Consider the following 64,417-nt stretch of genomic DNA (forward strand, 5'->3'; position numbering starts at 1 on the left):
TTATATTTTACTAATTATTATATTTTTCAAAAGTACTCTTCCTTTTATTGAATAAAATGATAATATATTGAATTTAATGATAAATCATGATTGGATAATAATATCTTCATCAAATAGAATGACGATTGGCTCCAGTTACAGTGCTCGGTAACCATCATCACAAAGAACGTTACATTCAAACATCTGACTGAATGGAACGGGAAAAACCCGTTGCAAACGCATGCGCGATACGGTGCTGTCTGAGACAGAGAGTGGTTTGTATTTCTCATGGTGTTTATAGGTTATTTCTAGAGGCAAAAACGGTATCGATTTAGAGGTTAAGTTCAATTTATAAATTTACAATATTACATTATTATTGCAAGTAAATTTCATTTACTGCAGATTCACTTTAGAAAAGTAAATAGCAATTTCCCAAGTAGAAAAGTGTTAAGCCTATCTATGTTAAAAGCTGAAATGGTACAATTTTGTATCACTAAAATACTAGGTAGGCTATTACAAATTTTTGTTATACCGTAAAATAAATAAATAAATGAATAAGCATTATAAATAAATGAAAAGTTGCATTAGATAATAAAATTTATTATATAATTATTTTCCACAATAATTATTTTTCATCTGTCCATTAAAAATACTTTGTTGGAAAACACATAGCCTACCTACTTGAAAGAATACTCTTTAGCTACTCTTTTAGTTTTTCATGTCATTTTCTACTTACTTTCTCATTCAATTATTATAATTTAACAATTCAAGTTGTCCTATCAAAGTACTATACTACATCATAAATAGACATAAACTATGTACCTATAATTGTTAATTATTGGGCAAACATGAGATTCTACAATAATATTTAGACAATTTGGAACTAAATTAGGAAGTTGAAAAAGTTTTGGGCAATAGCCTGTTTTTTCTTTCCCGATCATTGTATTATTTAAGCTAATCTAATAAATAAATAATATCTAACGTTTGTTTCATGTAGGATATTGATTAAATCCAAATCTCAAAATCCATAGAAGTTGGCTACAATTTGCTAGCAATCATTAAATCGCTTTATTAAAGACCTACTATCCACGAATGCAACATATTATTAAGACTTCCTTCAATTAAGATTTCGGTTGTTTAATAATAATAATATCGTGTGACCTGGCTGGCTCAGTTCTGGTGTCAGAGTTTTCAGGTCGCAACAGATCAATTTTAGGGCCTCTGTTTAATGAACAGATGGCCTTTTACCAAAGAACATGAATATTTTTTTAAAAAGAATCAAAGCATGTAACTTTAATGCGTAGACATCTTAAGCAACATTCTTTAGTAACTAGCAAAAAAATGAGTAATGAAATATCACATAATATTTCTTATTTATATAAGAACTAACTTATACATTTCTATTACAACTGAAGTGAAATGTAGAAATTTTGTTTGATCATAATTTGGCCAAGGATATTACTACTACACGGAAATAGTTCGTGGTAATATAAGGTAATAGCCTGCTTTTATTATTGATTTCAAATTTTATCAACTTCTTAACATCTATATATGTATAGAAACGAAAAGGCAATGATTCATTCACTCATTCAACATCAGCAGAACTAAATATCTACTAGACCAAATACTTTCAAATTTGGCATGCATGTTCATTTGGCCTTCTAAAGGCGCACTAAGAACGGGGTTTTTCCAAAGATACGCCCAAAATCTGTGTATTCTCAGCTTTTTCAATAATAAGCTTTTCTCAGCTCATAATAAATACAGTGTGTTATTACTTAATGTCAGTAAGATAAAATTGAGAAGAACAATCTGTTGAATTACATGTTTCAGAATATTGAAGTGCACAGAAAAGACAAAGAGGTTGTGTATGGCCAGAGCGACGATGGGACTGGAGAAGGGGACTCCCATTCACCCAAAACACAACAGTCCCTTCCACAACCATCAACCAAACGCCAGCAAAGCTGGAAAACTGGTTATGATGGCGAAGTTGAAGGAGCGGGCGCAAGAAGAGGCAAACTTGTCACTTGCCAATATATTGAATGAAGAAGCAGTGAGGTGAGCTCATAGTTGAAATAATGGTTCATCACTTTTTCAAGAAAAAATGCACAAAGCTCAATTTATGGGCAATATCTGGCTGTTCAACTCACTGATAAAACATTGCTGAAAAAGAAATTCTATGTTATTGTACCGTAATGTTTCTAAACGATTCTAATGGTAGAATCTCTTCATAGCATCCTTGCCTGCATATGTGTTCGGAGAATGTATTGAAAGTTGAATATAAGGCAAGGTTAATTTCCATTAGAGTTAGATATTTGCAATGAATTTTCAATTTGTAGAATATAGTGATGGTATGGAATCGAAATGTTTTGGTAGACTGCAGAATAGTTTTTATTTTATTTTTATAATCAAGTTTATCATAATTAACTGTCTCCATATTGGTGTATATATATATTTGGTTCAATTGAGATCCGAATTCAAATTTTCAGAGACCCGGAAACCATGCACAGCTTATCAGCAGTGGACGCCAGAAGGGCGATGAAGAGGGCGAGAGGAACAGCCGAGCCGGCCATTCCCCGCACCCTGGAGGAGTTGAGGGAAGAACTTAGCCAAGTGGGTCGTGAGGGTTTACGACTCACGACTGGAAACACAGAGTTTTTCCTCAACGAGCCTATAAGGGGTGCGGACGGGGAGACGTTGGCCGAGGGCTTCGTCAGCCACAGAATACTACAACATTTAAGGAGGCATCCAGCGGAGGCGTCTCACATTCTTATGGACGCTACGTTCAAGACTGTCCCCAGGCGACCACAGGGGGTGCAACAATTTTTCTAGACATTCTTCTAGTGTAAGCAAACGATACTAGTACAATTAATAATATAATAAGTTACTTATCTGAAGTACGGTAATTATTGTAAAAAACACATATCACAATTCGTCTGTTGGCGAGAAATGAATAAGCCCGGCTTTATACAGATTGCATTTCAAGAAGTAAAAAGTCCAATCAAGTGTTTAATTTTTTGATAATAGTCAGTGAAAATCCGAAAGTATTCCACCTTTGAGTACCACTTTTTAATAACTATTATTCAAAAAACTAGACTATAGTGTCGTCGAAAATAATTTAAAAAATAATTATCAACTAATAGTTTGTGATGGAAAGTAAAATGAGCATGTACTCGGATTATTAGAAATAGCGAAGAGTTGTTACATTCTGATCCTATGTCATTTTTAATGTTAGCCTATGTACACTTTTAAAAACGCACGTTATATTCAACTCTTTTCAGGCAATTTGGAGGCACGCTGTAGCCGAGGGCCTGACCAACGTTATTCACAACAATTTTGATGCGAAAAGATTTGTGGAAATACTTATGGCGCTCCCGCACCTTCCGCCCCATCAAGGACCTCCTCATGATGACCGGGTCCCCCCATATGGCATAGTTGATGGCTTGAATGCCATAAACAATTATGTTGATGAGGGACTCCTCGACCATCGGTTGACGAGAGTCATTGCATATGTCAGGAGGTACGTATACAGAGTGTTACAGGCCGCCATTTTGTTTTATGAATTTGAAAAATTATATTAATTTTAAAGCTTTGTCTAGTTATAAATTATTGCGCCAGTTTCAATTTCGTAAGTTCAACTATTATTTAGAAGCAAAATAAGTGAAAAAAGTAAAATGGCCGCTGAGTGAGTAACTGAAGACTTGAGGACAATTTAAATATGATATTTATATATGTTTCTCGCCCAGGAACAATGTCCTAGAGTATTGGTAGGGAGTTCGTAAACACTATGTACCGGTATATAACATTCCATTCTATTTTTCTCTATGAATCTTGTGATGTTACAAATTCTCTCTATATAAAATCGAATCCAGAAACTTATTCTTATTCAGAAACAGTGAACCCATTCATAATATCTTTCAAGATATTGCTGAAAGGAACCGATAGCTTTTCTTTAGGTGATGGGTGAAAACTATCAAACCTTTTGGAGAAAATTGGTACTGTAGCACGGCAATCTATAAAAAAATGTTTTTAAAACATAATTAAAACAAGTTAAATATTCTCTTTTATGAAACATTCAAATCTAAATAATGTAAGTCCTAAAGTATGTTTTAGTTTCTGTTTTATTAGGCGTTGCTGCAGGCTATTGTCTATTCGAATGAGGTAGTGAGTTATCAAACATGACCAGAGCCTCGAGTCGTTGTTCGTTTTGTTCGAAAATTACGTTCTATTGCTTTGATCAATCAACTTGAAATTTTCAAAAGATATTCTTCGAGAAGAACACGACGATCTGAATTAAGATCGAGTTCGTTGGCTAAGGAATTGACTTATTCCTTTGACCTTTCTGAGAATGTAACAGGATAACATTGAAAGTGCATAAGAAAAGGGATTGTTGGACAGTATCATTACAAAATGACAAATGAGCTGGATTCTTAATTTAATTATATGATGCATGCAATAATCAATATATAATACAATAAATGCAACTGAACTACTTTTCTTGACTTTTCACTGCATTCAATAACACAGCTGACAATACTGGAAACTAATAATTTAAAATAACAGATCACAAGTTTCTCTGTAATTTTATTCTTGGAGGTGGAAATAATTTCTTTTATTGATTTATTCAGGTATTGGGTGGGGGTGATTGGCGTGGAGAGCCTCTCCACCTTGCAGGCACCTCGGAGGACTAATAATCACCTCGAGAGCTTCCACGCTAGGATGTTGGCTGCATTCGGCGTCAACCTGGATGTGTGCAGTTTTATACTTAAGTAGCTGCAATGATACATTAAAATTGCATTATAAGATAGGTATTTTACTTCCAACATATTAAGCCTACTGGCTGTCATGATATGAAATTAACTCTACCACACATAATGAATGAGTAAAATTAAAAATTGTTGAACTTTATTCATATGTCACGCTACCTTCCTATTCAGAATACATTCTACGGAGGTTAATTTTTCACATTCCTATTGGCCATTGATGAATATCCGAAATATTTTAGAAGTTACTTACACTCTTACTCTTAAACACAGTTGCTGAAATGGTTGTGACATTTGTCATACCATTGGATTAGCCTACCAAGAAGTCTTCTCCATAAAATATGCCACCAGATTAGTTTAAGTGGGCTAAGATGTTGTTTTGGAGCTCAAGTTATTATATAAATGATTATTTATTGATTTTGTCATTCATACAACAAGCACATTATCAAAATGATAGGGAGAGGAAAAAATAAAGTAACCTTGTGCTATTCCTCTCCCAAATGCAGATAGCACATACTGTAGTCCGAAATAGGTTAGGTCTTGTAGTTCTTCAATTCACAAAATTTCCAGTCCTCAAGTATTTTCACAAAGGAGATTTTCAAATTTAGATGCTTCAAAACTGAACATAGAAGATATATTTCACATTATTATAACTAGAATAGGAAATATTTACATATTAAAAATATAAATTTGAAGAGTTACCGAAAAACAAACGGTTCTTGTTTTTTTTTCAGGAAAATTGAGAGAAGTTGAGAGATCATCATTTGATGATATACAACGTATAGACAGAGACGAACCGCAACGAGTGCGTAGGGCTCGAAGTGACGACAACAACGCCAACTCTGATGCAATCAGGATGGCGCTGCGGCGATTAACGCGCCAGGAAATTACACTAATAAATTTCCTGACGACGGTGAGCCATTGTGCTGACAACCTGATAGAACGGGGATTTGTCCAACAGCACAATGGCCTCCAGGAAGCGGTCGTCGTTGACGAGGAAATAATTGAGTGGATGTTGCCAGTGGCAGGAGAGGAGGTGGTGGTGGCAGCAGAAAATGTAAGGCCACCTGCCCGACGCCGCCGAAGAAGACACCAGGGAGTCCTGCAGCGTCCAATCGAAGCCCAGCAGCAGCCACATGCAGCCCCACGGTTGAGCAATTGCGTGATTTGTTTGAACAATGAATGTACGCACATTGCTCTTCCGTGTGGGCACATTTGCATGTGCGAGGAATGTGCCGAGCAAAATCTATTGCACATGAACGGGCAGCCCCGTTGCCCACTATGCAACATACATTGTACACACTATCAGAGGGTGTACTTAAATTTTTAGTAAGCAGCAATAAGCAGGTAGACTCAACTCACACTTTCACCTGACGCGAGTCAGGTCGAGAAGAGTCTCGACTCTAGTCGAGAGCATGTGTTTCCAAATGGTGACACTCAGACCAGTCGATTCTAGTCTCCGCGATTGTCACCATTTGAAAACAAAACGAGTCTCTTCTCGGCCTGAATCGCGTAAGTGTGAGTTGAGCCTAGTCATCAAGGAAAAATAATTATTGTAATGTAAAGTATATAATACAGGCTGTGCGAAAAGTCCGAGAACGGCTTAATATCTCATACACAAAAAATGTGATTTGACGGTGGGTGTGATTGGTTCCTGTACTCTTTCTTCCCTTTCTGCTTTGAATATTATTGATTAATAATGTGAATATCTTTGAAACGGTTTGAGATGTCGATATGCGGTTTTCGCAATTTGTTTACTCTTGTTAAGGTTAACCTGTAGATAGATAGATTGGCCTAGATAAATGCCGTTTATTCACACTTAGATCGATAGATGAATATTTTATTGTTCAGTTCAAGCATACAATACAAATTAAATACAATAAATAGAAGTTCCATCCAAATAATTCAAAAGTAACCCAATAAAAAGTTCTTAGGCATGGCCTAAGAGTTGATAGTTATTATCAAGGTGAAAACATCTTAATCTCATTGTAGGCACTTGTCGAACAGATTAAAAATAATGATCACAAATTCCATTCCCGAGAAAAAGTTTAGTAAGGAACACTAAGTAAGTATAGTAGAAAGGAACACTAAAATACTTTCAACTAGAATAGTCATTTCACTAGAATAGTGCCAAAAATTGAATGTCCATAACAATTGTTATTTCTTGTTTGGTATTACAGAAATATATATTCATGTAATTGGATGGATATTGTATTGCAAATCTTATCTACTTTTATATTTAGCCCATTAACAAATATCAAGTTCAGTGTCACAGTATTGATACTATATCATTGATGGTCATATTATTTCAACCAAATTTCCATTCTCTGTTTATCAATCATTTTTGACATAATTTTACCAATAATTTATTCAGAAAATCAGGTTATTCATTGTGCATGAATTTATTCTGATATTACAGAGAGCTTCAGTATCTAGTTACTGTATAGCATTATAGAAAACGAATAATAAACATATGGGCTGAATAAACAGTAATTGACTGAGAAGTGAAAGCTTTGTTTAAAGTGGAGCCTTTAGCATTTGTCTGACTGTCTTTGCAATAATTATGCCTAAACAAAGGCCAAGCTAAAGAAGTATAATTCAAATGTATTAACATTATAGCTCGGCCAAGCCTTGTTTGATTATAATGAATTATTCATTTTAATGAATTATTCATTTTAATGAATTATTCATTTTAATGATTATTCATTTTAATGAATTATTCATTTTAATGAATTATTCATTTTAATGAATTATTCATTTTAATGAATTATTCATTTTAATGAATTATTCATTTTAATGAATTATTCATTTTAATGAATTATTCATTTTAATGAATTTTGTATAGCCTCTCATTTTTTATTAATAGGGGAGCTGATTCACTCATTTATTTTGTAAAACCTTTTTTTAGTAAAGCTTTTAAACCAAATTTGACAACTTCTGATGTGAGTGACATCTTCAATGAATCAATTCATAGTAGCCAAATAATTTTCATTGTGAATCTGCAATAATTATTGTGGTGTCTTTTTATTTCATATCACAATGTTTTAAATGTAAGCTTATACTGTACCATGCAGAATCGAAACATGTTCAATTATTTTGAAGTAAGGTAAGTCAAGATATCAGTACAAACTACATCTATGTTCCTGATTGAATAACACATATATGCTCAGTTGCAAAGATGTATGTTGAATTTCAAACATGATATGGAGTGGCTAGTCGATTGGACTAGATGCTTGCTTTATGATTCAGAGGCCCGGGTTTAAATCCATTGAGGACATAAACACGGGTTTGTAATCCCATCGACAAAACAAAATCTTCTATAGCCTATGGGTGATTTACTCCAGTCCAGTGTCAGCCAGTGCATGTTTTGAACATTATAATTTAGTTCAATATAGAAAGAATAAGAAAAATGTAGAGAGACAAAGCTGGTAAGAATGTTATAGCACGCTAGTATCAATCTTCAAAACGTCACGGATCTAGTGTATATGCTATATTAAGGAGCTATAAAGACTGGGTACACGCAGTCGCCATTTTGAGTCATAGCATAGCATTCGTTTCAACTGCTTGTATTGCTTTGTCAGTAAAGGGTACTATAATCCTATTTTATAAATACTTAGTTACTTTTTTTCACTAAAATGAGTCAAACCGTTTTCAAATTAGTTTACAACGAAGCTGCAAATTATACTATAGTGAATATTACCATAGTAATATTGAAGATTTACTCAAAGATAATTATATTTTTTTCAAACTTTAGGTTTCAATTTAGGAGAAGTGAGTGAGATAGATGTAGTTAACGCTTTCACCTTTCAAATATTTGAAGAATGATAGAAGTAGTGGTTCAGATGGTACACCCATTATTTCATCAAAGAATTGAAGAAATAACTAATTTTACCATTGTTGTAAATATTTCATTTGTCAATTAGAAGCAATGAATTTCCTCTCATCTGGAAAGAAGCTAAAATCACTCCTATTTATAAATCATGCAAAGAAAATGAGATAGTAATTCTAGATCTGTAGCTATTAGTGGAGCTAAAGTCATCAGTTTCAAACAACATTCAGTTCCAAGATTATTGGTTTTTTGAAAAGGTTCTTGAAAGTGTTTGAGCAATTAAAGTCTTGTACATAACAGTACAATACTCAGTTACTAATACAGTAACAATCTACTCATTAATGTAGAGTTGCCCAAAAGCTGGATTGCCTCAACATTTTGGTGGTCATTTAGAGCCTCTTCATAGGTCCTTGCTGTTTTTACAATTATCTCCTTGACTGTCTCCACCTGAAGGTCTCTATGAAGGTCGGCGTTCCTGATGAAATATGGAGCATTGACAGCATTTCGAAGAAACTTGTTTTGGAATCGTTGGATGATGCCAATATTGCTCTCTGCTGTACAGCCCCACAGTTGTGCACCATACAACCAGACAGGCCTTAGAATTTGTCTGTATTGTAGGTTGATAAGCTTGAATTCCTTCCTATCAGCCAATACATTCTATGATACTGTACTTGTAGTTGAGCTCATCCAACTTTTTCGTAACATGGTTTCTCCACCGAAGCTTGGCATCCAGAGTAATGGCACATATTTTGCCTCGTTTGCATATGGTATCACGTGGTTGTTGATTCTGACTGGTATGCAATCATGCGGTCTGTTTGTGAGCATTATTATATTGATTTGTTTTTCATGAGTCAAAGACACTGGGTACGGTACTGTCCAGGTACTTTCACAAAAATGTATTACTCACTACGTTGAAAGCTTTTTCTATTTTACTAATTGATCATCTCAAAACAATATTACATGGATAATTGACAATATTGTAATGTGAACTTACAAACTGTAGGCTACCATATCTATTATAGGGTACCTAATATAGGTAAGTGTTGAAGCTGAGCAGTAGCTTGGTTTACAATATTATCACTACCTACCTAGTTTATAGGCTTACTTACAAATTCTCCTTGATATCATGAACTCTCTATAATGAATATTAATATTGTCTTAAAAAAATACCAATCCTAGTGGCTTAGAAGACTCACTATTACAATACACTAGTAACGGCGAGTCTTCTAAGCTTGTGCAAGCTACAGTAGTATAGCCTAGGCCTATATCTTTTTCTCATCCAAAATCGGACTGATATGAATAATTTACTGGCCTACTCTGGTATTGATAATTTTTACATCTAATAATAATCCATGCAGTAGTGAGTAGACTATTAATTATGATTGATAGAAACTTTTTTCTGAAGACTGCACCTTTTCAAAACTAATAATGTTGAGGCACAGAGTTGAAGGACTGTAGCTGGACTAGTTTTGTACGGTACCAGGTTTTGTTTAATTTTATACAAATCATTTCATTTTGTTCTGAACAATACGTTCATTTTTTGAATTTATCCTTGTTAGAAAAATATTCTCATAAATTTTATAAGCCACTTCAGTCCTTCAGTGATGTTAATATAAATTCTGTCCAAAACCATACAACATAGCGTACGGATGTAATTTGAATTTGGCTCCTTCTTCTGTGACTCAAAATGGCGACTGCGCGTACCTGGTATTTATAGTTCCCTAATTTATAGTTCCCTAGCATTGTTATTAGCTTGGTTGTGACGTCAAGATGGGTGGATTTGGCAGTAGATGTTGGCTTCAGAGGCAAGACCTCTCAGCTTGTCTATTCTATAACTGGTCTATGGTTCCACCGATCAAATAATAAATTAATCACAAAATTTCATTCAGGAAGAATAAAAAATTGACTCTGACTTACGATTGAGTATCTGACATTTCATCATTTCTATATTATTTTTTTTATTTTTCAGCATTTTTTATTTGCTTTTTGTTTACTCTGTAGAAGGCATTTCTCCAATGATCATCCAGACATCCACCATTTTTCTGTTCCTACTGGTTTATGATGTTCAGGAAACAAGGATCAAGGATGCAAATACGAATTTTGTGAATAAAACAGTGTTTAATACACAATTTCCAAGTTAAAGACCATTTTAGGATTGAAATAGTCTTAAGTTCTTAATTATTTTGAAATCAATTACTCTGTGGTTTTGCGAAGTATTCAACATAAAGTGCTTGATATGAAGTGATATGTTTGGGAAAAGATGGCGATCAAAATAAAAGTGAGTATCGTAGCCTATTTTTATCTTTCTATCAATATTATTATCTATCACAAAATTTATCATTTTATTAATTGTATACTATAGATAGTGGATAACCAACTTTCCTGATTATTTTAGATAAGGATTGCATATTGTTATGCGTTAATCTGTGCATAGTTATCCTACTTATTTCAATTAGTCAATTTGTTGCTATAATTCAATGCTGCACATTAATAATTTCAAATTCTTACCTAAGTAGTCAATATTTTTGACCAGATTAAAATGTTATATAGTTCTATGGTATTTTTATAAATAAACCCGATTGTTGTTATACCATCAAACTTGACTAAACCAGCTTTCCATGAGCTCATTTAGCCTATTGAATAATTTCTATTTTGGTATTCCAGTTCGGATAGTAACAAATATTTAGGACAAAGAAGTGCCAGTGGATATAAGTTAAGATTGCTTATTACATTTTTTAAGTTGATATTAGGCTATAGTGTGGATTTTTAATGTTGAGACGGGCTTGCTCCACTAACTCAACTTCTGTCGTTAATTTAGCAAATTTTTTAAATATGGATAACATGAAAACTAATTCATGAAATTCTCAAATTGTATTGAATTTATTTGGCTGCACTTTAGTAGACCTATGGGCCGCGGAATCTAGCATTGAGACATACATAGATCGATAGAGGAGATCAAGAAGAGATCAACCATGTATAAAATTGTTGTCGATTTCCAAGGATTAGCTAAAAAAACATGGCGGAAAGTTCAAAATGTTCATATAAATTTTTTTTTATAGCCTAATTTTTTTGACTACAATATGTTTTAACCCTCCTAGTACCACGTTGGGTCGTATCCGACCCCAGGCGCCATTGCTTATCGGTTTGTGGGCATGTTGGAGGGGGAAATGTCACCCCCTTCCATGTAACCTTTCCTTCAGTATTTCTCCAGGCACAGACCAGAGCTTAGGTTCGTGATAAGTAAACTTTTTTTATTATCGCCAATTTAAATGTTAGGTGTCAAGTACGGGGTCGCTTCCGACCCCACATGGCCTTTCTTGTTCAACTTATTTCGATGCTTATTGTTTGAATTACACTATTCAATTTGCGTTCTCGTTAAGTGGAATAGTTATTACACACTTTCAGCTTGTATATACTTGATCGTGGGTAATGATAGAAATGAAATTTCAACTTACACATAGAAATGAAATCTGTATAGATGTATAGAAACACCTTATGAAGTTCCCAGAGAGAATATAACTAGTTTATAAATTATAATGGATTGTTTCTTTCCTATCTAGGCATGTCTTCACGTATTTCTATGCCTTTTTTATGCAGATTAGTTTTTAATTTGTAAATACCAGCAAGCTTGTTCGTGGTTTAACCACACTCTGATGTAGATTTAGAACCACTGGAAAGCTGGAATTTTGTACTCATATTATAAAAAGTTCTTAATCATTCAAGTGTTTTTTTCCCTTTTAAATATATGAATGTTCAAATAAATAATATTTTCATTCGAATTCAAATGAAATTTTGTGAGGGAAAAATCATAATTGGGGACTGGGTCGGAAACGACCCCACCTGGTCTTCTATGTCTCATGCAACCACGTGGTACTAGGAGGGTTAAACTAGTGCAATCTTATGTAAAATTAGACGAGGAATTCAATGAAACTAATTTCAGGTTCCGTTCGTAACTTCAGCAGTTTTTGAGATATTGCAAAAATGTGAGAAAAAGTGCAAGTTTTTGGTTTAAAAGAGGTGAACCTGTTTTCATGTTGATTGATAGGTATTTTAAACTATTGGATTTAGTAGAATGATAAATTCTAAAGAAAAAATGTCCAGTCACTTGATAGCCTAAACTCAAAATAGTTTGAGATATTTGGGCAAATAAAATTATTGCAACTCCATTTTTTGCTACCTAGGGAGAACTTAGGTTAGAAAAAGCTTAGATTGAGGAAAGCTTAGGTTGGGAGGAGCTTTGATCAGAAAAATATTAGGTTAGGGGAAGATTAGTTTAGAAAAAGCTTAGATAGGGAAAGCTTAGGTTAGGACAAGCTAGGGTCAGGAAAAGCTTAGGTTAGGGAAATCTTAGTTTAGGAAAAGCTTATAAACCTATTAAGAAAAAAGCTTAGGTTGGGATAATCTTAGATTAGGAAAAGCTCAGGTTGGGAAAAGCTTAGGTCAGGGAAAGCTCGGGTTAGGAAAACTTGCATTAGAAAGAGATCAACTTAGGAAAAGCTTAGGTTAGGAAGAAGCTTAGGTTGAGAAAAGCTTGGATTAGGAAAAAGCTAAGGTTAGGAAAAGCATAGGTTAGGAAAAAGCTAAGGTTGGGAAAAGCTTAGGTTAGGGGAAGCTGGGTCTGTGGAAATCTTGGGTTAGGAAAAGTTTGGATTAGAAAAAGCTCAAGTTAGGAGAAGCTTAGGTTAGGGGAAGCTGGGTCTAAGAAAAGCTTAGGTTGGGCAAAGCTTGGGTTAGGAAAAAGTTGAGGTTGGGAAAATCTTTGGTTAGGAGAAGCTTGGGATAGGTAGAGCTTAGATTGGGGGAAGCTGGGTTTGGGAAAAGCTTAGGTTGAGGAAAGCTTGGGTTAGGAAAAGCTTAGATTAGAAAAAGTTTAGGTTAGGAAAAGCTTAGGTTAGAGGAGGCTGGGTCTGGGATAAACTAAGGTTAGGAAAAGCTAAGGTTAGGATAAGCTTAGGTTAGAGAAAAGCTTAGTTTAGGAAAAACTTAGCTTAGGGGAAGCTACGTTTGAGAAAAAGCTTAGGTTAGGGGTAGCTTAGGTCAGGAAAAGCTTAGATTAGGAAAAATCTAAGGTTAGGAAAAAAGCTAAGATTGGGAAAAGCTTAGGTTAGAAAAAACTTGGGTTAGGGGAAGCTTAGGTTAGGAAAAGCTTAGGTTAAAGGAGGCTGGGTGGGATAAACGTAGGTTAGGAAAAGTTTAGCTTGGAAAAAGCTTAAGTTAGGTAAATCTTAGGGTAGGTAAAGCTTAGATTAGGGAAAGCTTAGGTTAGGAAAAACTAGGTTTGGGAAAAGCTTAGGTCAGTAAAAGCTTGATTTGATTCAATTATTTTTACAATCTTTTAAAGCTTCTGAATTGCATTGGAAGCTGAATAAAATGTGATCCTCAATATCGGTCTGCACTATGCCTATGCAAACATATTGAACTCTTCTAAAGCTAAAATACTACATTTTCTTGTATTTTTTCCAAATATCTTAATAATCTATAGAATTTTCTAACCTCAAATCTATTTTAATGAATTCCCTGCAAAAATCCCAATGAGATTTAGCCAATTTAGTAGTCACTAAAAGTAGTAAAAAAATTGCATGGTTGCCTGTAAAGTTGGTATACGGGCGAAAGTTTTACGTGACAACGACTTTGAGTGGTAAAATAATTTTAATGTGAATATTCATTCCTATAGTAGGAAGAAGGATGAAATAATAGTAACAATTTAAAACATTTATTTATACAAAAAATTATATTTAAAACATTAATTTATACAAAGAATCTCGCACTGAATTTCATATTAACAAAATTTTATTTTTACCTTCACACATCCTCAACGAAATCACTCTGTCTCTCTCGCTCTTAGGCGGGCTAACTGTGCTCGATTCAATTTTTTACATAGCAAGTCGCGCTCATTTTTTCAAGTTAAACAAATTATTATTGGCTGAGAAACGATTTATACTACTTTTGTGATTGAAAACTACCACAACATTGTGATTACTACAACATAACCTATTCACTTATACCTATTATACTTACACTTATACACCTATTCACTTATACTAATTCACATAACCTATTCACTAAGTAGTGGCGCAGTCGCAGGAGATTGCTCCGTTTCACTCTCTCTCCAGGTGAATGCCTTGCTGCTGCGTGCGTTGCTCGCCACTGCTCCTATTCGTGCTCTTTCCAGACGACCGTGAACCGAAACGAACGCTCTCACTCGCTCTCATTGTGAGCGCATAACGTGGGAACGTAACGCAGTTTCTTGAAGTGTCACCCGGCAAACCAATTTATAAGACGTTTTCACGTCAAAAATTAAATATGAGAATTGAAGAGTATTGAGTGTGCAATTTTTTTATTTTCCCAAATAACTCAAACAATTTTGAGTTTAGGCTATCAAGTGACTGGACATTTTTCCTTCTAAAATTTATCATTCTACTAGATCCAATAGTTTAAAATACCTATTAATCTTCATGAAAACAAGTTAACCTCTTTTAAAGCAAAAAAATTGCACTTTTCTGCATATGTTTTGCAATATCTCAAAAAGTACTGAAGTTACGAACCTGAAATTAGTTTTATTGGATTCCTCGTCAAATTTTACATAAGATTGCACTAGTTTAAAACATATATTAGCCATAAAAAAAAAATATTAAAAATAAAAAATTCATATAAAAATATTGAACTTTCTGCCATGTTTTTTCAGCTAATCCTTGGAAATCGACAACAATGTTTTACATGGTTGATCTCGTCTTGATCTCCTCTATCGATCTATGTAGGTTTCAATGCTAGATTCCGCGGCCCATATACTAAAGTGCCCCCATTCATTTCACGGTACAATGACCTAACTCAAGTGCCGTTTTATGGCCACCCCATCTACCGTCAAATAGGCCTATAAAGTTAGCTTACCTACATTTACCGTTTCATCACTATTGTAATTTCATCAATTAATTTACATTCATTAATCTACATTTATCTCCTTATCAGTCCATATCTATCAATTCGATAATCTTAGTCTAAATTGATATTAACCAGTTTTTGTGTGATTTAACTACTATGGTACCATAGGTTTATAACAACTAAATTTTCAATTAAGCCTGTATTACAGTTATTAATAATTGTGTGATTCAAATAGCTTTACACGATTTCTAGCTCAGATAATTAGGTACCCATTTTAATAATAGCCTAATTCAAGTTAATACTAGAAACGGCCAAGTTATTAAGCTTGAAAGTTGAAGAAACTGCTAAAACTAAACAGTTGATATAAAATTTAATGTAAGCTAATACATAACAATATGATTTATTTTAATGCATTTATCGCGTTATGTATCAAACCCAATCAGGTTGAACCGTATTGTTCTAATTGGTCTTCGATCAGCATCGCTAGCCTAGTCGGGAAAATTCACTCAACTTACTTTATGAATTGAGTTCTTCCTCAATAAGTTGCAGGGAAAAAATATTATATATATATATATATATATATATATATATATATATATATATATATATATATATATATATTTATTTATTTATGAATCAAATTTTGTTACGAGTCTAGAAATTCTCAGTTCAAACACTATTTTACCATTTAGGCCTACCACTCGATCTGTTTCTTCTATTATTTTGTTGCAAGTAGAATTTTTCATAATACACTTTTTCCACTTATAATTCATTGAACACATAAAACGCACCCTCAATATTGCATTGAATTGTTGTCAAATTCCATTGAATGCACATTCAATCACATCGAGCCTAACTAAAAATGATTGAACATTTCCCATTTTAGCAAGAGCCGATTCCGTTGGACGAAGACGAGGAGGATGAAGAGGCTTTGAGGTTGGCAGTGCTGCAGTCTCTGAAGGCAAAGCAAGCGTCGAAGCCAGCTGCCCCGGCTCTCCCCCCTCAGGCTGCCCCCCCTCACCCAGCATGCAGGCCTCCCTCTCTGCGGGGGCATCCTCCGCCCTACAGGTCTGCGCCCCCCTACAGGCCGTTCAGGGGACGAGGCCCTTTTCCACCCTTTGCGGCACTCGGATCCCGGGTAGGTAGCATTCTTATTCATCATTTTTCTCTCATTTCAATTACTTTATGGTTGTGTTGGCCATAAAATATTCTCTATTTCCATCAAATTGTGATTATACCCATTTTATTCATTTAATTATTATTATTATTTTTACCATCAATAAAGTAAAGAATTTAAATTAACATGTAGCCTAAGGGATAGGGAATACATGTTTGACACATTTTCACTTCTGAACTACAGAACTGATTAAGTTGAAATTTTGCATAAAGGTTATGAATTTTCCTAGAATTATTTTAGGCATAATTCGATTTCTATTAATAAATTACAATCCAATTATTAAAATGTACGGTAGTTATTCAATTTGTGATTCAAAGTTCACCTAACAATAAAAGTCAATCAAATAATCTGTTCACCGACTGGATCTTTTGGTCTTGGGGTAGCGAGTGGGAATTGAGAATAAATATTGTGAGTTTGAAAGTCCAACCTCAATCATTTCAATTTGTTTAGGCTTTTGAACTTTCTGAAGGTTATCTAGGCCTACGTGATTTTCACTCTAATTTATAACATGAATAATTACTCTGTTTTTTGATCAATTTTTCTATTGTTGTCAAGTAGGATGATGATACTTTCAATTCTCAGCATGGAACTATAAAACTATAATTTAATATATATGTGTTTTCCATAGACCCTTGCGGAACGCTAGTTACACATGCTCTTATATTATAAATAAAATAACTTTAAAATCCAATGCTTATGATTATAATTCTTCGTAAACAATAGATTTAAAATGTTTTCTCTTTTGATTTTGACAAAAGTTGTTCATTTATTAAGAAACCAGGTAGACCCATAACTTGAAATGAAGCATCATTACTCAAACTTCGTACATTTGTAATTTGTTGCACATTTTATTGTGTTGGTTATGCTTGATATGGTAGTTAAGATGATTCATTCGTTGGGCGATTAACAAATGTTTGCAATCTATTGCTTGTTTTGTTTTTTTTGTGTGTTATATTCATGATAGATTCTGAGTCTTAATCGGTATTTTTTGTTAAATCAATATTTCAATACCATTTATGTTTATTGTTAACTTGGAACGGAAAATATAGATGTAGGCCTAACACTCTTAAGATTTGAAATCTGATTTTGAATGTATTTGTTTGAAATAATTGACCAACAATTAATAATAATATGTTATATTTTTATGTGGACAGCCGAGGTATTATACCCTTTTGTATTATTGAAGTTATAAAAGATGAATATAGTAAAAATATACTGATTACGAGTATTTAAATGTCATTGATTGTATACATTTAATATTTTAATAGCTTCCATCACATTTGCAGGGGATGCCTACCGGAATTGGGTTCCAGAGACACAAAATGAATCCAAATCTTATAGCAATAGTGCCTGTGAGCGAAGATCAGCCACCAAAATCTATTCAAGAATTCTCTCGTCAAAATCATGGCCAAAGGTTCCAGGATCGCAAGTCTCGTGGTCGTGGTCATCCGCCATTTTCCAGACAGATGAATGTTCCAAATCCAGTTCATACCACTGTTGCAGAAAGTACTTCAGGTATTTATTACTTTATGCTCTTTCAATTAAACTAAGCCATTTTGAGAATAAGTCAGCTAACAACGAATTGTAGTTTCACTACGAATAAAATTTCAACCCATCTATTATTTCATTGTTGTGTAACTAGTTGAATGTTAATGAATACAAAGTATCTGTTGAGATTATTGTATCTGATTATAATTATCAAGTAGTGTTCCATTAGAACATGATGATTATAATAAGGGACGCCTTGAAAATTTCCTGAGAAGATACATTTACTAAATTACTTTTATACTGAAGCAATTTAATATTGCACAAATTGAAATAATAGATCTTCTCATCCACTCAGAGTCAGTTCATCAATAAGTTATAGTGAAAACTTCTCATTGTTGACTTGAATCAAGAGTCATCAAGCCTTCAAAGACATTCAGATGATGTGATTATTAGACATAGAACAGTGACATTTCTTACATACAGTACTATAGAAGATAAACAAAATTGATATGCATCCTTAATGTAAAATGTAACTCATCCCTAAGTATGATATTAATAAATTTTGAATTTTACAAGCCTAAGTTTGATTATTAATGCTACGTTTGATGCCACATTGTCCATTAGAAAGATTCAATTACTACTGTATTCAGTAACTAATAAGAAGTAGACATTTTTCCCGTTACTTGATATTATTACTACAGTCCAAGATTCTCAGAGAATTTCTATCCGAAAGAAAATAATATTTTCGCGGGTTTGTAATGTTTGCAAATATTAAAAATGTCAATTCCCTTCAACCCATGTACCCTTCGAATTAAACTCCGAAGACTTATAAAATTTTCTTTTCAAGGTTAAGTTAACAAGAATATCTGGGAAATTGAATTATTCCATTTATTAAATTTGAAGTACAATTTTACATTTTGTATTCGAGACCAGTCCTTGTCAAGATTTATCCAGTAATTATTCTTTTTTTTCCTTTACAGTTCCCTCCAAGTTCAGCAGAATCGATGCTTCCGATTCTGAATCGGACGATGATCTACTAACAAAGAAGAAGCACGGCTCCGAAGATGAAGCTGATGATGATCCACTAACAACGAAGAAGAACGAATCAGAAGGTGAAGCTGATGATAAATTAGTAACAAAAACAGGCAAGTCAGAAGATGGAGCCGATACTAAAGATGAATCAGAATCAGATGATTCTTCAGTTTCCGAAGATGACGACAGTCTTGAAAAGCTAATGGAAGAAATGGAACAAGAAATGAGTGCTGAAAAAACTTCCAAACCTAAAAAACCGAAAAAATTGAAAGAGAAAAAGAAGAAAGTAGTTCCAGAAGTCTCGAAACAGATTCCTGCCGATGTTATTGAGCAGAAAGTTCTGAATATCAAGAAAGAGAAAGAAGATGTGCAGAAGGTGGACCAAAAGCCTGTAGTGAAAGCCGCACCTGAAAATGTGCAAGAGCCTGTAAAAGTCAAACCAGTGGTTGGGATTGCCAAACCAACCTGTATTGATCCTTTGAAAGTGAAAATCAAACAGGAACCTATAGATTCTGATGACGTCAAAGGTTCAATAGTCAATCCTCCGAAGAATAATATTCTAGAAAAGGTTACGGAATCCAGTTCACTCAGTCCAATCAGAATAAGATCGCCGAATGAGGTAAATTCACGAATTGAATCAAAATCAACCTCATCGAATGTCGATGAATCTAAAGAAAAGCGTCCACCTCCGAAAGCAACTGGTTCTCAAGATAAAAAATCGTCGCCAACCAAATCCACGTGCAGCTCCCCGGTCGAATTCATCGAACGAAGTCCAGTTTCGCCGATCATGGTTGACTCGCCCAAGAGTGACAAAACCAATTTGCTCGATGAGAACGAGTTATCACAGGACAAAGAGCGAGCACATCCGCCGAGAAAGCAGACTGTTGACGAGTATTTTACACATTCTCCAGATCGCAGGGATGCAAGAAAGTTTTCAAGGTCGCCATCCCCGCGAACCTATAGTACTCGCCATTCGCCAGGGAAACGAAGCTTTTATCATGATTCAGCTAGTGGTGTCAAAAGTAACGGACGAACGTCGCCTTTTGATCGCTATCCAAAAATCAACAGAGCGCCAGGGGAACGGCCATATGCACCACTAGCATCTTCACGATACTCGCCACCCTATGGTGCATCTTATAGACAATACTCGCCAACATATGGACCTATATCACCGTCATATTCACCATTTGACTCGGACAATACTTACAAATCAAGTCAAGGACAAATTTATTCTCACTTCAACAACCATTCCACATCTGAAAGGTCGAGGTCTCCTTTTCACTCTTTGAAAAACCATCCCAATTCATCTAGTCACTATAATGATGAGCAGAAAGCTCGATATCGTGAAGGTGAGAGTGCAGAAAACTTCCATGTTAGGCCTCGTTACCCACCTCTCGCTGTGCGACGATCACGCTCACCTAGGCGACTTTCTAGGTCTCCTAGGAGATGGTCCCGATCCCCCAGGCGCTTATCGAGATCTCCGAGGCGAGTATCAAGATCGCCTAGACGGCTGTCGAGATCTCCAAGACGATTGTCAAGATCTCCAAGACGACTCAACCGATCTCCTGGTCTGCACTCTAGATCTCCCAGTCCAAAATCTAGATCGCCAAAACGTTACATACCAAGGCCATCTAGACGACGTTCACCTTGGAATAGCAGAATTCCAAATCAATTCCCAACTGCCAGACGATGTGTTAGTAGAAGTCCAACACCTCACCAAACAAGAGACGGTATTCGGAGAAGGTCGACGTCCCCTGGAAAAGTACAATACGAGAGTAGACTTAGTCCTGGAGAAAGACAAGTTGCACCTCAGCCAAGAGAACCGTTGTCCCCCAGGAAGCCACGTTCTCGTTCGCCTGTTCCCTCTTCAAAAGTCCCATCACCGTCCAGAGCCAGACGAGCGTCACTTTCGCCTTCAAGGCGGGAACCATCCCCCAATCAACGATACTCACAGAGGAGCTTGTCACCTGGACGAACACATCCTGAATCAAGGCACAGACAAAGCTCTCTTTCGCCGAAACGAAGAGATCCAACTCACCAGAAAGATCAGGCCAGAAGGTATTCCCCAGGTCGTAGAAGACAAATGCCGCCGCAACGAGGAAGATACAATCATCCCAACAACAAGAGTCGAAGTCCGCTGCGGAAAACGTCTCCCCTTCAAACACAGCACAAAAATGCGGCCGACAGAAGGCAACAGAATTGGGATGCGGATCCAAGGCGAGCCGGACAAGCTCCCACCACCAAGTCATTGAGTCCAAGCGATGCAAGTAGACAAAGGTTAGTAACTACCACTATATGTGTGTTGAAATTCCATTTTTAGATTGGAAAATTCAAACTTGAAGTATTAAAGTTACCCATTGGCAGTACAATCATTATAATTTTTCTCTGTTGTACTTTATCAATGAATGGTACAAATGTTACAAATGGCATCATATTGAATGAGATCAGGATTATGCTTAGGATTAGGGATAAGAGTACTCAATCAACTAACGGTAAAAAATACAAATGTCATCATATTTAATGAGGTCAGGGTTAGGGATAAGTAAGTTGAGGGAAAGTTTAGGGTTAGGGATAAGTAAGTTGAGGGAAAGTTTTATGTGTTGGTTTTTTGCTTTCAAATGGTAATATTCTAATGTTATCCAGAATTATTTGATAACATTTCAGAATTTCGAACCAGGAATTTTGTCATTGTAATTGACAATACAACACCCCATTGAGCTCTGAAGGCTGTCCCCCATCTGGATTTGTAGCATCCCGATTCTATCAGGCTAATTAAACATTAAGGCCCGTATTCAAAACTATTTCAAGTTCGAACTGTGTAAGTCTAGTTCCAGCTGATTTTACCGATACCCATTCAAGTTCTGACTTACTGAAGTTCGAACTTCCAATCGGTTTTAATGCGGGCCCAAGGAACGCATACACAATCTAAGCTTGAATTCAAAATTCAACACATGAATGAATGCAACCAGACCTTAATTCAATGCAGCATTAATCTTTAACTTCGTTGTTAATGCCTCATTCTTAAACGATTGATCTTGAGTTCGATTCCCTATCAAAACACATTAAACATCCTACAAAACTATCAAGACTATCCTTTTTATAGGTTATTAGGAAACCAAACTGAACTTGGCTCAAGATTGGCCTTTAGAATCTTTTATAAAAACGGCGCTGGATTGCTTTGATTAAATTAATTTGTTTATTAATTACATTTCAAACGTTGAAGTTGGTTTTGTTCGTCACAATGCAACATTCTCAACTTCTCTATCATTATCAAGCAATACTGTTTTTAGCTCATTGTACGTGAGCTGTTTCAAAAAGTTTTATTAAAAATATTGTTTTTGTCCATACCCTGAAAGCTTCTGTAAATGTACATTCATTTTATTAATAAACATATCTCAGGTCACCAGGAACGTAATCCCACCCCTAGTACCCTTATAACGCCACTAAGCAGTACAGTTCATGAGAAAAAATAGGCTACTGCCCAAAATTCTTCTATTCCTTAATTTTGTCTCAAATATTACCAAGAAAAAATATTATGTCCATATTAATGTATAATCATTAATTTTGAAATTTAAAATCAGAATAAAACTACAAATATCAAATTTGGATAGTTCGATAATAAATTTTCAAATTGTTAATGTAATCAATCTTTTTTCTATCATATGCATGCACTTTTAATATGTTATGCATGGACTATTTTAATTTTCAATTGAAATATAGACTTGCAAGTATTTCAACCGTATTACTGAATTGTAATCATTTAATTTATGCAGATCCAGATCTCCGTTACGAGATGGGTCGGATTTGAAGTCGAGGAGGCGATCTCCTCCTCAGAATTCGTTGAGGAGACAAGCTGGCAGACGTCGAGGAGACGTCGTCGACAGAAATCGCGACCACGACCGGCGTGATAGAAGGAGAGACAATGATAGAGAGAGAGCGCATGACAGAAGTCGAGAAAAGCCTAGAACTGAACATGACAAGAAGGACAAGGATGACGAGAAATTGGTAAATGTTTGGAAACTCTGAAACTATTTTTAAATGACTTATAGATATTAGAATGGAATTTTTTTCCTGAAGCCGATGAATTTTTGCATTTTTACTGAGCTGATAAATAGTTCAATCTGAATAATTCAATCGGTTTTAATGGGAGTGTTCACACAATTACGGAACGTAAATGTGTGAATATTAACATAAAAATCAACAGTATTCATTTTATGCCTAACAGAAACTCATTGTAAACCAGGACTTGATCATTGACCACTGGAAAATTACAAATTATAACTATACTAAAATTATTTCACCTCAAATAGAGTAGCGAAGAAGAAATGAACAACAAAACTCTAATACACAAACAGCTAACCTCAAAAAATTCTCCAATCTCAAGAAAAGTTCGCCGATGACACAACTTGTTTGAACAGACATGTCTGTTCAGACATGTTTGACAGACTATTGTTAGTGGCCGGCTTAACTTGACTAACCTTTCATTGTTCAATTATAATTTGACACTACAGTCAAAAATTTTCGTCAAATTGTAACGTTAGTAGCTGGACTTTGTCTTAAGAAAAATACCCTGTGCTGGTTTATCAAACCTACTAATTCACCTATAAATTTTAGTTACTCATATTTATTAAATAAACAATGCAACATTAGATGCTTAGTGAACAACTAATTTACAATACTCATAAAATAGACTGAGTTTAAGGTACATCATATAGAAGTAAGGTACGTGGACATGCATTGAATAATAATAATAATAATAATATTTATTCGACCAATCCACATACATTGTACAAAATATTTCAGAAAAAAACACTTAACTGGTGTAGCAAACACCGTCGCATGCACAATACATTGTATATCAAAGTCTAAATGAAACCCCCAAGGTAATCCTGTGTGGGGCCCTTCTTCATACTTTTATTCACAATAGAAAAAAAATGAAATGAAATAAGTAAAAAATCAAATGAAATATTACCTGGATACCTAGTCATACCTGGATATTACACATAAATTTAAAAACTGTAAAATTTTGAAAAAAAATTACTAGAGAAAAAGTATTGAACATAAAAAATATAAAATCATAAAGCAATTAAACAGGATTTTGTGCGGGCAGCACATTCTTAGTGATCATTAGTATTATTCAGTTAACAGAAAAAGCCATGTAAATTAAAGGTGCTATGACACAATAATTACACAAAATTACATATGGAATTCACATTTTCAAGCATATGATAACAATTGATACAAGCATGTAAATATCAACCTTAGATTATGGAATACTCTTATAGAAATAATTGAATATCATCAATTTCAGCAATGATTTTTTTCAATCTGGCCTTAACCGCTCGGCTATATTGACACTCTTGTAAGTCAGGTTGCAAGGCGTTAAAAATCTTACAACCTACATACTTGAAAAATCGTCTGTTATGTTCAAGCCTAGGTCTTGGTAATTGAACTCTGTTTCTGTATCGAACATTGTGATAAGGGATATGAGGCTGTGTTATCAATTGGTTTTTATTTATGAATGTATCTAGAACTGCTTTAAACAAGAAAGAATGTCTGACCGTTAGTATATTAAGGGACCTGAAAAGGGGTAGTGAGTGCTCGGTCCTTGGCCTGCCACAGATTAATCTTATAAAATGCTTTTGTGCTACAATAATTGGCTTTAAATTTGTGATGTATGCACTTCCATAACAAATTAGTCCATAATTGATCTCGATTCTACTAGTGTGATATAAATGGACTAGAAAATATTTTGGACACATACCCTTCAAAAAGTAAAAATTTCTTATCGAAATTAACATTTCTAATTTCAATTTGTGGATATGCTCATACCATGAAAGCCTACTATCTATTAGCAAACCAAGGTACTTGACACAATCTGTTTCCTTTATTATTTCACAATGGCAATTGAGCAAGTTATCCTCACAATTATACCTATGGTATTTTAGAATTGGTAAGGTATTATTTGATTTGTTGTTTTTAAGCTTGAAATGAACTAGATTTGACTTACCTGCGTTTAGCAATAATCTATTTCTACAAAACCACCAGTGAATGAATTTCATATCCTCTCTCATTGACATGCATTGTCAATTCATCTTGGCCATTATAGAAAATTGCAGTGTCGTCTGCAAAGGATACGATTTCCCCCAAAAGATTTCCATTACATAAGTCGTTCACATAGATTAGGAAGAGTAAAGCTGACAAAACTGACCCTTGGGGTATGCCATACTTCACTAAGCCTGAATCGCTCATTTTATCATCTACCCTTACTTGCTGATGTCTGTTTCGTAAGTAACTTGCAAACCATTCCTTTGTCACTCCTCTTATCCCTATTTTTTCTAGCTTCTCTAAAAGCAACTCATGTTCTATGGAGTCATAGGCTTTGGAAATGTCCAGGAAAATTGCGGAGCATTTTAACCCTACATTGAGACTGCTATTCACTTTGGAAAGTAAAGTTTTCATAGCTTCCTCGGTACCTTTACCTTCCAGAAATCCGTATTGGTTCTTGCTGAAGAATTTACTGTAATTCAAGAAGTTCAGAATCCTATTTTTCATCACCCTCTCAAGTATTTTAGCAAATATTGACAGAAGTGTAATTGGTCTGTAATTGTCAATATTTGTGTTCCTGCCGAATCTATCGTACGGCATGTACGAATCTATCGTAATTATTCTGAGGCTGGCCACTAACGGTTGAACGTGCATGCACATACAATATATCAGCGAGAAGCTTCTAACATAAAATAAACAAACCACTGGAAAATAATTAAAAAAATGATAGAAAAATAATAATTCAACATCAAACAGAGCAGTGAAGAAAAACAAACCACTGGAAAATAATTAAAAAAATGATAGAAAAATAATAATTCAACATCAAACAGAGCAGTGAAGAAAAAATAAAAATAATAAATAATTTTGCTCGAAGTGTTTCGCTGTGATCACAGCTGTAATGACAAAACAATGTTGAGTCGACTGTGTACATGCTTGCTCGTTCAACCATTGGCTAGCCTGGTCTGTGCAAACCTTAGATTGCAGCATTGCTCTTATAGAGTACAGTGCTGCCAGATTTCATAGAATCCAGAGCGCCTCTGAGCTAATTGTGTGAGAGAAAGAGCGAAAAGAGAGCGTAGGCCTTCCTGATTGAATCAGCATAGAACGGCATCAGTGTGCTCCTATTTTTATATTGAAATAACATTGACCATGAAGCCCCCTGCTGCAAACTAAGGTTTGCACGGACTATAGGACATTTTTTTTATTTTATCTGTTTAACTCGGCTTTTTTTATTGAAACAATATCTATTGCAGGAAACTGGCACTGCAAAGACTGACCAAGAACAAGTTGAAGATAAGGAGCCAGTGATAAGTGATCCTGTGATGGAAGCCAGGAGACGCAAATTCGAGTCCAACGACCTGGTGCAGCCTGTCAGCAAGAAGATCTGCCTGAAGAGCAAGAATAAAACGACTGATTCTCCAGACGTGACCCAAGACGAGGAGGTGGCAACTGAGGAGAAGCTGCTGGCGGGAGAGGACGGAGAAGAGAGTGACGAGATGCTCGATTTAGACCGCTATGACAAAGCCTACTGCACCACTGACGATGTATTGGACTTGGGAGCCGATAATCTGCTCTGGGAAGACGACCCTCCTGACTGGAACCGCAAAATTGAAGTCTCAGTCAACAAGCCAGGTGATTATTGCATTTTGAATTATTTTTAAGATTAGTTTTCTATTATAATTAATTTAACATATTTTCAAAATATTAATATTTTAAAGGATTTTTCAACAATAGCATCAAAATATTTCAATACAGTACACTATTTCAAATTCTTCACACATTGAATCAGACGCATCCTTGAATATTCTATTTTTAGAGAAATAGGTTGGAGTATAATTATTACAATAATACATGGTTTTCGTCCTTACTTTACTCTTTTATCTTTTTCTTCAAAATCTAGTCAACTTTATCAAATTAAAAAAAGAACAACGTATAAACCAATAAATATGGTGTAAAAGCATATAACGTTATAACTTATTGTACCAAAACATTTTTAGTTATATAGTAATTTAGAGGGATCATTTTCCCTGGTGAAAGAGAAGCCTTGTGTTAGAGTTGTAGCCTATTAATTTATTACTTGAAGTGGATGCTTAGTCGTGCATACTATTCAAATAGGTATTTATGAATTGTTGGACTTTTCTTTGAATGCATATTTTTCTTTAATTGCAGCAAAACGCTCAAAAGAGAAGGTGAAGGACTTGAGAAGTAAGGTAACTGAAAAGAAGCGACACAAACACAAGGCGGTTGAAGCTTCCCCGGTCAAGAGGAAGAAGAAGAAGAGGGAGACCACCGTCACTGTTGACAACGAGCCAAGCCGAGCCGAGGAGGACCAAGCAGAGGCAAGTGACAACCAGTTGCAACAGTTCAATGATAAAGAAGAGGAGCCTCACATGAGAAATGAGGAAGTTGAAGAATCTGGGTCGAAGGATTTGGAAACCGCCAATGATGATTGTGATCTAAGAGCCGAACTGAGCCGACGTCGCGCCGAACGCCTAACCAAGGTAATTTCCATTCACAATATTAATTGAATTACCTAATTGAGCCCTTTTTACACACAGATTTTTTCTAGTAGTTCAATAAACAAAAAAAATGCTAATCGAATGGAAAAAATGGGGGTTTAAGTAGGTTTTTAAACGAAATTTGTTTTAATCCATAACAATAGTTTGATTTCATCTGCTAGTCTTGGTAAACGAATAGTACAAAGATGTTTTGAATAAACAGAACAGCATCGGCTAATGAAAACTATTCTATTTTGTGAATATGCCTTCCATAAAAAGTGTTCCCATCTATAATATTTTAAAGGAAGGAATTGGCTTGAACATGCATTTCGCGGCTCATGAATCATAGTTTGCGGCTTCGAGGCCAATAAACTATCTTTTTCGCCGAGTATTTTCAACTCTGATGAAGATTATCCACGTAATTTTGACAAAATAATAGTTATATTTTTTATGTTTCCTGGACATAAGGAGATTGCATTCTACAACAAATTATACAATTTTATCCAGTGCAAAGCATGGGTTACCTAGACTATACTAAATCTTGGAATTTCTATAATTTCTCATCTTATATTTAATTCAATGGATGATTACATGCAGGATATTCTGCATTTTTAAATAAAACATCTCCTTATTAAACATCTACTATTAAACGAGCAATTTCTGTTTATATGTTGGTATTTAATACCGGGGGACCGAGCTTCGCTCTAGTGTACAAAATCATAGAAAATGTATTACGAAAGAGGAAATTATAATATATTTATAGTTTATACAGAAAGTTTCTTTCTAATCACAGTGGATTGAGATTGAGATTCCCAGTGGAATGCAAAATCTCTCTCACAAAGGCCCGGTTGCACGAAAGCCTGTTAAATGTTAATTCTGATTAATTACACTAGAACCAATCAGAGAAGCCGTCTTTTTAAAATGGTCTTCTCTTATTGGTTCACGTGAAATTAATCAGGATTAAAATTGAACTGGCTCTTATGATTTCCTCTTTTGTAATAAATTTACTATGCTTTTGTACTCCACAGCGAAGCTCGGTCTCCCGATATTAACATTTAGTAATATAACAATCAATTCATGAAGTCTGAAGCTAATTGTATTTACCTCTCTCGAATCTAATTCTTTTTCTATCCATGTTTTTCATTTCTCATCTAATCTACTTATTTATTTTCTCAGGCTGGATCTCTTCACGACTCATTGCCTAAACGTCTTCTTCAATCAGCATTCAAGGGACTTATTGGAAAGTAAGTGATGCACCAGTCGTCTATTCGATAAACATTTGAATTTTGGATTTTTAAATTCTGTTTATAGTTTATAAAATTAACAATAATTCAATCCATAGACCTAATACAGTAGCCTAACATTAAATAGAGATCCATGACCAAGAACAAATAGTTGGCAAAGTCATGGAAAGCCAAAATAAAATTAAACTTACAATCTTTGTTTTTATCAAAACAATACACAAAAATCATAGTAACTTCTAAATTTATACATAGGCTACTGATAGTAATTAACTCAAGATATCATAAATGATATATTTCAAAGTTTTTTTTAGATATTTAGAAACTATTATTAGGTCATTACTACTTACGATATTAAGTTATCTTCTAATTTTCCAATTCACTTATTGCAATTTTCCTGTTGATTTATACGAATTTTTGTACTTACAGATCTCGAACAGAAACCAAGGGATCGAAGTCCAAAGAAAGTAAACATACAAAAGCTGTTGAACCAAAAGTACAACCATTAGCACCTAACGCTGGTGAGTTGAACAAGTTTTTCATTTTTTTACTCAAATCAATTTGATTTGAGATAATTATTTTTGAGGGTGATTACCGGGAAATGTATGGTTTTGTATTTGGTTGTACACGGCAATAAGTTAGAGTTGGCAGCTGGAAATGTCATAGTTGGAAGTTTCGGTTACCACTCTATAGTTTGTGTAAAGTAAGTTGAGACTTGGCCCTCCATCCGAAGAAATTACAGGGTTGCCAAATCGTGTAAAATTGCAACCCTCTCAAATTTTCAATTCAACGTCAGAATTGGATGTAGAATATCATCCCCGATATCCTAGTAGTACTAAAAAAGCTTCAGGTTTGAAGGATTGACTGGAAATTTAACTTTCATGATAAAATTGGAAAAGTAGCTAAGATTTGTTTGTCTTTTGAATATCACTTCTCTTAAAATAATGGGGCGTCGTAATGCGTAATAATTTTATATTAAATTAACGGGGAGAATGTCTCCTTTCCATTGGTGTCTGGATCATTTTTATCCGACTTATAGTTATTTTTCAATTAATGATTATGTTCGTTATTGTCGAGACATTTCGAGCAGAAAACATGAAATTTTCCACATGCTAGAAACTTTTTTGTTTCAAAAGATAAGTAGGTGATGAAAGCGAGAAAGTTTCTGTCTAACTTCGTTATTTCCATCTCTATGGTAGTAGTTTTTGATTAAGACCTCAGCTCTTTATTTGCGAACAGTGAGGGCCCAACTTTTAGGATATCAATGGAAAATATTTGACAAGATTTTTAGAAAAGTAATCTCTTGTTTTGGGTTTACCCCTTGGCCCCCACGGCCTCCTGAATTGACTTTGCTGGACTTCTCTATTTGGGCGTTTTATAGCATCTCAAGAAAAATCTTATTTCACTACAAGAGTTGAAGCCATCCGATGAGAAATCTGAGCCATTCCACAACTAATAATACTACCGAGATGCAATGCGTAACCTCCGGGAACGTCAAAAAACCTTCATCGGAAGGTTGCCACCTACGCAATTTTATTTTTGCCACATATTCAGTAGTTCTATATAAGTTCTGAGTTTTTAGAACACATTAAATTAGACAAATTAAGTATTTGTTCAACATTTAAGTTTTTGCTTTTTCAAAAACATTAGTTTCCCGGTAATCACCGTGAAGTTATCACATTTTATCATTTATTTCGTCTCGACGATTTATATATTTTTTTTTCCTGGCATCTGTAGACTTTCATTAGTTAATTTCCAAAATACGCTGTAAAAGTGGTAAATAGTTCATAAAACTTGATGAATTCATAAAACTTGGTAACAAACCTCAAAATTATAAAACTTATAAACTCTGTATTTAATGTAATTAAATAAAGAGCAAATTTCTAACTGTGAAACGGATGGAACCAGATAGGCTACTCTTTAATATTTTAACTGTTTATTGTGTATTTTTCAATAATCACTCAAAAGTATTTATTGACTGACAAAAATAATGATACTTTTTGAACTCTGTCATTTTCAACTTAACAAGATTTTTGAAAGTTACAAATGGTTACTGATAATTACAAATTCCTAAATATATATTAAAAAGACATGATTCCTTCAAAAGAAAACAGTTGATTGAAGTAATGTAATGTAAAGTACTATAATCTACTTTTCGAAATGTGTTTTTTATTATAGAAGTGGCTTATGAACCTGGAAAGAGGCGTGTTGCTGAAGTGCCATCTGAAGCTGGGAAGAGGCGTGTTTTATTGTTGAAACGCAACAAACCCACACGAAAAGCATCTTTCCAAATTGGATTGAAAGTCACCAAAGGTAACACAATTTCACTCAGATTTACATAATCTGCTTACTGTTAATTTCAATTAATAAACGTATATATCCAATTATGATTATTGGGCAGCTTATTATTCATGACTTTCAACTGTTCCCTGATCCTATATTCACAGTACTATCATATTATCAAGTTAATAGTAGATTAGTGATTTTGAATCGTCTTATATGAAAACCCTGATGAAAATCCATTTATTATACTAAGATTCTTCATCAATACATTACAAAGAAAATACAGATAAATAATATAATTAAAGATTAGTAGAAAGAGCATGGTTGGCATTGACTAGGATACGAACTCATCATGGTATAGCCTAAGTGCCTAATCCATGCATAATGGGGGAAGGCTGACTCCTTCTGTGAGTGTAGAGTAGTCCAGACTGTGAGGCACCTCATGGAGGAGTGCCCCAGAGAGAGAAAACGATTCCCCAATGGCTACACCGGCATAATAGCCTATTTGAATTCTCTGGAAGCATGCCTCAGATTTCTAGGACAAAGTGACTGTTAAATTGACTTAGATGTTTTTATTATATTATATGTGTATTTGCCATACTCTAAATAAATTAACAGATACCGAATATAATCAAACATAACATTATTGAATGAACAAACATTTATTTTGAAACTTCTAAATTAAAAAAATGGTTTGTATACATATATTTGGAGTGAAAACCTAAAATAAAAATATTCCTATTTTGGAACTTTTTTTAATGCTATCTGACAGTAATAGTCCAAGGTACCATTAGTTTTCTCATCCCGATCCGTTTTTTTTTTTTTTTTTTTTGTAAAAATAAAATAGGTTTTATTGAGTTCAACTGTTTTCTAGTATCTTCATTTTTTTTCAATTATTTGTCAGATTTAATTGAGTTTTTAATTTGTGCGTCATTTCATTATCTTATTTTCCCCTGTTCTGATTATCAAATTTTTATTAATTTCATCTTCATTAATTTTTTCCAAGTTATTACTATTATTTTCATTCATTTTATTGTATTCCTTTTCACTTCAAAATTTATACTATATACCATATGTTTATAATAATTAGTTTATCATTATGATTTTTATTTTTTTATATATACGTTTTTATTTCAAGTTGATTATCATTATAACATTTGTAATGTGCAACTTGTGATAAGGAGGCAAGTTTTGGGTTTTTACCTGTGTGCCTCTACATATTTCTGTATGTAAATAAATTAATAAATAAAACTTCAAAGGGGTTTTGTTTTATAGGGTTTAAGGGTTATATTGGGTTCAATTTTCACTTTTCGCTTTCCCCTCCTGATTAGGCTTTTTCATCTTGTAAAGTAAAGAAAGTAGGAGAACCTGTTGTGCTACCTTATTCTTAAAAAGCCATTCATTGATTCCATTGATTGTAGAATAAAACAGATAATATTAATATATATATATATATATATATGTTTATAAGAAGTTTTTTCTTATTTTTACCTCTACTATCACGTATTAAATTATTTTACCATAATTATGAATCACCCTATATATATATATATATATATATATATTATATATATATATATATATATATATATATATATACAGGGTGTCCCAGATAAGGTGTAAACCCCGGCTACCATAGATTCTACATGCAATTTGCAACAAAAAATGTTCAGTAAAATTTTCTCCTATCGACCTTCGTTTTCGAGATATATCGATTTTTCGATATTTTTCAAGTAGGCATACTTCCAGTCATTAAATCGTCAATATCTCAAGAACCATTGGTCTTAAGTGAATTTTAAGGACATCGTAGAAAAGAAGACAAAATTTCACATTGATTTGAGGTATGAAACATGCCAAAGTCGATTATTGAGTAGTATTTTTTAGCGGTCAAAGTTGAAAAAGAGTGATTTTTGAAGTTTTTTTGAAAACTTCAGACACATTTTTCTCGATTTTTTTCCAGGGTACGAAATAATTTTTATAGCGCAAAAACTTCCTTTTTTGATTATCTTTAGAATGAGACCAAATACAGATGTCTAGCTCAAATCCTCGAATCAGAATTCCAGTTTAAATTCGATTTTTTAATTAAAAACGAGACTTATCTTGTTAAGTGTGAATAATTGTCTACAATTTGATAGCTTTGTGTCGAGTGATTGAGGGCGTAAAAATACTTTTTCTGTAGGAAATTTGGCTGAGAAATTCAATGAAACTGGTTAGAAGTTCGTATCTGCAATTGTTATTGAGATACAAGTTGAAAAAAGTTCAAAGTCGAGGAGGAGGAGTTCAAAGAAGGATGTTGTCGATGAGGGAAGCGTCTTCTGTAAAGTCTCTCCGCCTCTTTTGAGTTGTATTCACATTCTGCATATACCAATAGCATGTCTGTATACTCAATTGTGGAGAATTTCATGTTGATAACGATAATAAACACGGACACTTGATAACTTATTGAACTTGAGTAAAAAAAAGACTTAGGCCTATCATACTAATAAACTAAAAAAAAAACTCAAACAAACTACACTCGAAAACAATACTCTAACTAAAATATAAACTTGGAAACAGAAAACAACAAAACTGAAATAGTGAATTGGAACAATCAAACACACATGAAAAAACTAGACTTAATAACTCAGGAACACAAACGAATGAAATGGGAACACTTGACTATTGACTGGAAAGACATCATTATCGACCGACTGGAAGCACATTACTTTACATACAATGACTGCGAGAATTGTTGGGTGAGCATTAGAAAAACTTTCTATTCTATCAGAGCAGCTGATTAATGAACAGATTGATTTTTTCTTCTCACTCAATTGAATCTCAATGGTATGAATTTAAAACAACGAAAAGATGTCTTTAGGGTGCACTTCTTGAAAATTTTCATTTTTTAACACTCTAGTTTTGAAGTTTTCCTGAAAAAATTATACTCATTCGATAGTTTATAAAATGGCAAAGTTTTTCATTATTGGAAAAATATTGTTACTGTGAAAAAAAATCAAGAAAAAACTGTTTGAAAAGTTTAGATTTTAACTCGACTTTGAACTTTTTTCAACTTGTATCTCAATAACAATTGCAGATACGAACTTCTAACCAGTTTCATTGATTTTCTCAGCCAAATTTCCTACAGAAAAAGTATTTTTACGCCCTCAATCACTCGACACAAAGCTATCAAATTGTAGACAATTATTCACACTCAAACAAGATAAGTCTCGTTTTCAATTAAAAAATCGTATTTAAACTGAAATTCTGATTCGAGGATTTGAGCTAGACATCTGTATTTGGTCTCATTCGAAAGATAATCAAAAAAGGAAGTTTTTGCGCTATAAAAATTATTTCGTACCCTGAAAAAAAATCGAGAAAAATGTGTCTGAAGTTTTCAAAAAAACTTCAAAAATCACTCTTTTTCAACTTTGACCGCTAAAAAATACTACTCAATAATCGACTTTGGCATGTTTCATACCTTAAATCAATGTGAAATTTTGTCTTCTTTTCTACGATGTCCTTAAAATTCACTTAAGACCAATGGTTCTTGAGATATTGACGATTTAATGACTGGAAGTACGCCTACTTGAAAAATATCGAAAAATCGATATATCTCGAAAACGAAGGTCGATAGGAGAAAATTTAACTGAACATTTTTTGTTGCAAATTGCATGTAGAACCTATGGTAGCCGGGGTTTACACCTTATCTGGGACACCCTGTATAATTATATATATATATATATATATATATATTATATATATATATATATATATATATATATATATATATATAATATATATATATATAGATATATATATATATAATATATATATATTATATATATATATATATATATATCTATATATATAGTTCCTCACCAGAGGAACTGAATTCCGGGCGAAATCTTTCACCCTGTATAGCTCGCTAATGAAGCGTTTATGGATATATGTTTATAAGAACTTTTTTCTTATTTTTACCTCTACTATCACGTATTAAATTATTTTACCATAATTATGAATCACCCTGTATTTATATATAAACAGGATACATACGACAGGGATAGATTAAAAACACTTAAAAACTTACTTTTAAACGAAAATTTTCGGGGGCTTGGCCCCCTTTGTCAATCAACCAGGAAGTGAAGTGCAGATTTCAGATTTGAAATCTCCTGTTTTAATTTATATTACAAGATTTGAAATCTGCACTTCACTCCCTGGTTGATTGACAAAGGGAGCCAAGCCCCCGAAAATTCTCGTTTAAATGTAAGTTTTTAAGTGTTTATCTATCCGTGTCATGTGTATCCTGTTTATATTTTTATTACAAAACTTAAAAGTGTTTTCTGTTAAGTGATATATATATATATATATATATATAATATATATATATTATTTATATAATATATATATATTATTTATATAATATATAAATTAAAACAGGAGACAAGATATAGATTGAAAACACTTAAAAAACTTACATTGGAAATGGGGGAAATTTTCAATTTCGGTTGAGGAAGGAGACTCAGTCTCCGAAAATTTCCCCCTATCTCTAATGTAAGTTTTTAAGTGTTTTCAATCTATATCTTGTGTCTCCTGTTTTAATTTATATTACAAACTTTAAAGTGTCTTCTGTAATGTGCTATATATATATATATATATATATATATATATATTATATATATATATATGTATGTATGTATGTATATATATATATGTATATCGTATGGTTCCCTGTCAGCTAGACAAATTAAAAACAATAGAGCAAAAAAAAGTGCTCACGTCAATATTTTAAAATACACAGAGATGGTTGACAAGTATAAAAAGTTTAAAAAGTAAGCTAAAAAGATGAATTTAAGTTGATACCCGAAGCTATAAAGCCAAATCCAGCTCGCCCAGCCAGTTATTGCCTCATTGCCGCCTCCGTGAAGGCCCATCATTCCACCCGGGAAAAGACGCAGGGGGCATTCCTCAATAATGTGACTCATGGACTGGGTCTCAGCTCCACAATCGCATGACCCATCATTTTCTAGGCCCCATTTGGTCCGCCAGTAGCTGCATCTTCCCACACCCGTGCAGAAACGATCAGTGAGAGCCCATTCTCTCTCCTTGGCAAACTCATACCACCCACAGGTAAAGTTGGATCGCTCACCAACGTCTTATTCTGGCCATGGAAGCTCTGCCAAGCATCATTCCAAGCTCCAGTCACCGAGATGCCATCTGCTATCAGCTGGGAAGCTGTTCGCATTGGAGGGTGACGCGACTTCAGCCGAGTAAGACCAGGCAGAAGATCCTGCATGTTTGGCAGTTGTGGCCCTTTTGTGATTTTCTCATATTCTCTTATCTGCGTCGTATTTCAGGAGGAGCAACATTGCAAAGCACCGGAAGCCATGGTGTCGGCCTTGCCATGATAATATTAAAGAATTCCATTATTGACAGTGTCTATTTTTTATGGCAACCCTAGACTTGGTTATCTTGACTCTTATTTTAAATTGATTGAATCAATGTAGATGGCTTTTCATTTTATAATCTTATGATTTTATGTTCCACTATAAGACTGATTCATTGGAATTTGAAGGCATCCAACCATGTGTGTGTTTCTCAGTCAAGAATTTTGTCCGATTGAACCAGTAGGCCTACCTCAACTAATGTAACAATTGCCTGTTGTAGAATCGGATTCGGACTCATTGCCGTCTTACTCGGAGGAGGAGAGTGAAGAGAACCAAGGCGATGATTCAGTGGATCAGAGTGAGAGTGAGAGTGAGGATGTCGCCCAACTGCTGGCGGCTGTCAACCGGAAGCAAGATGGCGCTCGGGTGCCAGTCAAGAGTCGGCTTGGTAGTGCCATTAATCGCGGTCAAAAGCAAAAAAGAAAATTCTTTCGTCGAAATCAGGTGAGAGAATCTCCCAGTGTTAATATAGATATGCATGCACCTTCGACGAAGAAAAAGGTATCAATCGGTCTGAAAACTGGGAAGGTCGGAAAGTCGAATAAGATTACTCTTTTGTATTGATTTGTAATTTAATTCGTTCAAATGTATTATTACTGTGATTAGTTGATTATTTTATTCTGTGAGAAGTGGTCTAAATAATTTTAGATTTCAGCTTGTAAAATATAGTTCCTGGGCTTTCGATAAAAGGTTAACATGTTATCATGAATAGTTGAGATGAGGTAAATTGAAATACTATCTAGTTGAGTTATCAAGAATATTATTACTTTTTTATTTGTTGATGTGGCGAAGTTGAGGCATTCATTTCAACTTCACAATTTCTCTTTATTTCTAGTATAGTAGAGACCTCTTAGTCTTGAGCTTAGCTTTATTAGTGAAGATTGTTTTGAAACTAGTATATTTGTGCCTCAAACTAAACTTTGTAACTCGAACTACAATATTTGTGCCTCAATTTGTATATAGTATACAGATATATACTAATCAATAATTACTATAATGGTAATACTTACAGTATTTTTTAATACTTACTCATACAAGCAATAATGTTCCAATTCTAATATATGAAGTTCTATGTGCATAAGTTGAAGCCCTTGAAGCCATTTGTACACGATCAAATTTTAATTCATAAAATATATGCTGTAAATTCCTTCAATTGTTGGCCTATGTTGTGAATTGTGTAAGTCTTGTACAAATGCCGTTTGCTTAGTGCAAGTGTAAACGGATTATCAGTTGAAACTGGTTTAAATACATATCAAGTCTCGCCTGTTGTAATGTGGTTCATTTTGAGATTAATACACATGGGGCCTGTTGCATGACAAATTACAAACGATTATTAGTTGTAAGCTGGTTATTAGAATAGGAAATTACTAAAATATTAGCTTGTATCTTCTCATGCAACAGGGTCCTGCTGTTTCAATTCAGTTTGAGCTTCCACTGTGAGAACGGCACTAAGTCAATCATATCTTGGTTTACCAAACTAAATTTATTGAAGAAAATTTCACAAGTTTTAATTACCTGAACGTGTTTCATCAATCAGCATGTATATGTGTTCGTATTTTTTTGAAATCAAGTAACTTTTGTCTCGTTTTGACTGGCTGGTTATTACAGCTTTTATCAACGGTTGCGTTTAAAGCCACTGATCGGTGAGTGAACGTGGCTCTGAACGAAGCACTGTTTGGTCTAACTCAAAGACCTTAAAGATGCATAGACTCATATGCAGCGCTAGTGTACTTGGAATTGAATTCGGCCATTGAGGGAACGATTATTATTATTATTGATTATCATTGAGAGGACGACCTGGAAGATTATTACATACCAAAGACCTTGAAGATTTTTGTAATCTATAATATTACAAATATATATATATATATTATATAATATCTCGCGCTAAAATACCTCAATGGCAGTTTTCAATATCAAGTAAGAGCTAATAGCATTGGAAAGGCATAGGCATTGTGGGTCTATACCTCTTTAAGGTCTTTGGTCTAACTGATAAGAAAAAAAATTACGTCATATCCGGTTCGTTCACTGATCAGCTCATCGTACTTTTCTACCGATTGAAAAGAACATAAACAGAGTAGCTGAACGTAAACATACATGGCTGAATACGAGGCTGTTTACAAATAATGGACTCCATTATAATGTATTTGTACATTATAATGCATTATAAATATGTGTATTTCAATTACATTTAAAATATCTAAAGCCGTGTCCTCACTGAACAAATGTTTGACAAACATGTTTGTGGAAAAATGTTAGGCAAATTTTATTATGTTTGACAAGCAATGTTTGCCCGTGGCCAGTGTGGACGCCTCACCAAGCAAAATATATTTTGTTAGTGGGAAGAACAGGTTTTATGTTTTACAGCTGTCAAGACTGAAAGTGTTTGGAAAAACAGTATTTTTTTGTTTGACAAACAATGACTGTCCAAACTTTTTAAAATGTTTGTCCCTGAGCTCCTCAACAAACATGTTTGCCGAACATTGTTCAGTGTGTACACGGCTTTGCAAAGCATTTAAAAGAACTCCAATCACTTGATCGTTTTTCATTTTAATTGATTATACAATTAAATAGGTTAGGTTCTAGTTTTGTTTACAAATTTAATATGAGCAGCAGAGGAAACATCTGTCAGTCATCACTCATGAGCCATGAATCTAACCAAGACTTGAGTGCACCAAGACACGTGACTGCACCATCTTGTTAGAAATAAAAATTACCGCTATCTTGCAATGCTATACTTTCTTTCAAGATGGCGGATTTCGGCGTCAGGATAATAGCCGACTTTCCAATTTGTGGTTCAGCGCTACAGATCTGTGATAACTAATCTGTGATCAGGTTTTTTACTGAACGTAAAAAATGCACGATGGAATTGATCAGTGGCTTTGAACGCAACCAATAACTGCAGCAGGAGAACAATGCTATTTTCTTGAAACCTATTCCATTTTATTCAATAAATAAAAATACAATAGAAACTCGAAACAAATCCTCAATTATGGAACAACTAGGAGCAAAAACAATAATCTATTAAAAATCTGATCAAAACATATTTTTCATGAGCTTTATTGAAAATAAATATATTCAAAACAATATAAAAAATATATATTATCTGAGTAAACTTAACCAATAGATTATTCTTAAAACATACTTACTACTGTGACATGTGATCCAGTTTATTAATATATTTATTGGGTAATATTGATAACGATTTTTTATTGCTTATAATTCATATAAAGTAAATATTATACAGTAAATTATTTAACCATTCAGAAAATGCATTATTGAAACAATTCCAAGAATTATTTTGTTTTGCTCATATCTTGGATTGAATTCTGGCTTAAATTTCTGCTACATGAACTAAAATGGCTCCACAATTTAGTGTCGCTTTCTCCAAAGTAGTTTCAACCAATACATGTATTCTCTCGTAGGTACATTGGTTTCAACTATTAAGCCCGTTCAATCAATGTATGGTTGCACTTATTTCAATGTGTTTCAAATAAGTCAGCTGATGGTTTAAATTAGAACTGGGGCCTGTTTCATAAAACCCTTGTAATACAGGGCCTGTATTACAGGACTTATAAATTAAAATTTACAATCCTGTAAAATTATGTTTCATAAAAATAATTCTACACTTTTAAAATCACCTGTAATATTCGCCTGTATTACAGTTCCTTTATTTTGAATTAATGTTTTCATTGGTAAGCGAGCCTAATATAATATTTGAACAAAGTGCTACTTAAGATGTTTTGGTGGAAACTCCACATTATCAAATTTCTGACGGTGGACAGATTGCATTCATGCTGGAAAATAACTTTGTTAATGATGAATAGTTGAGAAATTATAATAACTACTTAACTTACATAACTTATTATAACAGTTATGTGAGTAGTAATGTTTCAAAAAAGTTAATTATCAAATGTTAATAATTAAATTAACGACATTAATTAAATTTGTTTAATAAAAAACATAAAACATTATGGACGTACATTTTCTGAATATTTCCAATAACGCTTTATTGAGGAAAGCTTAATCTAAACCGTTCATAATATTGATAAGTTTCCTGCATCATATCGTAAGAAATTCTGTCCTTGAAAATTCTTGGCCTACGAATAATAACATCTTTACCAAAACTAGAACTACTACCTTCATCCATTTTAACACGTTGCCTTTTCAACAAAATGTCGCTTTTCAAGATTCTACCTACACAGTTTTAGGATGGTCTAAACAATGATAAAATATTCAACATCTTAAGGTCCAGTAATACAGGAAGTTTCTTTTTATGAAACACAACTATGATAAAGTCCTGTATTATTCACTTGTAATACAGGCAAATGTATTGTAAATTGTTTTAACAGGGAAAATTGTTTATGAAACACAAACTTCTACATTTTACCTGTAATAGAGGAACTTTTCCTATATTACAGGACTTGTAACTTTTAAGAAACAGGCCCCAGAATTTGAGTTTTTTGGAGAAAGCGACCCTAATTATTATTGTAGTCGTTTTTCGTTTTGTTATATTTTATCCCGTACTTGAAAATATTCACTTTCTTGGTAAGAGCAACTCTTATTTTTATGTTAAAATTTAAAATCTAAGTATCCTATTTAATCTTTATTTTTCTCACTACATGTTTCGACTTACACTGTAATTTTCAAGTGAGTCTCATTCGAAAATGACATTGCAAGACGAAACATGTAGTGAGAAATAAAATAAAATAAAATTGAAGAAGAGTACTTTGATTTTTCAATTTTTATATAAAAAAACATTCTTGTGTTTGTACTTACGGAAGAAATTAAGATATACCTATATCTAGGAATATGAATTTTCTATTGGCGATATTATTAAAGTCTCTTTGGACAATATAGTATAAAGATTCCAGTTTAATAAGTTTGAGGTAATCAGAAATCTAAGTAGTGGAAATACATACTATAATTCTTTATTCATATTGTGTATCGATATATTATATATAAGACGTCCATAACTTATTATTCCCTGACATTTTTGCTCTACCGTGAATCACTGATTATTTCAGTTAACTATTTACTGTTTCTTCGTTTAGGAATCAACTAGTTACAATTGAAATAGTTTTGTTGACTTCTTTATGTGCATTACTAACTTTAGTCGTACTTTCCCAATGTACTAACTCTCTTTCGAATTTTTATTTTTATTAATATAAAAATATTGTTCGATTATGTTTTATTAATATATTCAATCAGTAAAGATAAATAAATACTTTACTTACTCTGATTCTTTGAAATTTTTGTTAAGAATTGACTCTGAATTTAATATTATTAACTTTATTAATTGACTCTGAATTTATTAACTTTGATTAATTTTTCAAAATTAATAAATTGAAAAAAATATTAAAATTGATAGCATTTTTCGAAATAAGCAGCTCTTAGCTGCTCACAGAACATACTTACTTTTTCAATGTTCGGTTCTTACACAAATCTGACGAGATTGAACGGAATTAAAAATTACAGTATGACTTGTTCACTCCCGCATCTTGATACTGTATTAGTTTTTGTTTTTGAATTCAAGAATCAGAGTTAAATTGAAAACTTCGAAGTTTTTTAATCAAAATTTCATAAAATTAAAACTAGAAGCTTTGAAAACTCCACTCGATAATAATATTTTATTGTCGTAAACCACTTAATAAAAACTTGATTCCAATCAAACTACAGTACTTAAAAATAAAATAAATTAGGTTACTATCTAGATTTCATCAGTATTATGCAAGGTACCTAGGTATTATAGGTACATTGGTATTATGTGATGTTAGATAGTTTTGGAAGCCTAGCTCAATTTTTTTCATACAGTTCAAATAATATGTAACGATATTAACGTTGTTCGTTTCAATACTTTTCACAGTTACCATTTTGTGCTGCATTACTTTGTATATTTTATCCATTTGAAGAAACTAAAAATGTTTATACTTCTCGAAGTAAAGTATGTCGAAGGTAATTAGATATGTACAAAATAATATGTTAGTCATATAGTATGACAATACTTCATAATACTCAACTAATTAGTATTATACTAATTAGTATATGAAACTTAATAGTATTACTTAGTAAACTATTTAATAATTGAAACCAATTTTAAAGATTTTGTTTTACTATTATAGTTTTTAACTTTTTAGTCACTCGTGTTACATGTTTGAAGTTATTGTGAGCACTTGTTTTAATTTATTCTTATAGATATAATTATTCACAGTTCCCGGCATATATCTGTTCCATGACAGCATGTTGATTGAGTTGAGAATAGATTGCAGGAAGCCGGGTGACCTTTCTGTGGCCTAGTGCAGTGCAACATCTAGCAATGTCAATAACATTGATAGTTCTTGCACCATGCCACAGAATTAATACCTTTTTTAAATGTTTGGTTAATCCGATATTCTATTGGCTCACAAATATCTTATCGGCTCCCAACTATTCTAGTATGTTTAACAAAGACGACTGATACGCTCATTCATTACATTTTTATGATCTACCTCTTAATTTATTCAGAAAACTAAATTTTGTAAACTAATGCTCTAAATTTTGTAAAATTACGCAAACATTTTTTCAATTAATGGTGATTAATATTTGTAATATTTTTGTGTTCTATCTAGTTTTTCAACCGTCAAAATTCATAGTTTTTGTTGTTTTCAAGTAAAAATTGACTAAATTTCAGAAAAGTGAAATCATAACCCTATTTCGAACTTTCAATGGAATTTTAGCAATTCTTATGATATTGTCTAAGGATTGTGTTTTAGTTTACTGTCGTTAGACACAGTTAGATGCCAGGAACTGTAGAATCACAATTGTAAAATTCTCTCGTGATCTCCATTTTCTTTGAATTTATCATGTCTTATCTAATGTAATTATGTTTGTCTTTGCTTAATAATCACAGGTATGACTTCAACCAGCGACTGAACCTTCACTGTGAATTGTTTATAAAAAAGACTAAAAGACTATTGTCATATATTTGAATATGGACCGCTGCAGATATTTATGAATTTTTTATATATGTTTTTCTTGTTACAATAGCATGATTTACAGATTTGTACTATTTATATAATCATGTATCACTTGTTCTTTTACAGCTTTAAGCTTAATGCTTTAAAGATAAGATATTAATTGAAAAGTTATTTAAAATGGTTTGAATATCAGTGTCTTATAATTAGATTATTAATCAAATGATTATCTGTAATTTAATTCATAAACCTTTTGTGTATGAAATGCGTTGTACACCTATTAGAACATGATAATAGTATAGTGTAAGTAAAGATGTTCACTTATTGATTTCTATGGGTTTTTTGTTACTATGAATATGGAATATTATGTGCATGTACTCTTAGGTCACTAAAATATCTATAATCAATTTGTAATTTGAAGAGAATTCTATGATAGGCTTGTTCTTGATAGCTGTAACATTGCTTGTTTGCGACGATTTATTCTCGAATGTATTGACTATTTTGTGACAAATGATTCAGATTGTTTATAAAAAAATGAGTGTTATATACATCGATAATGCTGTATATCAGCTCTATCAAATATAAAAAATAGTCAAAATTCATACTGGTTACTATCAACACTATTCTCATTGTTTCAAGTGGTTTATTACTAGGCGTTATTTATTCAAGTATTCTAATTACCATTTCTCCTGGAATTTTGGTTGTTGCTTGCCGCTATCATTGTAACAATTCACTTTAAGCCAGGAGTTATTCTAATTCATAAGGTATTTGGATATTTTCAAACTATTTCCCATATCAAATTTTTCTTATGATAAAAATGTCAATTTTATCATGTTCCTCCGCCAATATGGAATGGCTTTCTGAGAAATGTCTCCATTAGTGAATATACTGCAGGCAGTATGATTGTAGTGCCTTTTCATCATGTTCATAAGCAATAATTAGTAGGCACGTTTGACTTTTCTGCACTTGAGTCTATTTTGAGAAGGAATAACAATTATTGTTCTTGCACAATACTTCAGCTGATCTTCTGTGAATGTGATTGAGATTATAATTTGCATCTCTATGGCTCCGAGTTCATTCATAAATGTTCGTGACAATTCAGAGATTTAGTCAAGTAATAGTAAGAGTAAGAGTAAGAAAGAATAAAGTTAAGTCAAGTTTTTGAATGATGAACTCAATTTCTGTGAAGTATGAATCTGTCTTTAGATTTGGTTATCTGGAATAATCTAATGGATTTCTTGAAGGTTACTATTGAAAATACAGTACCTACATTTAAAATCTTCCATGTTGAAGATCAATCAAAAAGGAATAAAACATGGAAACCTGTGATTAATATTTCTAAAAATACAGAAAGTTTTTTGATATATAGTTAAAAAATTAATTAAAAAATATGATGCTAAGCTCTTTTAATAATAGTTAGCATTTTTTGGATTTTGTGGCCATTATTGTTAAGCTTGTTCTCTCGTTATCTATATTACAGTACTATAATATGAACAGTTGAATACCACATAACTATATGATCGTTTCTTCCTAGCCTTATTTATTTAGTATCTGAATACAGATTTCAATACATTTTTATTGAATTATTTATTATAAACCTAGCATTGTCTTGTTATTTAATTTGTTTTTTAATTGGCAAAATTATGTAAAGATGATTTAAAATGTATTCAGTATATTCTACATTGAAGTATATTTTGAATTCGAAACCAAGTACCTGATTATTTGTTATTTATTTCAACCTTCCCACTTTCACGTTCTTATTTGTTAATTTTATAAGAGCTGTAAAATAGTGAGTGTGTGCATGTGTGTGTGTGTTCAATATTCTCTAGTATGTAGAAAAACTGTGATCAATAAAATAATAAAATATCTCATATTTTTATGAACTAGTTTTATTCAAGATTTATCTTGTTGTACCCTCAATATAGTTTGTAAGTATTTTAAATAAATTTTTATGGTTATATCTATTGTGTTATTTCTTCTTCAAACCTTTTTCAAGAATCAGAAATATGTTATTAAAATAATCAAATCAAAAATGAATTTATCACCCATCACAAAGAAATAAAGATGATTCTACTCTAAACATTCAATGTATGAATGAATCTTATTTTATTAAAGCTGCAAAAGACAAAAAATTACAAAAATTCCCAGCCAATACGGCTGATTGTCTCGGAGATCCCACCTCAAAATCAGTTAGGGAACACACTGGAGGCTATGAGAAAACCTCCAAATCACGGAGCACCCCCCCTGGCACCTCTAGAGCCCCCCAAATTTTTTCGACTCACTTAAATAAGCATCGCACAGAAAATTCGATAGGAGCTTTTTTGTTCAGCTCCCGGAGATAAGCCTATATCCATAGTTCGATTTCGACCAAATTCAAATGACGACCGAGAGTTTTCATCGAAAATTTGAAGTTTTCCCAAATATACGAAAAATTCTCAGCCAAAATTATGAGTTCGCTGTGAAAACAGAACACCAAAAATTTGTTGCATACTACACTGGAGGCTATGGGAAAACCTCCAGACCTTCCAAATTCCCCCCCCCCCGGCACCCCTGGCCACCCCAAAATATTTGGGACACATTTAAATTTGTTTCCCACAAAAAATTAAAATTTCCCACAAATTTTTTGTTCAGCTCGCCAATTCAAGTGTAAAGCCATAGCTAAATTTCAACCAAATTCAAATGGCGACCCGGGAAATTGAGTTTTCATCGAAAACTGTGTGTGTGAGAGATTACGTGTCGCGCCTTTCCTGGCATCATTCCAAGTTCTCTACTGACCAGCAGCTGTGATCTAATTGAAAAAGAAGGAGAGAGAAAGGAAGAGGAAATAGAAGAAGAAGAATGGGAAGATTCAACTAAATGGGACAAGCAATTATGATAAGTTTATCACCTGATTATCAAGTGTGGGCATGTTACAAAGATGTAAAAAATAGACAGAAAGATCAATAAGTCCTACTTTTTTAAAAGTACATAATTTATTCATATTGTATTTTTTATTGTCAAATGATGACTGGTTGTCCAACACACAGTTAAATTCGCTTCCCACAAAAAATGTATTAGAAGCTTCTTTGTTCGTCTCACCAACATTAATAATATTATTTACATTTTATCAATAGCTTTTAAAACTTGAATAATAATATTCTTATTATTTCTGATTTGAATGATGAAATATTTGCTTCTTTGAATGATGAATCTGATATAAATTTTGATGATAGGGACAATGATCCTACTTATATAGAGACACTAGCCGTCAGGCTCGCTTCGCTCGCCATATCCGTCTATCCGGCTCCGCCCCATCCGCCCCCTGGACCCCCGACTGGATCGTCCAAAAATGAGATCAGCGGGCTCGCTTCGCTCGCCTGCATTTTTCATTTGAACATTCCATCATTTGCTTCATTCCATCAGAAAGTCTTGTACTGAGAAAACGCAGAAAAGCTTAAAAAACGTTGGAAAAACGCTGTTTTTGGCCGAATCTTTGATGAAATATTAAAGTCACCTCAAACCTCATCACAAAATTTTTAGACCTCTGTACCAAATTTGAACATTTTCTGTCTATTACTTGATGAAAGAACTGAGAAAACGCTAATTTTGGGCGTATCTTTGACGTTATTTCAAATTCCTTCTAACACAACATTATTACAGCTAGGGTCTGAGCTTCTGTAGTAAATTTGAACATTTTCTGTTCATTTGTTCTCGATAAAGCTGAGAAAGCGCAAAAAACGCTGAAAAGAAACGCAGATTTTGGACCTATCTTTGGCGTTATTCAAATTCCTTCTAACACAACATTATTACACCCTAGATTAGCTTCTGTACTAAATTTGAAAAATTTCTGTTCATTTGTTCTCGATAAATCTGAGAAAAAGCAAAAAACGCTGATTTTGGGCGTATCTTTGACGTTATTGCAAATTCCTTCTAACACGACATTATTACACCCTAGCTGAGCTTCTGTACTAAATTTGAACATTTTCTGTTCATTTGTTCTCGATAAAGCTAAGAAAACGCTGGAAACGCAGATTTTGGGCGTAACTTTGGAAATTTTTCCAAATCCGTTCTTAGTGCGCCTCTAAAGGGCCAACTGAACATACCTACTAAATTTGAACGTTTTTGTCCGGTAGTCAGTCAGTCAGTGAGTGAGTGCCATTTGGCTTTTATATATATATAGATAGAGGAACAAAACGCTGATTATCAAGTAAAAAGATTTAGTTTGTACTTTATATTTGTTGATATCGAAAAATTAATCTAACCTACACCCAACACCCCTAACCTAATTAACCCGCCGTCAAAGATCGCTGTGAAAACTTTACACCAAATCTGTTGCATACTACTACACTGGAGGCTACGGGAAAACCTCCAGACCTTCCAAATTCTTACAAGACTGTGGGTAGATGACACAAGCTGATAAGTCATGATTAGTAAATTTTTCAGGAGAGCAATTTGAAAGTTTGGCATGGCTGCAAAAATCAACTATCATATTTTTCCTTAACAATTTTACACTAATATAATCAGCTAATCTTCGACCATTTGAATTTAAAATTATCAAAGGATAAAACATTTATTCAAATTAACTATTAAGAATTTTTGCAAGTGATGTCAGAGATACCATGTTTTGCCATCTGCCAAATGTTTCAAGTCACAATGTAACAGTCTCGGGGATGGCCATAGGAAGATACTTGGTTCAATACCTAAAATCACTTGTACAAAAAAGGTAGAGAGAAAAATAATGATCTTTCTCCGATAGTCAAGGACGTGAGCTGGCTAACTTATTGCAAGATAGGATTTCACATCCGTATAAAGTTTCAAGTTTTGTGTATCCTGGTGCTGGTTTGTGCCAAATCTTGAATTCAGTACATAATTGTAGTGAGGTGATGCAGTTGAATAAGGACGACTTCTTGATTATAATGGGGGGAACAAATGACTTTGATTCTTCAGCAAGCGAAAAAGATATTGTAATTCTCAGACTTGCAGTTGAAAATTTGCTGTTTCAAATAAGACATACTAATTTAATCTTAGAGACTGTACCGTACAGATACGACATGCCGCCCTCCTCATCTGTGAATATCTTGATAGAATCACTCAATGACCATCTGAGGGAAACTATCTCTAAGAATGCTATGTTGCTGGAGACATGGGATCTTTCTGCTGTTGAACATACTAGGCACGGTCTTCACACTAATAAAAGAGGGAAATTGAGAATTGTCAAAAGGATCTGTACTATAATTGGTGACTCTCTCAATGGGAAACAAACTTGTTTCTTTCTTCCCACTTTGAATTGGAGATCATCAATTAATGATTTACATATAGTTGAAATATTAAACATTGCAGGCTCTGAGGATACTATCGGTGTGGTTCCTACCTGTCTTGACGCTTTGTCTTCCGGACATTCAAATGGAGAATTAAATTCAAACTGTTAGCTCATGACAATGAGGTTGATTATGATCATAGTATGGTCAACAAATTCAGCCTGGATTCACAACTTATTGGCCTACCAATACCTATAATTCTTAGTCAAACTAGAAAACCAAAACCTCAAACAGATATAGTCCCTGATTTTCAAACCTAATTAGCGTACCCCTGATTGTGTCCAGTAAGAACAGAAGGAGAGATGTACAGGCTTCAGAAAATCAGTATGGTAAGAAATAAAAATTCTGCTCTATCAATGTTCAATGCATGAGGAATAAGAAGAGTGAGCTTGAGTTGCTTTGCTTGTTGAATAAAATTGATATAATGTGCATTTGCGAGCATTGGCTGGTTGATGACGAAATCACGTACTGTAGCACTCTGGGTGATCTGAAAAGAGTAGCTCATTTCTCCAGGGAATCCTCAGGTGGTGGGGCTGTGTTTGTGCGTGCAAGTATGGTGCAGTTGGTGGTTACCCTGGACCTGAAGGAGTTTTGTTTGGAGAAGCACGCTGAATTTGCTGGGCTACTTATCTCTGGATTGTCACTTGTTGTGATAAGTATGTACCGCTCACCATGTGGTGATATTGAATGTTTTCTTGAGCGGCTTGAGTTGTGTGTTGCTTTTCTCAGTGATATGTGTTTGTCTATTGTGATTGGTACAGACCATAATATTGATTCCCTCAGTAATTCTGCTACAACTGCAAGATTTTTGAATTTGTTGAGAAGTCTAAATTTATATGGTGCCATACTTCAACCTACAAGGGGCAATGCATCCCTTGACAATTTTCTTACAAACTTGGATCATTGGAGCTATGTGGCAGAGGTGAGCATTGAACAGATTGCCGACCATAAACATATTTTCATGGAAGCTGCGTTTGGGTCCGGTATTGAGGAAAATGTAAATAATTTTGGTAAGAGGATCCCTCACAGAGTGTTCAGTGATGGTGCAGTCAGGCTATTTTGTGAATATTTGGTGGCATGTGGTGGTGTCTGGCATGATTTGGTCTCCACTATGCAGGCAAACATTGGCTACAATTATTTCTTTCAGAAGATTCAGGAACACGTGACGCACAACTTCACCATTAATTATCTCGTCGCCAAATATAATGTTTATACTTTAATATGATTATTTGGAGTACTCGTTAATAAAAGACTGTTAAACACTTGATTCTTTATTGACTTATTACTTTTAACTCACAAAAAAGACTTCACAAAACTAGACCACCCGACTGGCTTAATACAAAGACTTCATTCCATTGCTTTTCTGACGTCATGAGCAGGATGCCCAACACTACAGAAGGCTTTGAACGTTTCTTTCCAATAAGAATGAGGCTAAGGGGTTTTGACAGGTTTGTAACAAAGAGAGGGAACTCCACTCCACAGGTGAAGGATTGGTTCACTGATGAGCTAGCCCAAATGAGAGACATGGTTTCGATGGTTGGTGATTTAGCTGGGAGTAGGCCTTATCTATTAGAGTTAGCTACTAGACTTAAGAAGGAATACCGATTTAGATTGCGGGAGGCTAAGAAAAGTGCCAATGCAAGGTTCATTGTTGAGGCTCAAAACCATGTAAAGCTGCCTGGGAGCTTATAAATTCACAAAAGCCCAAATCTAAAGGAACTGATCCAGGATTTGCAACTGCTGATGAGTTCAATAAGTTTTATGTCACATCTGTGGAAGGTATTGTTAACAATATACAATGTTGAAGTGATGCATTCACCACTCTTCAAAAAATCCCAGCCATTGAAATTAATTTTGAATGGAGTCATGTTACAGGTGATGATATTTTCAATATTGTGAATGGGTTTAGTACCTCAAAGGCAAAAGATATTATATGGTATGAGTGTTGCTTTTCTGAAACAGATCATTGTTCCTTTGTACCCAATACTTGCTTGTCTAATTAATAAGTGTATAGATCAGAGTGTCTTCCCGAATGAGCTCAAGGTTTCACGAACGGTCCCTGTCCACAAAAAAGGTGCTGTAGACAATGTATGTAATTATAGATTCATTTCCATTATTCCAGTATTTGCCAAAATTTATAAAACAGTATTATGTGTCCAGCTTTATGAGTATTTCGAGAACAATAATCTGCTGATTCCTACTCAGTTTGGCTTTAGGAAGGGAAAGTCCACTGTGTTGGCCGATCATACTCTTAAACGATCAATCCAAGATGCTTTTGAAGGTAAAAAATCATCCTCACTCCTGATGTATGAATTGACACGTGCCTTTGACTGTGTTTCACATGATCTATTGTTGAAAAAGCTAGAGAGGTATGGTCTAGGAGTCAGTGCTATTAATTTGATGGAATCTTATCTCAGTAATAGGTCCCAGGTTGTGGACTGGAATGGAGAATTGTCAGGCTCTGCTCCTTTACACTACGGAGTCCCACAAGGGTCAGTATTGGGGCCTTTGCTCTTTCTTATTTCAATAAATGACCTTTATTACTCAGTGAATGGTGGCGTTCTTCTGTTTGCTGATGATACGTCTCTTTTTGCTGAGCATGATATAGTATCGAGTCTGCCAAGTTGGTTGTTAGAGAGCTGTATGATAGTGCTTCCCAGTGGTTTAGTGCAAATAGACTTGCCCTGAATAATGATAAGACTCAGGAGCTAGTTTTTAGTCTCAATCCCCAGAATTCCACTACAGATACTGTGAAACTGTTAGGCTTCTCCGTGGACAGTAAGTTGACGTGGGAGACTCATATAGATCAACTATGCATCAGGCTCAGTAGGGTTGTGTTCTTGTTGAGGAGGCTTGTGGATTGTGTGCCTGACACTTTTGTGCGTCAGGCATACTTTGCCTTTATTCAGAGCCATATAGCCCATGGAACAATCCTATGGGGACATGCGACCAGTGTGGATAGGGCCCTGTTGCTGCAGAAGCGAACGGTTAGGGTTGTTGTGGTGAGGGCTGGAAGGTTTTAGGCTGTACTAATTTCATCTCTAATGATTAAAACTTATTTTGCATGAATTATATTCCTAAAGAATAAGTTTAGTGCATTCTGTGATAATAATTTAAGTTGATAATATATTTGTTATTGTAATAATATGACTTATCTGTAAATTGACCTACCCTAATGTACTTGATCTATTTTTTTGGCTGAAATAAATCATTGAATCATTGAATCATAGGAAATATGTTAAAAATCGATTTTTACTAATTTGAATAGCCTACATTTTTTATCAATTAATTGATATTATGTACAAGTATTGATCAAGGTAACCCAACTTCAACTGTTTGCCAAGTTTTATGGGTTATGTAGTTCTCAATTTAGGCTATTAATTTTCACATTTTATAATAGCCTACCAGTACACACACTTATCAAATTTTGCCATCATTCTTTTGATAATTGGATTATTATTCAAACCGGTCGTATAGTGTTGAACTTATCAATATTTGTCATCTTAGGGATTGGAAGAAAATGTTCTATCAGGCTTGGGCAAGGCCTATATCTCACTTATTTACAGAGTTACAACATATCTAGTTATACCATCTTAAAGATCTAATTTTTCTGAACACAGTCATATTATACTTAACTCAATTTGGTCAAAAATGTGACTTATCAGCTTTTGTCATCTACCAATAGAGAATAAAAATTGTATATTAAATTTTTTGTTTTTTCCAAAAGTGCATAATTTTTTTCATATTTTTTTATTGTCAAATTAATAATGACTGGATATCCAACACACAGTTAATTTGCTTCCCACAAAAAATTTATTTTTTAAAAAACTTCATTTTTAAAAAGTTATAAGAGCGAAAATAGAAAAAAAATGGTGGCAAACGTTTTTTAAAAAATGTCACACCTTCAAGAGCGGATACCACGAAAACTGGAGGAGATATAAAAAAAGTTGTAGAATGAATATAGTAGGAAATTATGTAAGATTTAATTTGTTATATGACATTCAAGTCCTTATGATAGATAGTTTTTGAGTTTTATGCGAGAAACAAAAAAATGGTAGGCTACCTTTAAACCACCCCCACCCCCTTAGCACACGGGGTAGGGGTGGGGACTTTTGATATGCTTACCTCCTTACTACCCTTAACAGAACTGTAGGGTCAAAAATTGTCTTCCTAACTTTTCCTTCTATAACCTTTCCTTGACTGGACTAATAGAATTATTCATCATAGATCAGCTGACAAGTGATTACACAGATGTGTGGAGAAGCCAGTCTATTGCTGTATTTCCATATATATAAGGTCTATAGTTTCAATCAGATACATGTGGATGAGAATATTGCGTGAGGTCTATTGTTCACAGAACTACTAGTGTTTCTTAATTTATCGGGGGTGGATAATTATAGGTACGTATGCTTGGTTTAATTTTTATTAATAAATTAGTTTTCATTTAATAATTAAAACAAGGCTATTCAATTTGTGATTCATTGTTCATGACCATAACCATTTTAATTTTGACAAAATAAATATTTTTTCAATGTTTCCTGGACATAAGGAGATTGCAACAACAAAAAGTTTTCCCCAGTGCAAATCATGGGTTACCTGCTAGTCTTATACAGAGTGCGACAACATAATTTCCTTGTTTGAAATGCTTATTGTTCAGGTAACATAGCGGAGTGCTAGTAGTCTTATTCGACAGGCATGGTTTCAAAGTTTTGTTCTTGGACAGTTTAGTCGCCATCATGCGTTGGAACAGCGAGTAGCATGCGTTCAGCATGGTTTCAGCAAAGCGCGTCTTTTGGAGTTGGTTTAATTTAGCCCCGTTGGCCCGTGTTACAGACCGGAAATCAATTTTGTTTCGTGAGTTACTACGTTTAAAAAAATCTGGTGTGGTACACTCACACAACTTTCCTTGCTCATTGAACTGTAAGCCTATACAGGGTATAAATTTGAAAAAAATCGTTAGAGCCCTTTCCGAGAAAACCGTGAAAAACATGGTTTTTTAGTCACTATCCGCCATTTTTCTCAAGAATATTACGGATCTCCTGAAAAATGAGACTCATGCCAGTTGATAGGACTAAAAAATAGCTGTCCATGGTATGAATTTGAAGAAAATCGTTAGAGCCGTTTTCGAGAAAAACATGGTTTTTTAGTAATTATCCGCCATCTTGAATTTAATTTAATTGAATTTCTTATTGTCGGATCCTCATGGCTTAAGGACCTTAAGTTTAAAATTTCAAGTCAATCGGTTAATTAGGAATGGAGTTATCGTGTTCACAGACATACAGACACACAGACCAACACCCAAAAATCATGTTTTTGGACTCAGGGGGCCTTGAAACGTATAGAAAACTTGAAATTAGGGTACCTTAATTTTTTTTGGAAAGCAATACTTTCCTTACCTATTGTAAAAGGGCATGGAAAGTAAAAACAGTAAAAACAAAATAAAGATCCAAAGTTCCACGGCCCATTAGGTCACTTCAAAACATTGAGACGGAGAGAGCTTAAATTTTTCAATCTCCAAGATGGTCAATTTTTCTTTCACAGATGGTCTCACTCATTTCGTTCCTCATATTCATTGTTGCTCCGGATACTTGAATGATGCTACTCCCTTCCTGTCTACAAACAAATTTCTAGGAACTCTTCTTCCAGGTGCTGCTGCTACATGCAAGTATTTATTGCAAGGTTAACCTTCAAGCCTATCTTTCTGCTTCATGTTCCACTTTCCTGAAGATTTCCTTTAGTATAGTGGTGTCTCTTGCCAATATTGCCACATCATCAGAATAGGCACATAATTGGGTTCCTTTATGGAAGAAGGTGCCCCTGATCTACATTCTTCAATACACTGTGCAGAGCAATATTATTGAATAGAGTGGTCGGCAAGCTATCTCCTTGTTTCACTCCGCCATTGAATTGAAATGCCTGACTAACTCTTTTAGCCACCTTCATTATGCCTCTTGCGTCAGTCACAGGGGTGCCCACAAGGGGGGGGGCATGGCGCAATTTGCGCCATCAACATTTTTGGGGGGGCATAATTTTTTTTATATTTTATGTCAACATTTTGAATCATGGCTAATAAATCAAGGTATTAAATAGAGATATCCTAATGTAGTTAATTTTAATACTTCTTCCCACCTTTACAATGTTATATTCTGCAAAGTGTAACTCAATATAAAGCATAAAAAATACAATTGATAATAATATCTTGTATGCAGGAATTTTAGTAATTTTAAGCCTATGAGTTTGAAGGTAAATCTTAGAAAAAAATAAATTATAACTTCATCATCCACTATTATTCTGATTTCCTTTGTTTAATTTTAATTTTTAATGGTCCTGTGTTTGAGTTTCCTTGCTGTTGCAACTTATTTTCTTAAAAGCACAATGATAAGTTAAATGTAATGTACATTTTAATCTAATAATCATTTTAATTTCGAAGGCGTTTTATGATGATATTAATGTATCTGAAATGGGAATGCAATTATAAACAACATCGCAAACTAAAAGAATCTCCTCTTTTATGTGAGATGAATGATTTTTGTAAAAATATAATCGTGAAGTAAGATACGTTTGATTAAAAAAATAAAGAAATTTTGGATATTTTTCTCATTTTTACAGTCTTGACAGTTTTTCGATATAAACAGTGATGCAAGATCAATTTATGGCAACTCAGCTTATAGAGCATGAAATTTTCTCTCATTTAAGACCACTCGCAAGCTTCTATCATGTGTTGTACTCATTTTAGAGACTCTTTAATAACAGTAAAATCGCAAGAAAAATGAGAAAATAAAGATCATCATTCAATTGGCTGTAACTTTTTAACGGCATTGAAAACAGAAGTATATTTCATGGGAGTGAAAAGAGGAGAAAATTCATCACAACCTCCACTACTTTCTGGATTTTTTATCTGAAGTGTTTCTCAAGATACGCAACGTTGCGAGACTGTGAAAATGGGGGAAATATCACAAATTTCTCGCACATTCAAAGTTGCATATCTTGTGGAACACTTCAGATAAAAAATCAAAAAAGTAGTCCTGCGCGACCAGTCAATTCATTGGAAATAAAATCTTATTATCTTTAATATTATATAGAGAATGCTTTATCTCGATAAATTCAAGGTTCTCGAGATTGAATGGAAATGGCGTGTGAGCAAATTTCAGATTAGAATTTAGCGCCCCAAAATACAGATAGAACGATCGAAAAAAATGCTTTCGGGGCTGTTTCCTGAAAAACGACCATTTGACTGGACTATAAGTTGTAACCCTATTATATTAAGCGAGCAATTTCTGTATATCTGTTTGTATTTTTCTATTCTAATATCTGATATCTGGCTATCTGATTATATGGTTATTTATGTTCAACGGATCTCAAAAACGGCTCTAACGATTTTCACGAAATTCGGAATATAGTAGGTTTATGATATCAAAATTCGATTGCACTAGGTCTCATCCCTGAGAAAACTCCCTGAAGGACATGAAAAGGATAATTCATCCTTGGAAAAACAGATGATTATTTCGTCGTCTGTCGATAACAGAAGATGCGTGTGCCTGTGTGGGAGATCAGCTGTGTAATCAATTAGCTCATCGTATCTCGCGAGAAATCTAGAAATTTTAATTCACTCGATCAAAATACAGTAATCTGATTTGTTGACATGAGATGGTATATATCATAAGATTCAAAGTTAATCATTATTTTACAGCTCTAAGTGATTAGTGAGTGTTATTTTGTTATTCAATTTGGTATGTAAACAATCTAAATTAGAACTTTTATGTTTTCAAATATTTGGACTGAAAATTTCACTTGAATTCAAGTCTATGAAACATAACCAACTTTTTGGAAGATTAAATATTCCAACTATAAATTTTATAGTGAATAATAAAAATTCGAGGAAGAAACAGTTTTGGGCTGTGCCTGTTAGTCCTTCCCCAATCATTTCAAAGAATTGAGTTCTGTTTATCAATGAATAAATAACGAGCAAAGCTTGGTGCCCCGATATTTGGTATTAATAGATAGAATTTACAAAATGTACTTGTTCAGATGATATCTTTATTCCAAAAACCAAACCATTTGAAGATACATTTTGTTCGACTTGTGTTATTATTTACTCCTGTAATGTTAAAAAGTAAATACTACCAACAACACAATATCAGTGACAACCTGTTCCAATTTATGATAAATATCGGGGCACAGAGCTCCGCTCTGGGGTACCTACAAAAGCATATAAAAGTTCAACAGCTGAGTCATAATTTTGTCTGAGTCCCACACACATGCACTCGCTCACTCACTTCCACCATCAATAGACGACGAAATTATCAGCTGTTTTTTCAAGGATGAATAAATTCTTTTAATGTCCTTCAGCGAGTTTCCCTAGGGATGAGAACTAGTGCAATCGAATTTTTATATTATAAACATACTATGTTCTGAATTTCGTGAGAATCGTTAGAGCCGTTTTCGAGATCCGGTGAAATACAAACATATAAACATCTAAACATCTAAACATCAAAACATCTAAACAGAAATTTCTCGTTTAATAGTATAGAATTTAGAATACCTAAACTTGCCGACATTATATATTGTTATGAATAAAATCGTTCCAAATTTGTATGAATGTTCACCAAAATTGCTATAAAAGAATATCAATGATATTATTATTCAACTTTTTATAAGTAACCTTTACATTTAAAAAGCAAAGCCTCCCTTACTTATATTTTAATATCCTATTAAAATATTTGTAATGTAGTTATTCCTGATGTAATGTAGTACTTTCCAGTCCTTCCGAACAAGAACGAGTGCACTGCTAGTCTCAAAAATAATATAAAAAAGATACTTTATTTCTATTTTAAAGAGATAAGAAACGATGGTATATATTTTTACAATATTATGAAAACAGAAAGAATTCCTCACTAGAACAAAGGTAGATAATGCCCTTTGGAAGATTAGAATGTAAGATGTGAATTTTATTGTCATACACTGACTAATGCAAAAAACTAAAGGGTTGGGAATTGGGATACTTTGGGGGGGGCATTACACTTGGATTGGGGGGGGGGGCTGGGCACCCCTGGTCAGTCAAAGTGATCCGAATCATTCTGATGAACTTTGCTGGTACACAATCAAATTTTGGGTCAAAATACAGTTGAATGCATACGGTACTTACATTCTGACAAATAGAATAAAACTTTTCCAACTCTTACAATGCGTTTTATTAAGTTTAAAAAAGATTTTATTGAAAAGATTCGATTCAATGATTTATCTGTGTTAAGAAAAGATTAATAGGTTCTACGTTGTTGATGATCAAAACATATATTGTAATCAGTTATGGACTTTTTATCAGTTTGTATAAAATAAGTTGAGACTTGGCCCCCAATCCGAAGCCAATTCGTGTGAAGTGACTCTCAAATTTCTAATTTAATCACATATTTCTATGTAGAAAGAATATCATCCCGATATTTTATTAGTACTAACATTTTTCAAGGTGAAAGGATAAAAACAAAAATTAAATTGTTCTGTCGAAATTGAAAACATTGCAAAAAAAAGTTTCTTCTTTCGAATATCACTTCTCTCAGAATTATGGGATGTCCTGATAAGTGTAAGCATTTTAATAAATTTTATCAAAATAACGGGAAGAATGACGTCCCCTTTTAATAAGTACCTATCTAGATAAATTTTATCCGACATATAATAGTTATTTCTTAATAAAATAATTTATTATGTTCGTCAATGTCGAGACATTACGAGCAGAAAGCACAACATTTTCGACATGCTAGAAACCTTTTTGTTTCAAAGGATAAATGGGTGGTGAAAGCAAGGAAGTTTCTCAGAAATAATGACAATTAGTTGTATAATTTTCAAAAGTAGTCGGAAGAACACGTTTTGGCCTCTCAGGCCTTTCAAAGTTGTGCCGGGCACTCTCTTTTAATTCAGGCCTTTTCCCAAGTTATAATAGTAAATTTAATACGCAATAGACTAGAGCCATTATTGTAAGTGAGTTAGCGAAATAAATTATTTTCTCTCTCTATTATGAACGGCCATGACTTCGAGTTTCCCATGATAGATATTTAAAAATTGTGGCTCCGAGTCGTCGAGGAATGTAGATTATGGAATTATCTCTAAAACTTAGCCTTCTTGTCGCGACATAAAGTGCGATAAGTGGGAAAACAGCAAGCATTGAAATTATAACAAACTACCGATTTTGCAGTTACTATTTGGTCCAAAGGCTCTAGAAGCCACGCGACTATTGGTCAAATTAATTCCATTCGCCCAATAGGAGACCTGTTTCTAAATACAGTAGTGGGGATTCCCCAGTCGAGAGACCAGATTACGTTCCGGAGGACACTTTGCTAGGAGCACTACGAGAGTAAAGATGTAGTCATTATGTTTCGCCCTTTTTGGGCAAGTTTATAAGTTTATTTCAGTAGTTAATGTAGGAGCTAGTTTTATTTTTTATTAATGTTTAAATTTACTAGTAGTGCCATGTCCTGAAAGGTTTAATTGTGTTTCTTCATCATGTACGAATAATTGTTTCTTCAAATAACCGCTAAGGTACGTAAAATAAGGTTAAAATATAATTTAGGGAATTTGATTGATTGAAACTTCCATAAGAGTATTGTATTAACAAAGCCTGTTATTTTTCAAGTTAATAATATTGAGTGAGAATAATCCTTTTGATTTTATTAGTGATGGAAGATAATTATAAATTTTTTTTCTAAAGAAGTATAGAAAGTTTTCCGTTATTACGTTACATTTGAGTTATTGTTTCTGGAAATATATTATCGTAGAGTATTGCTGAAAGTCAGGAAGATAGCCTTTAAATTGGAATGAAACTTTTAAGAATTGTTCATATTGAGTTTATGACATTTTTTAATTTATATTTTTCAGACTCTGTTTTCTTATGTCATTAAGGCTTTTGAATGATTTAGTAAATTTTTTATGATAGAAATCTTAATAGATGAAGAAGAAAGTTTTTCTTCTCCAGGAAATTAATATTAATGAATGTTCAAATTTTAATACAATTTAAATTATTTTCTATGTGTCTACTAATTTTATTTAATTAAAGATAAAAATCTATATAAAATGAGGATTCAAAGAATGAGAGAATTTAATTAATTGTAATCAATAGATAACTCCTGTTTTAGCTTTTGATGAATTGTAGGAAGAGTTAGAAATTAATGCTGTAATACATTTATTTACAGCGGTTCATGTGTGTTCCCAAACCAACTTCTTGTACTACCACCCCTTTGGTCCCGCAACTTTATGTAACACCGCTTCAAGACACCCGTTCAGACGACAGGTCTAGGGACGTAAGAGGACGTCGCCGTCAAGCCAAATTCAACCGGTAAAAGCTCACCGCCAAAAACAAGGTACTGTAACCCCGACGATAAAGCAATGTACAGACCAACGAAAGTGCAGTGTAGTGAAACAAAGGTTCATTCGAGAATGTCAATCAAAAGTGGGGATTCAAAATTATTATGAAATGGGTTATATGGGTTACTATCGACGAAACTTGGGTTCAACGGGCTTTTCTTTCTTGAGTAATTTTATGTTGAAGTTAATTATTTGTTATTTGATGACTGATATTGTTTGGTTTTGTGACGTATTGCTATCTAAACGGGGATAGTAATGCCCCCCCGAATCAGATGAAGAATGTCAACAAAGTAACATGAAATTGTTGTTTCTGTTGTTCGATTTTAGCTGCCAATGTTTATTGAAGCTGTTTGTATTTTTCTATTATTTCAAATTGTAGTGTTATTCTATAGTATAAACCTATTAAATCAAGCATGGCAAGATTAATTGAAGTTTTCTTGACTCTAGCCCGTTCACCTGCATGAATTAGGTATAGACTCAGGTATTTTCTAGATGTGTCGGCCTATTTCTAAATTCTAAATTTTATTCAAAATTGTCTTCTTTATCATCTTTAAAAAAGTGCAGGCACAAAGTCAAGGAGAAACAATTTTGATATCAATAGCTGAGACAACAAAAACATAAGACTTGAAAAAGTCAGTGACTGCAAGCCACACAATTATAAACAGTGATTATGACAATCTAGAATACAACCTTTGTCACAAGGTTGTATTATGTTATATGATACATTTCAATTTTATATTGCTTCAGGCATAAAGGATACTGTTGTAAATGTGATATTGTAATTAACGCTTTATTCATTAAAAGTTTACATTCACGAACAAGATAAAAATAAAATAAAACATCATCTTTTAACATCTCTCGTAAAACTCCAACTAGTTATTTACTTGTAAACAGTTAGTTGCTAAAAAAGTCACCTTGACAACCATGCTCACATGATATCCACGTAGGGCTAGCCTACATCACTATCCCTCCCTTAGGGATATTGGTCTCCAATATCCAGATTTCCTTGATAAGGTGGTAGACGATTATGTGTACAAACTTTGGTTTCATTCTTCATTTAGTTTTCTTAATCCTGTACACAATTATTATCAGCTTTACAATGTAGTACGGGACTTCCCTTGCTATATCTAATTTTGAGCAAACATTTTTTCAAATTGTCAAATTCAATTCTTACAAATAACAAACAATTTGGATTCTTTGGATCTCCAATCAAACTTGAACCATGAGATTAGCAGCATTTGATCCTCAACCTTGTGGGCTCCATCGCATCCCCACCAACGATTTCTCAAAGCTCTAAATTGAACAATACCATGGAGAAACAAAAGGATGAGCTATTGTTTATCTATGACAAAACTCTGATCAGCCAAACCCGAGGACAGACACACTTCCTCCCTGCCAGATAGCCATGCTTCTGCAGTTCTGGACAACTGTGCTTCTTCCCTGCCAGACCTCCATGTCTGCAGAATCAAACAACCCATGCTTCCTCCCTGCCAGATAGCCATGCTTCTGCAGTTCTGGACAGACATGCTTCTTCCCTGCCAGACCTCCATGTCTGCAGTAACAAACAACCCACGCTTCCTCCCTGCCAGATAGCCATGATTCTGCAGTTCCAGACAACCGTGCTTCTTCCCTGCCAGAGAGCCATGCTTCTGCAGTTCCGGACAGCTGTGCTCTTCCCTGCCAGACCTCCATGTCTACAGAACCAAACAACCCACGCTTTCTCCCTGCCAGACCTCCATGTCTGCTGTAACAAACAACCCATGATTCTTCCCCGCAAGATAGCCATGCTTCTGTATTTCCGGACAGCCGTGCTTCTTCCCTGCCAGACCTCCATGTTTGCAGTAACAAACAACCCATGCTTCCTCCCTGCCGGATAGCCATGCTTCTGCAGTTCCAGACAGCCATGCTTCTTCCCTGCCAGACCTCCATGTCTGCTGAACCAAATAACCCATGCTTCCTCACTGCCAGATAGCCATGCTTCTGCAGTTCAAGACAGGCGTGCCTCTTTCCTGCCGGACCTCCATGTCTGCAGAACCAAACATTCCATGCTTCCTCCCTGCCAGATAGCCATGCTTCTGCAGTTCCAGACAGCCATGCTTCTTCCCTTCCAGACCTTAATGTCTGCAGTAACAAACAACCCATGCTTCCTCCATGCCAGATAGCCATGCTTCTGCAGTTCAAGACAGCCGTGCTTCTTCCCTGCAAGACATCCATGTCTGCAGAACCAAACAACCCACGCTACCTCCCGGCCAGTTAGCCATCCAGACAGCCATACTTCTTCCCTGCCAGACCTCCATGTCTGTAGAACCAAACAACCCACGCTCCCTCCCATCCAGATGACCATGCTTCTGCAGTTCCAGACAGCCGTGCTTCTTCCCTTCCAGACCTCCATGTCTGCAGTAACAAACAACCCATGCTTTCTCCCTGCCAGATAGCCATGCTTCTGCAGTTCTGGACAGCCTTGCTTCTTCACTGTCAGACCTCCACGTCTGAAGAACCAAATAACCCATGCTTCTGCAGTTCCAGACTGCCGTGCTTCTTACCTGCCAGACCTTCATGTCTGTAGTACCAAACAACCCATACTTCCTTCCTGCCAGATAGCCATGCTTCTGCAGTCTCGAACAGCTGTGCTTCTTTCCTGCCAGACCTCCATGTCTGCAGAACCAAACAACCCACGCTCCCTCCCTGCCAGATAGCCATGCTTCTGCAGTTCCAGACAGTCATGCTTCTTCCCTTCCAGACCTCCATGTCTGCAGTATCAAACAAACCATGCTTCCTCCCTGCCAGATAACCATGCTTCTGCAGTTCCGGACAGAATGTGCTTCCACTCAGCTACATGCTGAGGACTGTGGAGTTCCATTTGAGGTAGTGACATCCTCACTTGCTTCTGTTCTTCTCACTTATGCATGTCTTAACCACACACCCTATGTTTGACTTCCTTGAGGCACCAAACAATGTTGCTTCCGACGGTCAGTTGCTTCCAACTATTTATCTGATACACTAAGTCGAGAGATAGATATTTCCTTCCTATCTTGGAATTGTAATTGAATAACTTTTAATATTTAAAACCATTTCACAATTACTCTAATTATTCATCTATTTGAATAAAATCATTCTTCATCAGAAAGAAATTCAAAATCATAAAATCTTGTTTTAAAATTTTTAAATCAGTCAGACCAGGTTACAAGAACATTGACTCTAATCGCCTCATCTCTTGTAAGCCTCATCACATGATCAGATTCCCCAGTGAATAACAATAACTCTTGGCACACTAAAAATGTTATACATAAATCTCTGAACCAACCTAAATTGCTTATAAAAGTCCAGAGCAAACCAATGGCAATGATTCTTCTAAAAGTCATCCAGCATCTTTTCTTTTCCCCCATCAACACTAACATAAAAAAAATCTCAAACAATTTGAAAATTTTCCTCAATTTCCTGTTGCAAGGTTTGTCCCATATTAGAGTTATATATTCTAGCATACCTTCTTTCAGCGAATTTACCATCTCGTTGAATGCTTCCATCTCCATTTTTGATCTTGCTCTTGTTTTCATGCAAAACCTTTTGTGTAAAAAATTTTTAGCACAATTTTTTTTTCCAAGGATTCAATCTCACTTCCGACACCAATGTTTTAAATGTGCTTTTGTAATAAACACTTTATTCATTAAAAGTTTACATTCACCTTGACTGTTTTAGCAACAAACTGTTTACAAGTAAATAACTAGTTGGAGTTTTATGAGAGATGTTAAAAGATGATGTTTTATTTTATTTGTATCTTTGTATCTTAGCCTATAGGGCTGTATTGTCTATCAATACATAGACAATTTACTATGCATAGGCCCTATGTATTTCTAATAGCATAACGGTATAATTTTCTGGAATGATGTTTTCAAGACAATTAGCCGTTTAGGAGACAGAAAAAACGAATACATTTTTTATGTTTTTGGCCAGCAGAGCTAAAATTCATTGCAAAGCTGACTTAGTGAACATTTCATTTCAAAGGAAAAGTATTTAACCGTGCTTCTTCCCTGCCAGACCTTCATGCACGCAGAACCAAACAACCCATACTTCCTCCCTGCCAGATAGCCATGCTTCTGCAGTTCCAGACAGCTGTGCTTCTTCCCTGCCAGACCTCCATGTCTGCAGAACCAAACAACCCACGCCTTCTCCCTGCCAGA

The 64,417-nt window shown here is 34.1% G+C and overlaps 2 protein-coding genes across 6 annotated transcripts; both read left to right on the forward strand.

The window, feature by feature from the left end:
* Nucleotides 1–282: 282 nt before the first annotated feature.
* LOC111044506 lies at nucleotides 283–6,067 on the forward strand. 4 transcript variants are annotated; one of them, XM_039421082.1, is made up of 5 exons: nucleotides 283–484; nucleotides 1,810–2,034; nucleotides 2,466–2,821; nucleotides 3,258–3,496; nucleotides 4,605–5,212. In XM_039421082.1, the coding sequence occupies exons 2-3, from the start codon at nucleotides 1,847–1,849 to the stop codon at nucleotides 2,806–2,808; spliced, it is 531 nt and encodes a 176-aa protein (XP_039277016.1). In that variant the 5' UTR covers nucleotides 283–484; nucleotides 1,810–1,846; the 3' UTR covers nucleotides 2,809–2,821; nucleotides 3,258–3,496; nucleotides 4,605–5,212. The 4 variants fall into 4 exon arrangements, with proteins under 4 accessions (XP_039277016.1, XP_039277017.1, XP_039277018.1 ...); XM_039421083.1 differs by lacking the exon at nucleotides 283–484 and adding an exon at nucleotides 1,275–1,473; XM_039421084.1 differs by lacking the exons at nucleotides 283–484; nucleotides 1,810–2,034; nucleotides 2,466–2,821 and adding an exon at nucleotides 5,474–6,067 and having other exon boundaries at nucleotides 3,264–3,496; nucleotides 4,605–4,745.
* A 4,523-nt stretch (nucleotides 6,068–10,590) lies between these two features.
* Nucleotides 10,591–45,469, forward strand: LOC111052869 (serine/arginine repetitive matrix protein 2). Of its 2 annotated transcripts, XM_039421087.1 has the most exons (12): nucleotides 10,591–10,846; nucleotides 16,334–16,585; nucleotides 17,911–18,139; nucleotides 19,093–21,421; nucleotides 22,918–23,149; nucleotides 26,446–26,824; nucleotides 27,362–27,693; nucleotides 28,867–28,934; nucleotides 29,361–29,452; nucleotides 31,110–31,244; nucleotides 36,858–37,081; nucleotides 43,527–45,469. In XM_039421087.1, the coding sequence occupies exons 1-12, from the start codon at nucleotides 10,829–10,831 to the stop codon at nucleotides 43,530–43,532; spliced, it is 4,296 nt and encodes a 1,431-aa protein (XP_039277021.1). In that variant the 5' UTR covers nucleotides 10,591–10,828; the 3' UTR covers nucleotides 43,533–45,469. The 2 variants fall into 2 exon arrangements, with proteins under 2 accessions (XP_039277021.1, XP_039277020.1); XM_039421086.1 differs by lacking the exon at nucleotides 43,527–45,469 and having other exon boundaries at nucleotides 36,858–38,309.
* The last annotated feature ends 18,948 nt before the right edge of the window (nucleotides 45,470–64,417 follow it).

Source organism: Nilaparvata lugens, chromosome 2, assembly GCF_014356525.2.
Source record: "Nilaparvata lugens isolate BPH chromosome 2, ASM1435652v1, whole genome shotgun sequence".
NCBI lineage: Eukaryota > Metazoa > Arthropoda > Insecta > Hemiptera > Delphacidae > Nilaparvata > Nilaparvata lugens.

Coding starts and splice junctions, on each gene's coding strand:
- LOC111052869 (XM_039421086.1), top strand. Junction 29,453..31,109: donor ACCATTAGCACCTAACGCTG/GTGAGTTGAACA, acceptor TTTTTATTATAG/AAGTGGCTTATGAACCTGGA. Junction 31,245..36,857: donor TGGATTGAAAGTCACCAAAG/GTAACACAATTT, acceptor TGCCTGTTGTAG/AATCGGATTCGGACTCATTG.
- LOC111044506 (XM_039421082.1), top strand. CDS start 1,847: ATGGCCAGAGCGACGATGGGACTGGAGAAGGGGACTCCCATTCACCCA. Junction 2,035..2,465: donor TTGAATGAAGAAGCAGTGAG/GTGAGCTCATAG, acceptor TCAAATTTTCAG/AGACCCGGAAACCATGCACA.